The sequence below is a fragment of the Schistocerca cancellata genome, chromosome 5 (assembly GCF_023864275.1).
Source record: "Schistocerca cancellata isolate TAMUIC-IGC-003103 chromosome 5, iqSchCanc2.1, whole genome shotgun sequence".
Lineage (NCBI taxonomy): Eukaryota > Metazoa > Arthropoda > Insecta > Orthoptera > Acrididae > Schistocerca > Schistocerca cancellata.
In genome coordinates this window covers 401618686-401690774 of record NC_064630.1, presented here as the reverse complement: position 1 = coordinate 401690774, position 72089 = coordinate 401618686, and positions in this window count along the sequence as shown.

Here is a 72089-nt window from a genome sequence, read left to right as displayed (position 1 = left end):
TAGAGTACCTCCGGGTTTAGTTGGTCTGCTGGTGAGGATCTTGTAAAGTTTAGAGCCTGTACCTTTTTCACAGAATACCTTCCAGGATGATAGTTTAGCTTGCTTAATCCCAAGATTGTACTTGGTAGTTTACCCATTGCCCTTATCTTCTTGCTAGATTGACCACTCACGCTACAGATTACACAGAAATATGCTAGGGATTACCGCAGACACATTGCAAGAAACACTCAGGGGTGCAGACGAATGTGAACTATGAAACAAACACACAAATGTAATCTTCAAACCTGAACACACTAGCTACAAACAAATGGGGTCATATTGGCATCGAGGTAGCGTGACGAATGGTTTACTTCAGATGAAGATTGCACCAGACTGCGCTCCTCTGACACTAACACCAACGACGAAACAAGCGAAGAAAGAAACGTCCGTAGCTCATACACGATATACACTACACTAAGAGATGAAATACACTCCTGGAAATGGAAAAAAGAACACATTGACACCGGTGTGTCAGACCCACCATACTTGCTCCGGACACTGCGAGAAGGCTGTACAAGCAATGATCACACGCACGGCACAGCGGACACACCAGGAACCGCGGTGTTGGCCGTCGAATGGCGCTAGCTGCGCAGCATTTGTGCACCGCCGCCGTCAGTGTCAGCCAGTTTGCCGTGGCATACGGAGCTCCATCGCAGTCTTTAACACTGGTAGCATGCCGCGACAGCGTGGACGTGAACCGTATGTGCAGTTGACGGACTTTGAGCGAGGGCGTATAGTGGGCATGCGGGAGGCCGGGTGGACGTACCGCCGAATTGCTCAACACGTGGGGCGTGAGGTCTCCACAGTACATCGATGTTGTCGCCAGTGGTCGGCGGAAGGTGCACGTGCCTGTCGACCTGGGACCGGACCGCAGCGACGCACGGATGCACGCCAAGACCGTAGGATCCTACGCAGTGCCGTAGGGGACCGCACCGCCACTTCCCAGCAAATTAGGGACACTGTTGCTCCTGAGGTATCGGCGAGGACCATTCGCAACCGTCTCCATGAAGCTGGGCTACGGTCCCGCACACCGTTAGGCCGTCTTCCGCTCACGCCCCAACATCGTGCAGCCCGCCTCCAGTGGTGTCGCGACAGGCGTGAATGGAGGGACGAATGGAGACGTGTCGTCTTCAGCGATGAGAGTCGCTTCTGCCTTGGTGCCAGTGATGGTCGTAAGCGTGTTTGGCGCCGTGCAGGTGAGCGCCACAATCAGGACTGCATACGACCGAGGCACACAGGGCCAACACCCGGCATCATGGTGTGGGGAGCGATCTCCTACACTGGCCGTACACCACTGGTGATCGTCGAGGGGACACTGAATAGTGCACGGTACATCCAAACCGTCATAGAACCCATCGTTCTACCATTCCTAGACCGGCAAGGGAACTTGCTGTTCCAACAGGACAATGCACGTCCGCATGTATCCCGTGCCACCCAACGTGCTCTAGAAGGTGTAAGTCAACTACCCTGGCCAGCAAGATCTCCGGATCTGTCCCCCATTGAGCATGTTTGGGACTGGATGAAGCGTCGTCTCACGCGGTCTGCACGTCCAGCACGAACGCTGGTCCAACTGAGGCGCCAGGTGGAAATGGCATGGCAAGCCGTTCCACAGGACTACATCCAGCATCTCTACGATCGTCTCCATGGGAGAATAGCAGCCTGCATTGCTGCGAAAGGTGGATATACACTGTACTAGTGCCGACATTGTGCATGCTCTGTTGCCTGTGTCTATGTGCCTGTGGTTCTGTCAGTGTGATCATGTGATGTATCTGACCCCAGGAATGTGTCAATAAAGTTTCCCCTTCCTGGGACAATGAATTCACGGTGTTCTTATTTCAATTTCCAGGAGTGTAGTAACACAGATACTAATTAGAACAGAAACATGCTAACCTACTAAGTATGATACTTCATGGCCATTTATTGTACCAAGCATCACGTGAAACAATTTCTTAGATATGTAATTATACCAAATTAGAACAGAAAAAATACAACACAAGTACTCTAGCGAATTAAGACACATGTAATGATTAGACTAAGATAACACTCAACAGACACAGCGGACAACTATAAATGTAGAAACAGTAGCACATGGATGTAATAGAATGGAAACCTGTCAATAGATTAAGTAGAATAGATTGTGACCAGTTAATGTACCAGGTACCACATTCAAACTATAATTAGACTACACTAACATAGAAAAACTCTTACTGAAGGGATCTACTTAATTATCAGATTGAAGGTACATAAACTCAGATATTAGAGCTATGCAGTCCTAAATCATGGACTGCACACCGATCAGTGCACCGCGTGAAATGGCATCAAGAAGGCGCTGACCCGCGTGCCAGTGGACAATGAGGGCAGTGTCACACCTCCAGCAAGACAAAGTTCAGCGCCCCGCGCCCCCTGTCAATGCTGCCTGAACCAGTCGCCCATCACTGGTTGGCCCCCAAGTTCGGTTGCAGACTTCGAGAGAATCAGTACTGAGTAGTAGGAAGACATTATTTACCTGCGTTCTGGGAGCAGTATCATATGGTCAGTGTAAACGCATATAGGAGGTAAAGGAAGTCAAGTACTGTTCCATCCCTAAGCGGTTCTAGGCGCTTCAGTCTAGAACCGCGCGACTGCTACGGTCGCAGGTTCGAATCCTGCTTCGGGCATGGATGTGTGTGATGTCCTTAGGTTAGTTTGGTTTAATTAGTTCTATGTTCTAGGGGACTGATGACCACAGATGTTGTCCCATAGTGCTCAGAGCCATTTGATTTGTTTCATCCCTTAATAGAAATAAAGGGACGTCGGGATCGAGAACACATGCCGAGACCACGCCCCTTAACAGCGCCAGTGGAGGGTCATCTACCTACAATACTAATACTTCCTGTCTCTATTTTCTGCTTAACAATTAAAAGATTATAAATCTCCATTTCAAAACTTCATCTATTATACTTTCAAGAAGTAATCACGGCTGTATCTTATACATAACAGGACAACAGATCTCCATGTAGCCTCACCTCCATGTGGCACTGCATGGGCAACGATGCCTCGACTGCGGATGGGTGACCATCCGGTCTGCCGAGCGCTGTTGGCAAGCGCGGTGCGCTCAGCCCTTGTGAGGCAAACTGAGCAGCTGCTTGTTTGAGAAGTAGCCGGTCACGGAAACTGACGTACGGCCGGGCGAGCGGTGTGCTGACCACAAACCCTTCCATATCCGCACCGAGTAATGATGCCTATGAACTGAGGATAACACGGCGGCCAGTCAGTACCTTTGGGCCTCCATGGCCTGTCGCGATGGAGTTTATTTTAGTTTAGTAGCGTAACAGCTTTTGTACAACACGGGGTTAAATGACTGTTACGTGACTGCAAACAGTAAAAAAGACATTTCACACTAACCTGCAAGCGGAGTCCATACATATTACAAAAATGGATATATGTGTATATGCTTGTATGTTCCACAACACCCCCTAAATCTCTGACCCGAGTTCAACCGGACTTGGTACACGTATTCCTTATTGTCTGGCAACGCTGGCTGTTGCAGTAAGAACCATCCATCCCTTACAGTTCAGGAGGTATGATGTCATAAACAATGAGATCCGTGTAAAACTGCAACATCACGTTTAAATTTATTTCTTCTGTGCTACTAACTCCATTCACCGCAAATTTCTCAGAAAGTGTCCAATTATGCAGCCAACTGCACCTACAAATTTATATCACGATACCACTCGTAGTTCAGGAAATAAGACTTCGTCAACATTGAGATGGTAAGAAATCTGCCGCATTGTGCGTGACGTTTAAACTTATTACTTCTTTGGTACTCACTCTGTTCGCAACCCATTTTGCAGGCAGCATCCGCGGGTATGTATATCGTTCTACCACACATAGTTCAAGACATGTGACGTCATAAACTCTGCGGTGCGTGACAACATGCCGCGTCATTCTTGTTGTTTTAATACATCTATTCTTTACTACTGAGACACACTTGCAGTAAAGCAAACTTAGGAAAATGTCTGACACCTGGCAGACTTTTGACAGCTTACAAAATCGTGTTGTAGACACACGAAGCAACTTCGCTCAGCATACATAAATTGTCCGAGATGTTACATTAGAAACATAGTTCACTTTTTGTTTCAGTTTCTAATAGAAAATTGGTAAAATGAATACCTGGACAATGCCGCTTTGCCAGCTGTCAATCAAAAACAGTGCAGTTAGTTCAGTGGTCGTCGAACTGGGACCCGCGGGCCGCATGAGGCTCAATTGGTTCACTCAGCTGCACGCGGTTCTCGCCGTAGTTTATAATAACATTAATCTAGTAACTAATAGGCGAATCCGTGAAAGACAACTAACATTAAGGAGCTTCTTAAGAGTAAAGTTTTCCTTATTTGCAACTTCCCCCGCGGAGTGGCCTCGAGGCTAGAGGCGCCATATCATTGACTGCGCGGCCTCTCCCGCCGGAGGTTAGAGTCCTCCTTCGGGCATGGGTGTGCCTGTGTATGTTCTTACAAGGGAACCTCCCCATCGCACCCCCCCTCAGTTTAGTTATAAGTAGGCACAGTGGGTAGGCCTTGAAAAACTGAACACACATCAATCGAGAAAACAGGAAGGAGTGGTCTGGAACTATGAAGAAATGAGAAAAATATATAAACTGAGTAGTCCATGTGCAGGATAAGCAACATCAAGGATAACACAAACACAGGAGCGTCGTGGTCCCGTGGTTAGTGTGAGTAGCTGCGGAACGAGAGGTCCTTGGTTCATGTCTTCCGTCGAGTGAAAAGTTTAATTTTTTATTTTCAGTTTATGTGACAAACTATTATGTTTTCATCAGTGTTTTGGGAGTGATTATCACATCCACAAGAAAACCTAAATCGGGCAAGGTAGAAGAATCTTTTTACCCATTCGCCAAGTGTACAAGTTGCGTGGGCCGACAACAAATTCCTGTCATGTGACACACATGCCGTCATCAGTGTCGTATACAATATATCAGACGTGTTTTTCTGTGGAAGAATCGGTTGACCTATGACCTTGCGATCAAATGTTTTCGGTTCCCATTGGAGAGGCACGTCCTTTCGTCTACTAATCGCACGGTTTTGCGGTGCGGTCGGAAAACACAGACACTAAACTTATTACAGTGAACAGTGACGTCAATGAACGAACGGACAGATCATAACTTTGCGAAAATAAAGAAATAAAAATTTTTCGCTCGAGGGAAGACTTGAACCAAGATCCTCTCGCTACGAAGCTGCTCACGCTAACCACGAGACCACGGCGCTACTGTACTAAGTTTTCCTTGATGTTGCATATGTTGCACATGGACTACTCTGTATATTTTGCTTATTTTTTCATAGTTCCACATAACTTCTTCCTGTTTTCTCGATTGATGTGTGTTCAGTTTTTCAAGGCCTATCCACTGTGCCAAGTTATAACTAAATCTGAGGGGGGTGCGATGGGGAGGTTCCCTTGTTGGCATAAGTTAGTTTAAGTAATGTGTAAGCCTAGGGACTGATGACCTCAACAGTTTGGACGCTTAGGGATTCACACTCATTTGAACATTTGAGAGACAGTAATACTTTAAGATGCGCTTAAAATTTGTAATCGAAGAGTCCTGTCGCAGTGGTAACGTAGGTTCCCGTCAGATCACCGAAGGTAAGTGCTGTCGGGCTGAGCTGGCAGTTGGATGCGGAACCGTTGGAGTCTGCCGAGTGCTATTGGCAAGTTGAGTGCACTCAGCCCTTGTTAGGCTAATTGAGAATCTACTTGACAAATAGCGGCACCGGTCACGAAAATTGACAACGCCCGGGAGAGCTGTGTGCTGAGCACATGCCCCTCGGAATCTGCATCCGGTGATGCCTACAGGCTGAGGATTATATGGCGGCCGGTCGGTACCGTTGGACATTCAAGGCCTGTACGGACGACGTTGGTTTTTCTTTTTCTTTTATTTTGATAAACATTGGTGAATTCGGTCGTTAGATATGTGAAGGTGGCCGGTTACCTCAGTTTCAGAGGGGTAGGTAAAGCGATTACTTAGAAGTTCGAGGATCCAAGAGGGGTGCAATATTTTATTGCTTGTCTTCCAGTTCTCACAACTCACAGACGTGCCCATCTTGTACCGAACAACTGCTATGGCATAAATTTCAAACTGAAGTTGTAAAACATGTATACTTCTGTTGCCTATCGTCAAACCACAATTTATGAAATATGTTTATATTTTATTAATAGGATTAAGTAGGAATAATTAAGATTTGCCATTTTGGAAATAATTGTGGTAGCAGGGAATGTCTGCACCAAAGTATTGTTGGCGGGAGAGACCGCACATTGATGAAATTTTAAAAAGGGCGGGAGAGACCGAGTATGGATACGATTTAAGAAAAGAGCGGGAAAGACCGCGCATTGATACATTTTGTAATGGTAGCAGGGATTGTCTGCACCAGAAAGCAATGTTGGCAGGAGAGACCGAACTTTAGCGTTCGTAGGAAGTCAGTAGTAAGCGAGATGCGAAGCGAGTCGGTAGCAGGTCTGAAGCGAGAGGTTGAGAGGAGCGGTCTGCCTGCCGGCCAACAGCTATGATTTACAAGGGATTATAAAGGGATGTACAGAGACATCAGCTTACTATTATCATAAGAGGAACCAATATCATTGAATTATTTTGTTGAGAAACTCAAGACTTCTGAAGGCATGTTTGCGCAATGCTAGTTGTAAGATTATTGTAAAAAATAAGTCACATTTGAACGTTTGCAAAATCATTTCATTACCAACAGTAAACATTTGAAGAATCGTTTTCAGCATGTAATTGATTTTTGCTAGCAATATTGCATTACTGATTATAATCCATCCCGAAAACCATCAACGTAAAACTTTGAAAAATTTTATTGTTGTCAAGGAAAAATTTAACTATGAATTACGTAACTTCAGTCAAATTAATTAAAGAATAGCGTCAGTTTTACTATTAAAGAATAGCATCAGCTTTGGTAATAAATACAGCCACTTATTATGACAGCCCACCAGCAGCTAATAGATCACAGTAAAACAGAGTAAGTATAATCACGTCGCAGTTCGATGTAGCAGTCAGATGGCGATCCAGTAACAGTAAAAAAGGTAAGGAACAGTTTTGGGTCATTGCAGGTAACGACTGAGGGCCACGACGACGACACATTCTATGTTTCGACGAAACAATCAGCAAACCACTTTTGATAAGCAGCATTTAAATTTGTATGCGAAGATTGCACTTATTATTATTGAGAAAGGGAATTAATTTCAAAGGGAAGATTTCATTTGTTATTATTAAGAGATAGAAATCCTAAGGGAAGGTTTCATATGTTATTGCGGAAGGGAAGGTTGCGTAACAAAAGAGATAGAGAGGAGACGGGAAGGTTTCAAAGTAACATGAACTCATGAATGCACATTGTAGGGACGACCATTTGCAAACGTAGTATGTATTTATACAAACGAACATAAAATTAAATTAAGGCTGGTGTACCACAGCGCAATGAGCAGAAGAAAAATGACATTCAAAACATTTATCAAACATTTGTCATCGAGTCTCATATTGCATAATGCATTTAAACGTAAGTATAGTTACTACTATTAATAAATTAATAAGAACATAAACAAAATGTACAGATTAGCTGAAGGATGTTGTGAACTCGAGAGACCTGAAGTGGAAGGAATTGCTTGAATAACGGACTGTGAGTGAAGAGAGAAGTTTGGAAGAGGCTGCGGAAGTAGAAACGTTACAGAACGAAGGAGAAGAATCGGTTCGTAATCCAGACAGACAGAGAACACGACAACACTTCACCAGGCAATTTCAGTGTCACAACGCTGGGGTAACTGATGGTTGCAGCTGTTGTTGTTGTGGTCTTCAGTCCTGAGACTCGTTTGATGCAGCTCTCCATGCTACTCTATCCTGTGCAAGCCTCTTCATCTCACAGTACCTACCGCAACCTACATCCTTCTGAATCTGCTTGGTGTATTCATCTCTTGGTCTCCCTCTACGTTTTTACCCTCCATGCTGCCCTCCAATACTAAAATGGTGATCCCCTGATGCCGCAGAACATGTCCTACCGACCGATCTAGTCAAGTTGTGCCACAAACTTCTCTTCTCTCCAATCCTATTCAATACTTTCTCATTAGTTATGAAGATCTACCCATCTAATCTTCAGCATTCTTCTGTAGCACCACATTTCAAAAGCTTCTATTCTCTTCTTGTACGAACTATTTATCGTCCATGTTTCACTTCCATACATGGCTACACTCCACACAAACACTTTCAGAAATGACTTCCTGACACTTAAATCTATACTCGATGTTAACAAATTTCTCTTCTTGAGAAACGCTTTTCTTGCAATTGCCAGTCTACATTTTATATCCTCTCTACTTCGCCCATCATCATTTATTTTGCTCCCCAAATAGCAAAACTCCTTTACTAATTTAAGTGTCTCATTTCCTAATCTAATTCCCTCAGCATCACCCGACTTAATTCGACTACATTCCATTATCCTCGTTTTGCTTTTGTTGATGTTCATCTTATATCCTCCTTTCAAACCACTATCCATTCCGTTCAACTGCTCTTCCAAGTCCTTTGCTGTCTCTGACAGAATTACAATGTCATCGGCGAACCTCAAAGTTTTTTATTTCTTCTCTATGGATTTTAATACCCACTCCGAATATTTCCTTTGTTTCCTTCACTGCTTGCTCAATATACAGATTGAATAACATCGGGGAGAGCATACAACCCTGTCTCTCTCCCTTCCCAACCACTACTTCCCTTTCATGCCCCTAAATTCTTATAACTGCCATCTGGTTTCTGTACAAATTGTAAATAGCCTTTCGCTCCCTGTATTTTACCCCTGCCAACTTCAAAATTTGAAAGAGAGTATTCCAGTCAACATTGTCAAAAGCTTTCTCTAAGTCCACAAAAGCTAGAAACGTAGGTTTGCCCTTTCTTAATTTAGCTTCTAAGATGAGTCGTAGGGTCAGTATTGCGTCACGTGTTCCAACATTTCTACGGAATCCAAACTGATCTTCCCCGAGGTCGGCTTCTACTAGTTTTCTGTAAGGAATTCGCGTTAGTATTTTGCAGCTGTGACTTATTATACTGATCGGTAATTTTCATATCTGTCAACACCTGCTTTCTTTGGGATTGCAATTATTATATACTTCTTGAAGTCTGGGGGTATTTCGCCTGTTTCATACATCTTGCTCACCGGATGGTAGAGTTTTGTCAGCTATCTGAACCGAGTAATACTCGACATGAAGTGCTGACTTCTAATGATCAGTATTGGTGAGAGGTGGGGGCAGGGTGGTGGTGAAATGGTGGTGGGGGTGGCAGTAACGTATGGCGCCTTCACTATACCTAGTCTATTGCGGGTTCATAACGTACTAGTTTACATATGTTAGCAATTGGCTCTGAGCACCATGGGTTTTAATATCTGAGGTCTTCAGTCCCCTAGAACTTAGAACTACTTAAACCTAACTAACCTAAGAACATCAAGGACATCCATGCCCGAGGCAGAATTCGAACCTGCGATCGTAGCAGTCTCGCGGTTGCGGACTGAAGCGCCTAGAACCGCTCGGCCACCGCTGCCGGCATATGTTAGCAATTATCAGTAATATCGGTACAAACGCGACCCAAGGCGCCGTTCCAAAATGTTAGGATTGGCTCTTGAGCAAAAGAGTTTGACGACCACTGAGTTATTTTATGTTTTGCTTTCAGCGGCAGGATGAAGGCAAAAATTTTGTTTCAATACTGTTATACTTGACTTGCATCGGAATGTCACATTCAGTTACTGCAAAGAAATAATGAATTCGAAAGGGAAGAACCACAGTACTTTAAGTTACTGGTGTTGTTCACAGTGGCCACTCTTTCCGGTGAAGATACGACGACGTCTGCTTGCAAGAGACCTTTGTCAGCTGCCGGACAATGCGGCCACGCCGGTCCCCGTAAACCACGGCGCTGGTAAGCCCCAGTGGTGGCGCGCCCGGCGAGACAAAAACAGCCCCAGCAGAGGTGGCAGCGGCGGCAGGAGCAGCAGGGCGCATCGTTTTGCGCTGGTGGCCGCGCGCTCATATATCGCGCGGAGCAGTGGCCTTTCGCCCCCCCCCTCCCCCTCACTCTCGCCCCTAACCCCCAACCTCAAACCTCGCCCCTTTCACTGCTCACCAGAGCGCCACCCTTTCCCGCTCTGTCTTCCCGCGGCCCTACCCTCCGCTCCGCGTCATGTGGAGCCGTCTCCGCCGCCACCACTACCACCACCAACCACCACCACCACCACTGCCGAAGGCATCCACGCACTCCCCTGGCTGGCAGTGACGAAGAGGGAGGGAACTTGTCTACTAAGCTCCTTTCAGATGAAAATAAGATAAATTAGCGTGTTAAGGGACTGGGAAGTTGTCTTCGTTCGTGGTGGATGGCCTCGTGCTAGTGCGGTGTGGGGATGGACTCGGGGCTACGGGGTGGGGGAAGGTCGAGCAGAGAAGGCAGCGAAGAAGACATTTTGATGAACTGTAGCAACGTGAGGAGCAACCTGATGAGTCCTCTGGGCTGAGCGTGGGTGCTTGCGGTGTACTGTGTACTTTGTCAGTGGAGCCCGTTATTCACGCATGAAGATAACTTAACTGTCATCCTAGTACCGCAGTGTGGGCCGTACACATCGTAGATCGCTGAAACATCGTACGTACGTTCATTAATCGGTGTACTCACTAAGTGTGATGAAAAAATAGCACTTTGTAAGGTCCCTCTTACGTGAGGAAGACATTTTTACCAGTTTTAATAAATGATTGTCTCTTATTGATGTATTCACGATAGTTAGGAAGTGCTGTAGTCCGTAGCCTGTCATCAGTCGTAAAGCATTTCCCACGCTTGCTGGCTAGGTAACGAAGCGACCATATGTCACGCGTAGTGGGGTGGGGCTCGGCGGGATGTACCGCCATCTTAGTGCCAAAGTCACCGATTTTGTTTATTTATATTTAAGAATTAAAGTCATTTATGACAACGTGAATACTAGGAGGAGCCTCTGGATGTTTAAAACTATTTATCATTATTTTGCCTCGTTAAAATTCACACCCGTTCATTAACAAATGCATACTTAGTAAGTACGAACTTGATCGGAAATCCACGAACTGTGACGAAACTAGTAAGAGATACAGACTGCGCCCCAAAGTCGGCAGTCGGCGTTAAGAGCTCTTCCTGTCTTGTTCGATGGTAGCCATGCTCTCTGTTACGAGTAGTTTGTGACATGAGTGTTTCATTATTGATCTAATAGGAATAAAAGTGATATTACGGCGTTCTGAAACTTAATTTCGAGTAAATAAATACCCCAAAGCTGATCGACAGCAATTTCAGATAATTAGCTTCCACCGACAGAGACATCCAATGCGCCAATGCAGAATCTGAGCGGGACGACATTTACAAGAGCTGCACCGCGCACAGGTAGGAGGAAATCTGACGACACGACCCACCAAGGCGGATCAAGAAAGTCCGACTTCCACTCGCAAATTCCGGGTGGAAATGATGACCAGTTATACTGTACGTCACACCACCCTCTACGGACTCGCGGCTGAGTAATAACAGTATCAGTTTAGAAGCTATGGGATCTTGCAAGTTCCACTTTGTGCCACCAAGTCAAATATGGCTCTGTAAGTAGTCACAATGTGGTGTGAATCCTGGAAAAGGGGAGGAACATTGTAACGCATGATCATGTTTGTTCCGCACGTTTATTATGATATGGTCAAATGTTACATTGTTGACTTTGGGCTCCTGGCTCAGCAACGTATGCTATCCTTCAGACGAAGGAGAGTCCGGATGCATCCCTGATAGACAGAATCTTTGAGATAGCCCCACAACCAGAAGACACGTGGATTTAGGTCAGGGAACCTGGAAGGCTACATATCTTCAAATTTCCATGGTTCCTCGAAGGTAATCTGTCACTTGGCAAGCGACGTGTGGTGTCGTCTCTCCTTGCATGAAAATAGTGGAGTGGATACAGTTGCGTTCAGGCAAGGTCGAATCCATGTGTTGCCTAATAGGCGTGTGAGGTGTCATTCAGCTTGTGAAACCACACTACACGGTCACATAAGCTGAGTGCAGAGGACGTTCCAGCGCAACATGTGCTGTAGTGGAACTCCATATGCGACAGCTCTGTGGTGCACCATGAAGAGTAAGATTCGCCTAGTCCGTCCAAAGGATATTTTCCAGCCGCATGTTATCCATTTTTCGTGTGTGCCAAAAAACGAAGGGCAAGGTCATGGCGTTGTAGCCTAACCTGGGGATTCATATGGTGCACATTATAAACATATAGGGATAGGACTGTGAAGTGCGACGTGAAATTTTTTAAATTCCCATAACAAAGCGCAACCATTGGCTACAGAATTCGAGGAATATGCTGCACCGTCAGTCATTAACAACTGCCATGGGAATGGGCAGCCTTCCTCTTCCTAACGCCATCTAATTCATCTGTTTCTTTAGATTTCTTGATTATATTTTTAACACATTTATTAGTATCTTTCTGTCGGCGATATTCTCTCAATGCAATGCTGTTACTGCTGCCGTTCTGATAGAACAACTCCGCCAGCAGCGCACGGTCTTTCTCCTCAATAGCCATTGCGTTTCGTACAGACAGTTTCAAATTCCTTAAACCTTTACACCAACAGTCACTTCACTAAAGAAATCAACCTGTATCACCAGCCGACAAGCAGTACACTGACGTCAAAACGGGCAAAATTTCATATTGTGACTGCTTCAGTGCCATACTTTAACTTGGTGGCAAAAAGTTGGAACTATAATATTATCAGCGCACTCCGCAACCTTATCGATTAACGTATGTACCTACAATGTCCGAGAGCTCTGTGTTGCACACAACCCACGCTGCAGAACTCAGAACGCCATCAATTTAATTACGTCGGCCCAGTGTGTTGCTTGACTCGTCCGTTTCTTCTGTGATATTGCTAAATTTCGATTGTTATGTTTCCTTCCCAGAATAGGTCACCAGACTGTCGCCAGGAGAATCCAGTGGACCAGGTACCTCCTCACAAGATCTCGGTGTCTAGATCATATGAACGAGAAAGATAATGCTACAATCTGAAACAAACCATCAGTTTGAGACCAAAACTTTAGTATTGATAATGATATAAAGAATGAAATAAATATTTCGAACGATAAATGGAACCTTAAGATATACGACGAAGAAGGACAGAAACTTCATTTTTTACCAGAAGTGTCTCTGCCTGTCTAACTCTCTGGCAGCGAGTCTTGGACTGAGAAAGAAATACAAAATCTGGATACAAGTGGCTGAAATGAGATTTTTTTTTAAAAATGTGAAAGGTTGTTCAAGGAGAGATCGTATAAGAAATGAGAATACACAAGAAGAATTATGAATACTTAAGTTATGCAACAAATTCGAAGAATATAAGGAGAAATGCAGGAAACATCTGAAACATATGGAAGAACACAAAATTCCAGTCATTGTAAAGAATTATAACACCTCAAGAAAAACCGATTTTGGGAGACCGAACTTAAGACTGTCTTAAAAATGTGAAGCCGGAACAAGCATATGGCCTAAATCTTGAAGTGAAAATGAAATGAAATGTCGTGTGGCTATGGCATCCCGTCGGGTAGACCGTTCGCCTGGTGCCAGTCTTTCGATCTGACGCCACTTCGGCGACTTGCGCGTCGATGGGGATGAAATGATGATGATTAGGACAACACAACACCCAGTCCCTGAGCGGAGAAAATTTCCGACCAAGCCGGGAATCGAACACGGGCCCTTTGGATTGACAATGTGTGGCGCTGACCACTCAGCTACCGGGGTGACGAAGAAAAACAAAAAGAAGGTATATAGTTTGCAGTCTCAGTCATCGTACTGTTTAGTAACAGATACGCCAATGGCCATAGAGTTTTGACACTGTGTGAGTGGCATCTCTCAGTCGTCAGAATGGGTTTAAGAGTAGCACACGCTTGGATATGGATATGGATAGAATTTCAGCTCAGCTGCTGAAAGCAGTGACGTGTAACGCCATCTACATTCTATACACGAATAAGCAATAGTCTAACGATACGATCCTCCAATCTACATACTGACATACGTTAAAGAAGCTAGACACTTGGAGTCTGTGCGCTGAGTTTTCTGTGCTAAGCCGTGAGGGGTAGTCGCGTGGTATGAGGCGCCTTGCCACGGTTCACGCGGCTCTCACCCTTGGACCGATGACCTCAGCAGTTTGGTGCCATAGGAACTTACTACGAATTACAAAAAAATTCTGTGCTAGGCAGCGGAGGTTCCGGCGGTGTCCAGCGATGCCAGTTGCAGACCAGAGGCACTGCAGCTTCTCGGAATGACCAATGTGAATACCAGCACATAGGTGCAGTGGGCGTCCTGTAGAAGCAAAGATCCCCCCAGAGGATTAGCTAGGAAACGCTGCACGCGACATACTGTACAGCAGACCACATAACATAGATTATTAGAGTAACAAGAGAATAACTAGTCGTATCCCCGTCGGAGATTCGAGTCCTCCCTCGGGCATGGGTGTATGGGGCCAGACTTCGTGGCCGAGCGGTTCTAGGCGCTACAGTCTGCAACCGCGCGACCGCTACGGCGGAGGTTCGAATCCTGCCTCGGGCATGGATGTGTGTGATGTCCTTATGTTAGTTAGGTTTAAGTAGTTCTAAGTTATAGGGGACTGATGGCCTCAGAAGTTAAGTCCCATAGTGCTCCGAGCCATGGGGGTGTGGGTTTTCCTTATCGCAAAATAGTTTAAGTTAAATTAAGTAGCGTGTAAGCCTAGAGCCGATGACATCATTACCTCAGCAGTTTAGCCCCACTAGTCCCAGAGGAACTTATCACAAAGCTCAAAAAAAAAAAAAAATACTATATGTAACGATCACAAAAGGGGAATAGTAACTTATGATAGAGACAAATCTGACTGACACAAGAAAACCAGAATGTAATGTAAACAAATATTAAAGAAAACTAATAGCAAATGTACGCGGAGTATGGGATATTCTGACTGTAATTGGCTGGCTCATATGAACCCACTATGAGACAAGACGGTCACTGCCTTCATGGAAAAAAGTTTGCCACTGACGAAAGAACCCTGATTGTCCCAAGGCGTGCACCTCTTCGCCCGCAGCAAACCGACCGCCACAAATGTCTTTCTTCAGAGCTCTATAAATGTAGAGAGAAGAGAGATCGGGACTGTATGGAGAATGCGTAAGTGCCTAGTCGCGAAACTTCTACAGCGTATTCGAAACATTAAAAAAAATTAAGAACGCCCTCATGTTGCCACAGCTGTTTCTAGTAGGCTGCTGAAGTTTCGATGTGAAGCCCTTAAACATCTCCTACAACGTTCTGATTTCTCCCAGTGCAGTTTCCGTATTTTCCAGGTTTGGAGGCCTGAGAAAAGACATTCGTTACCGCCGATCTGTTTCCCTCTCCATGAACCGTGGACCTTGGGGAGGCTTGCGTGCCTCAGCGATACAGATGGCCGTACCGTGGGTGCAACCACAACGGAGGGGTATCTGTTGAGAGGCCAAACAAACATGTGGTTCCTGAAGAGGGGCAGCAGCCTTTTCAGTAGTTTCAGGGGCAACAGTCTGGATGATTGACTGATCTGGCTTTGTAACACTAACCAAACCGACCTTGCTGTGTTGGTACTGCGAACGGCTGAAAGCAAGGGCAAACTACAGCCGTAATTTTTTCCGAGGGCATGCTGCTTTACTGTATGGTTAAATGATGATGGCGACCTCTTGGGTAAAATATTCCGGAGGTAAAATAGCCCCCATTCTGATCTCCGGGCGGGGCGTACTCGAGAGGACGTTGTTATCAGGAGAAACAAAACTGGCGTTCTACGGATCGGAGCGTGGAATGTCAGATCCCTTAATCGGGCAGGTAGATTAGTAAATTTAAAAAGGGAAATGGATAGGTTCAAGCTAGATACAGTGGGAATTAGTGAAGTTCGGTGCCAGGAGGGACAAGACTTTTGGACAGACGAATAAAAGGTTACAAATACAGAATGAAATAGGGGTTATGCAGGAGTAGGTTTAATAATGAATGAAAATAGGAGTGCGGGTAAGCTACTACAAATATCATAGTGAACGCATTATTGTGGCCAAGATAGACACGAAGTGCACGCCTACTACAGTAGTACAAGTTTATATGCCAACTAGCTCTGCAGATGATGAAGAAATTGATGAAATGTATGATGAGATAAAAGATATTGTTCAGGTAGTGAAGAGAGACAAAATTTAATAATCATGGGTGACTGGAATTCAAGAGTAGGAAAAGGGAGAGAAGGAAACATAGTAGGTGAATATGGATTGGGGGTAAGAAATGAAACAGGAAGTGGTCTGGTAGAATTTTGCACAGAGCATAACTTAATAATAGCTAACACTCGGTTCAAGACTCATAAAAGAAGGTTGTATACATGGAAGAGTCCTGGAGATACTAGAAGGTATCAGATAGATTATATATTGGTAAGACAGAGATTTAGGAACCAGGTTTTAAATTGTAAGGCATTTCCAGGGCAGATGTGGACTCTGACCGCAATCTATTGGTTATGAACTGTTGATAAAAACAGAAGAAACTGCAAAAAGTTGGGAATTTAAGGAGATGGGACCTAGATAAACTGACTAAACCAGAGGTTGTACAGAGTTTCAGGGAGAGCATAAGGGAACAATTGACAGGAATGGGGGAAAGAAATACAGTAGAAGAAGGATGGGTGGCCCTGAGGGATGAAGTAGTGAAGGCAGCAGAGGATGAAGTAGGCAAAAGGCGAGAGCTAATAGAAATCCTTGGGTAACAGAAGAAATATTGAATTTAATTGATGAAAGGAGAAAATATAAAAATGCAGTACATGAAGCAGGCAAAAAGGAATACAGACGTCTCAGAAATGAGATCGACAGGAAGTGCAAAATGGCTAAGCAGTGCTGGCTAGGGGACAAATGTAAGAAGGTAGAGGTTTATCTCACTAGGTGTAAGATAGATACTGCCTACAGGAAAATTAAAGAGACCTAGAGACCTTTGGAGAAAAGAGAGCCACTTGTATGAATATGAAGAGCTCTGATCGAAACCCAGTTCTAAGCAAAGAAGGGAAAGCAGAAAGGTGGAAGGAGTATATAGAGGGTCTATACAAGGGCGATGTACTTGAGGACAATATTATGGAAATGGAAGAGGATGTAGATGAAAATGAAAGGGGAGATACGATATTGCGTGAAGAGTTTGACAGAGCACTGAAAGGCCTGAGTCGAAACAATTCCCCGCGAGTAGACAACATTTCATTAGAACTACTGACGGCCTTGGGAGAGCCAGTCCCGACAAAACTCCACCATCTGGCGAACAAGATGTATGAGACAGGCGAAATGCCCTCAGACTTCAAGGAAAATATCATAATGCAAATACCAAAGTAAGCAGGTGTTGACAGATGTGAAAATTACCGAACTATCAGTTTAATAAGTCACAGCTGTAAAATACTAACACGAATTCTTTACAAACGAATGGAAAAACTGGTAGAAGCCGACCTCAGGGAAGATCAGTTTGGATTCCGTAGAAATGTTGGAACACGTGAGGCAATACTGACGTTAAGACTTATCTTAGAGGAAAGATTAAGTGAAGGCAAACCTACGTTTCTAGCATTTGTAGACTTAGAGAAAGCTTTTGACAATTTTGACTGGAATACCCTCTTTCAAATTCTAAGGGTGGCAGGGGTAAAATGCAGGGAGCGAAAGGCTAATTACAATTTGTACAGAAACCAGATGGCAGTTGTAAGAGTCGAGGGACATGAAAGGGTGGCAGTGGTTGGGAAGGGAGTGAGACAGGGTTGTAGCCTCTCCCCGATGTTATTCAATCTGTATATTGAGCAAGCAATAAAGGGAACAAAAGAAAAATTCGAAGTTGGTATTAAAATCCATGGAGAAGAAATAAAAACACTGAGGTTTGCCGATGACATTGTAATTCTGTCAGAGATAGCAAAGCACTTGGAAGAGCAGTTGATCGGAATGGACAGTGTCTTGAAAGGAGGATATAAGATGAAAGCAAAACGAGGATAATGGAATGTAGTCGAACTAATTCGGGTGATGCTGAGGTAATTATATTAGGAAGTGAGACACTTAATTAGTAAAGGAGTTTTGCCATTTGGGGAGCAAACTAACTGATGATGGTCGAAGTAGAGAGGATATAAAATGTAGACTGGCAATGGCAAGGAAAGCGTTTCTGAAGAAGAGAAATTTGTTAACATCGTGTATAAGTGTCTGGAAGTAGTTTCTGAAAGTATTTGTATGGAATGTACCCATGTATGGAAGTGAAACATGGATGATAAATAGTTTGGACAAGAATAGAATAGAAGCTTTCGAAATGTCGTGCTATAGAAGAATGATGAGGAGGTATTGAATAGAATTGGCGGAAGAGGAGTTTGTGGCACAACGTGAGAAGAAGAAGTGACCTCTTAGTAGGACTTGTTCAGAGGCATCAAGGGATCACAAATTTGGCGTTTTAATGCAGTGTGGAGGGTAAAAATCGTAGAGGGAGACCAAGAGATGAATACACTAAGCAGATTCAGAAGGATGTAGGTTGCAGTAAGTACTGGGAGATGAAGATGTTTGCACAGGATAGAGTAGCATGGAGAGCTGCATCAAACCAGTCTCAGGACTGAAAACCACAACAATAACAACAACAACAAAAACGATTTGTTTCGGACGAAGAGGTGCACGGCTGAATAAAATCATGGTTCTGTATAAAACCGCAAACGTTCTTCCATGAGGGATGGTTCAAAAAATGGTTCAAATGTCTCTGAGCACTATGGGACTTAACATCCGAGGTCATCACTCCTCTACAACTTAGAACTACTTAAACCTAAGTAACCTAAGGACATCACACACATCCATGCCCGAGGCAGCATTCGCCTAGAACCACTCTGTCACAGCAGCCGGCTTCCACGAGGGCGTCTAGTCTCATAGTTTATTAACATTTACAGCGATTAATTTTGCAATAGTAAACAGTTCACTTAATGATTTCCCCGATGCTTCATTTTCATTTGACTATACCTTACAATAAATTTACGCTGAGGTGACAAAAGTCATGGGATACCTTTTAATGCCGTGTCGGGCCTCCTTTTTTCCGGAGTAGTTCTGCAACTCGACGTGTCGAGGGGTCAAAAAGTCGTTGCAAGGCACCTGCAGAAGTACTGTGTGACGCCTATAGCCGTCCACAATTGCTATGATGTTTCCGATGCAGGATTTTGTGCACGAACTGATGTCTCGATTATGGGGTCATGTTGGGTGATTCTAGTGGCCAAACCATTCGCTCTAAATGTGCAGAATGTTCATCACACCAGTCGCAAGTACTTGTGGCACTGTGAAATGGCACATTGTCATCCATAAAAACTCCATCGTGGTTTGGGTACGAGAAGTCCATGAATGGTGGCAAATCGTCTCCCACTAGCCGAACAGAATTATTTCGAGTCAATAATCCGTTCAGTCCATTCCTTGTAAACACAGCGCACTTCATTATGGAGCCACCGCCAGCTTGCACAGTGTCATGTTGACAATCTGGATCCATCGCTTCGTGGGGATTTTGCAACACTCGAAACCTACCAACAGTTCTTACCAATTAAGTCGGGACTCATCTGACCACAACTCTGTCTTCCAGTCATCTGGGGTTCAACCGATATGGTCACGAACCGAGGAGATGGGCTACAGATGATGTCGTTCTGTTAGCAAAGTCACTCGTGTCAATCGTGTGGTGGCATAACCCATTAATTTCAAATTTTGCGACACTATCCTAAAGGATACGTTCTTCGTACGTTACACATTAATTCCTGCCGTTACTTCACGCAGTGTGGCTTGTCTCTTAAACTGACAACTCTACGCAAACACCGCTGCTCTCAGTCGTTCAGGGAAGGGCGTCGGCCACTGCGTTGCCCATGGGGAGAGGTAATGCTTGAAATTTTTTATTCTTGGCACACTCTTCACACCGTGGATCTCGAAATTTTAAACTTCCTAACGATTTCCCAAATGGGATGTCCAATGCGTCTAGCTCCAACCACTATTCCGCGTTAATATTCTGTTCATTCCCGTCGTATGGCCATAATCATGTTGTAAATTTTTAAACATGAATCACGTGAGTGCAAATCACAGCTCTATCAACGTTGTAAGTGGCGTGAATATAAGTAGCGTGAATAAAAGGACGCTATGTGCAAGAAGCATGAAGCACCCTTTGAATGTATCCTGATAGCTAAAAGAGCCACGCGCACTTGGAATAAGAAAATGCTACTTGACACTGAAATCAATATAAAAGATAGGGTCGCCACCAACTCTAGCCACACGACAAAGAAGAAGTAGCACTGAGTCGGAAAATTACTTAATTTATTAATAAGAAAAACTCACAAAAGAACATTCATTGTAAAGTCATTGATAAAGAATGGGATGTAGTTATTAATATGATCCAGGCATTCTTCCCGTGAATCAAATATTGAGTAAAGTAAATAGGTCGTGAACACCATGCGTAAGTGCAGCCTGCAGCAAGATTCGTGAAAACACGATCTATTCCAGAGCATTTGTTTCAGATAAAAAAAGGGACGCTAATCACTACACCTGTGCACATGGAAACGCTATAGGTGAGCCAACAAGGAAAACTACGAGGTAAATGGCGAAGGTAACGGCGACGTAACATCGGTACACAAGATAAGATTGAAGGCAAAATTATTTATTCCTTAAAACATTGATGTAGTGCATCTATAGACTGCTGTTGCATGCTAACTATGTACAATTGCTTGTGAAATACTATACATTTCATAACAGACTCGCGTGTCCACTCGGTCCGCGGAGACAATTTCTATGGACCGTGGCCAAATTTTAATCACATGAGACAAAGAAAATTCACAAATACACAGAAATTACCACGATCTGGAAAAGATTAGAAGCATACACACACAGTTGTAGGCACATAAACATTCACACTGAACCGAGGGCACTTCAACATATGCAACTCCCTTGTGCTGTGTTCCTCTCACGGATCAAAGTCAAAACTGCATTGGGAATCAAAGTGAAAGTCTACAAAAGCCTTGCATTCCCTGCTGCAATCCAGCAAGTAAATCTTTATAAGACGAAATTCGTGACCAAAAGCTAAAAGCTCCCCTCTCTATGTGACAACGCGCCACGCGGTCAGTCCAACTCACCCTTCTTCAACTGGAGCACAGCTGTGTACGCTTCCCGTACCGGCGGCAGACTGCCTCCCGCTTCTCCAGCCTCTTCCACGCTCCGCGTGGACCGGAAAACCCCAGGATGCCATTTCCGCCACCAACCTAACGCAGGTGGATTTCTCCCAAGTAGCGGAAACCTCTTTGCCGACTTGACCACTACGAGAGTTGTCAATGAAAGGTGGCTACAGGACCCTTTCATCACCCCAAACGTCCCGGAGAAGACTGTGCCGCGAATTTTCTCGCCATGCTAGGAGATTCGCCAACAGTCTTCGAAACAAACATACCCTAACGAGTAACAATTGCAACAGTAAACAGCAGCACAAAGGAGTTGATTAATCTCTTATATCCAAGTGAGCTTTATCTGACCTTAGTCAATAATTGTGACCTCATGCGGTCCGCAAAGCAAACAGGACAAATTAAATTAAGCGTGATATACTACGCTAACATCATGTCATCTGACCTATTACGACCACAACTATGAGATATTATTTTAAAATTGCTTTAACCAACTATCAAAAGTTAACATAGAGACATAGGTGAACAGGTACATAATATATATAAATATATAAACAAATACAATGATGCAAAATCATTATCACGAACCAAAGCAGTATCATCTGGTGCTGACATATATAAAAACATGCAAGTGAAAGTGCAAAATACAATATTGACAACAAATACCGTGATACAAAATCATTAATGAACCCAGTGGTATGACAGCTGGTAAATAATCACCTATGGAAAATAAGACATGAGTACAAAAACACATCCAGAAATCAACTCGTTGACACGCTGTCATTTTTCAGTTTCGCCACATGGTTGTTTCACTGGGTATTCTCTTTAGGTGCTGGGGTGGGCGTCTCTTCTAAAGGCGACTTGGAGGATAAGCTACTAGGGGACCACAACACTGAACTGGGGAGTTCGCAGCGGCGTTGATTGTAACGTCCGTTGTAACCCAGGTTGTTCATCCTAGACAGCACCCCGCGACGTTGCCTCGTGCCCGTTTCCACCCTCTGCGTCCATACTGTGGGATGGTTCTGCGTTGCAGATTTGCAGGACATCGCCACTTGTGGGCCGTGCCTCATCATCGAGAAGGGGGCTTGGCGGTCGTCGTCCGTGTGTTGTGGAGGAATGTGTTTTACCGACACACGCCCCCGTCTCCTGTCGTGTCAATGGGGAGACACGCGCTCTTCTGCGTCGCATCGAGGTCGACGTAAACTCGTGCGGGTGTCGGGCTCGAGACCCGCTTATCACCTCTTTGCACCGTCTCAGCTGATGCGTCAGTGGTGGGACCCGCATCCCTCCGGGCAGTGGGCGTTACCTCACCGCAGCAGCCGTCTGGACTAGCGGCGCTCAGGGATCGGCGTCCTCGCCTGGTGTGCGTCATACTTTCCCTTTCGCTTGTCAGATGACTAGCGCATGGGGTGGAACGCCGGCCATCAGCTGGCGCTGCCGTGGTGACACGCCTGCGGGCTTCGGTGTGAGCCTGCGCCTGGGGGAAGACCAGCGTCCCCTCCCCTCTGACGGGGAAACAGCTGTGACCGCTCGCCGCATCACTGCTTCGCCGTTGATGCCAGGGTTCGGCAACGCCTGCCGGTGGACCAAGCCCTGTGCTTTCTGATGCGGAGGCTCCCTAGGCGGCCTTGCACCCACTTAAGAACTGCGCTCACAGGGATCGTTACAAAATATCATGTGTACAGATTACCACAAAATCTTCGGAGTTTCTCACTCCTGATCAATACATGGAATAGTGCCCAAAATTAACTTGACAAAAAGGGCCATCTTAACATTACTAATAAAAAAAAACAATGAAGAAAATTAAATAACCAATATTCAAACAAACAAAAAATCCTTTTTATAAAATATAGTTCCAGCATTACATCTGCTGTCAATCATTCAGGGTAGATCTTGTACAAGGTTTGGTCAGGATTTGGATAGGATTTGGCGCCGCTGCTAGCTACAGACACAAAACTCTACCTGCTCCTAACTACGCTCTCACACACAATCTACACATCTCGTACTAGTCACCATCACCATATAGCCCGACTACAATTCCCACATATAAACAAAATATTCCTTCCAACACCAATACCCATATCGTTGTTCATTGACTGCTCCTCCAAGGTTTGCAGAACATGTTTGCTGATCCGTGAAAAATTTCCGAGACTTCTTTTCTATGGACATTGCATAATAAAAGTTATGATTAATGAGACACAGAAGGTTCATTCAAGTCACATCTGGAATTACCACGATCTGGAAAAGATTAGAAGCATACACACACAGTTGTAGGCACATAAACATTCACACTGAACCGAGGGCACTTCAACATATGCAACTCCCTTGTGCTGTGTTCCTCTCACGGATCAAAGTCAAAACTGCATTGGGAATCAAAGTGAAAGTCTACAAAAGCCTTGCATTCCCTGCTGCAATCCAGCAAGTAAATCTTTATAAGACGAAATTCGTGACCAAAAGCTAAAAGCTCCCCTCTCTATGTGACAACGCGCCACGCGGTCAGTCCAACTCACCCTTCTTCAACTGGAGCACAGCTGTGTACGCTTCCCGTACCGGCGGCAGACTGCCTCCCGCTTCTCCAGCCTCTTCCACGCTCCGCGTGGACCGGAAAACCCCAGGATGCCATTTCCGCCACCAACCTAACGCAGGTGGATTTCTCCCAAGTAGCGGAAACCTCTTTGCCGACTTGACCACTACGAGAGTTGGCAATGAAAGGTGGCTACAGGACCCTTTCAACGTACTACCGTCATCTGTATATTAACATGTTGCTATCGCATGTCTTTGTTACCTAAAATATAAACGAAGCTGAAATATATCGTGTTGTCAGATTCAGGCAGTGTGTCGGTGTTGTTTACCCTATTACTTCCGTGATAGTTTTGTATGAACTATTCGGACGTACGTATTGTTCTCAGTGGTACTTCCGGACGATTCACCGTGTTATCATGATCTTCTTCTTTTTCTACAGCATCATCATTATAGATTGGACATCCGCTGCAGGGAAAAGTTCTCTGCTCGAATGCATCGATGTTGATTCTGCATGGTTACAAGAATCATCTGTCCACTTTCCATCAAGTTGTTTTCCTGTGCCCTTTTTATCTCTCGGAATCCAGCAAAGAACTTGCAGAGTACTTCTGTCAGCCACTTGTCTACTAGCATGATTCAGTTACCTCTATCTCATTTTCAGTTCCTTCATAATTAAGTCTTCCAATCCAGTCTGTTCCCCGATCAGATCGTTTGCTATCTTGTCCCTTCCAGACATTAAGGGTAAGCACTTCTCCATTGTTCTTTGAACAGCCCTCAGGTTTTGAAAAACTTTTCTTATTAACAGTCATTTCGTAGTTGCCATTAATAAGAATTTTCATTACACAGTCACTGTTAGCTTTACGTTTGGCGCATATCAGTTGATTCGTTTCGAAAATACTCCACGCGATTTTCATTCTTCTATTCCTACTCATTCAGTCGTTCTATTTAACATCTATAGCTGAGCTGGTGCGTCGCTGGTGCCAGTCTCCATTGATTCTCATCACGATCGTCTGAGTCGATTTTCGATGCCTGTTTGGCTTCGCATCTTTGGCGGATGGCTATTTAACTGCGGCGCGCACGGTCTCTCTTTTCAGTTCGGGTATCACCTGTGTCAGCGACAGTGACGTGTGTTGTTGTGCCTGTATTCAGCGTGTCGAGTGGCCGAGTCGGTTCGACGAGGGCGCGTGGGCCGCTGCTGCGGCGTGTTTAGCCGTTGTAATGGAGATCCGCTGCCGACGGTGATTGGGGTTTCTTGGAAACGTGAAGGACAGATTTCCTTCGTGTCTCTTTCATGTGATTCAAAGTCAATGAAGTGGGGTCGTCGAAGTGTTCATCGGTGGGTTCTGTTCATCATAATTGAATACCCCTGTGCACTGAAAACTATCTTGGCTGTTTGAGTTACCTTTGATCTTGCTGCCTGGTACGTTGACGGCATTTAAGGGGATGCTGGTGATACACAACCAGTAGGCATGAAGCCGTGTTTAATGCATACCAAGTAGTGCGTAAGTTTGTGCCTGGTGTTCAGAAACGGGCCGAAATATTTTCCCTAGTTCCTTTTCTACAATATTATTTTATTTGTTGTTTTAGAGTTTGTCTAATCAAATCTTAAGAAACACTTTCACATATTTTAAGTCTGCTTAGGGTTCATTTGTACCGAGTAAAGGTTTATTGATAACTGGTTGGGTTAATATCCTTGTGTATCTGTTGCGTCAGAAAGTTGTCTGCCGCTGATGTGTTTATGTTTCAGATAACTGGCGGTGGTCGACGCGAGCAAGCTCCGATCGGGGTATCACGGTGGAAGAGTGAGAATTAAGGACCTGGATCGGTATCTATGGTTACGTTGTTAACGTGCGGTAATTCCATCTTGCCAGTGGAGCGTGGAGCGGTGTGATTTTCCGAAAGCTTACTTGTAGATCAAAGTTGAGTTTATTTTTATTTCACCTTCTGGTCCGTGCACCTTCTGTATCTGTTAGATCCTTTCGGTTTGCTCGCGTTCATCACCAATTTATCATAAAGTTGAGGCGGTCCCATGTTAGGATGATTTCATATGTTATTGTTGAATGTATTACAATCCAGTTAATTTGTCAGAAATTTTAAGACAAATTGTGGAAAGATCTGAGCTTATTGGACTTAAGTGGATTAATGTTCTTAACCGGGTTCTGAGTTATGTGAAAGCCATTGTCTATGTTAGCTGAAGCATGTTTGGGGTTTGATTAGTTGTAGTTTAATGAATACTGTTTTAGTTAATAAAAGTTGCCTAAGAAAATGTTGAAAGATTTGTTTTTGTTGGGCTTAATTCACCCCCTTAGTTGTGGAAGTAGTTTTACAGTTTTGAAGTGAATTATGGGAAAAACAGTTTCAATGTGTTATGAAGGTTGTGAGGTTTAGTTATGGCTATTATATTTTGTAAATAATGGTTTTATGAATATGTGTTGCTACTGTTAATTTGATAAGAGCAATATGTTTGTAATAAAAAAGTGTGTGGCAACTACAAACTTATGTGTTTAAGTTCGATGTGTCGAAAGAGTTCCATACATCAATGGTAGCAGTGCGTTGCTTTGATCCACGGACGTCTGGGTTATGGGCCCAGCACACTTCCACTAACCACTGAAATCTACCATCTGATTCTGTGCTCTCATTTCTAATTACTATAATTTTCTTTCCAGTTCCTTGACTGTACATTGTTTTAGTCTCAGAATTGATTCTCAGATCTACTCCATAACTTTTTTGATTAGGCATTTCTATTCGTCAATGGAATTTAGCTACGGTTGACATAAACGGAATAAACCCTTCAACAAGTTGCAATTGCTTCACTTGCGTTCCATTAACCATAGTTTTGGTGATGTAAAAGCGAGTAGCATGACTCAAAATTCACAAGACTCTGATCCAATGAAATGGAAGCAGTAACACAGACAGAATATTCCTCAGAATCCTAACAGAACCCTAATTATAGCTTTTTTAAAGACTATTAAAATGACTATTACAATGTTTAACTGTCTAAAAACCGAATCGTAGAGATTTTCATGCTCGCATTGAGAAAGATTTTCTACTAACGTCGTCAGTTTAAGGTCTCGTTAGCATTAGTTATATATTACACTGACAGGAGAGAGTTACTTAAATGGCGTGGTGTAAGGTAAGAAAACTGGCACTGAACTAAACTGGAAGATAAATAATATTTAGGGTTTGACTATATTCAGCGGGCCCCTTCAGCATGAGTAAACCGTTGGCTTCTGGGAATGTTCTTCCGTATACACCATCCTATTTCGGTATACTGGAAAAGTTTTTAACGGTTGTTTTTGGTATCAAAAGTCACCACTTAGTTATCACAAGAATTTTATTCAAACTTTCTCTGGCCGTTGAAGCCTTCGCACCTATATCTACACTCATACATATACCATTACTCCGTGAAGTACCATTAGGTAAGCGGCGAAGAACACATAACGCTCTTAAAATTATTTCACAGCTTTCATATTCCAAATACGGAGGCTACGCGTAAATAAATAATGTCGTCAACCGTTTGCACACATAAATCTGAGCAACTAGTCCCGGCCTGGAAGGTCCAATAGATGTCGCCCGGTCGCCGTGTCATTCTCTGCTTTGCGCCATCATTCGGATGCGGTACGGAGTGTCAGTGGTCAGAACACCGCACTCCAGGCCGTTCTGTCGACGTTCCATAACCTGGAGCTGCTACTTATTGTTTAAGCAGCTCCTCACTTGGTATCACGAGGCGAAGAGCACAGTCCCACCAAGGTAAAATCATTGGCAATACCGGGAATCGAATCCGTCCTTGGCATAGCAGCCATCTACTTCGACTTTCATCAGATTTCCCCTTCATTTTACCGACGCAGTCATTATGTGACATGTAGGCTGTGGAAGCAATATGTTTTTTGACTAGTTTTTAGATTTTAGTATTCTGAATTTGTGAGAGAGGCTTTCCGAGATTTTATCGCTTACCTGCTGGCGTCTCCCATGCATAAGTTGCTGTTTTCCCCAACATTCTCTCGCTGTCTAAACGAGATAATAATGAAGCGCTCGTCTCACTTTCGAATCTTTTCTCGCTTCTTTAGCGCATAAACCACACTTGCTTAGTCCGCTTAGAATAAATCTGGAATATACTTTCCCTGCCTCTATATACATGTACTACTTTAATCTTAAATAAGCCCAGGCAAATACTTCGAGTTAGTTGACGGTTGTGAACTGTTCCACTGTGTGATCCCCGACCGCCCGGTGGTCTAGCGGTTCTGGCGCTGCCGTCCGGAACCGCGGGACTGCTACGGTCGCAGGTTCGAATCCTGCCTCGGGCATGGGTGTGTGTGATGTCCTTAGGTTAGTTAGGTTTAAGTAGTTGTAAGTTCTAGGGGACTTATAACCTAAGATGTTGAGTCCCATAGTGCTCAGAGCCATTTGAATCCCGACCGCCAGTTCGAACGACATCGATTTATCCCGTCTATTTATGCATTTTGCAATAGAGAAATGCACCTACGTTCTGAGGAAGACAGTTTTTTGATTTTACGATGTGATACATATGCCGTTTTCTTTAAAAAAAATAGAAATATTGAATTTAGCTAGCTACATGAATAATGCCGGGAAAGTACACGTCACTAAAGGTGATATCGTTGGCACTGAAACCCCGCCGTTGGAGGCGGGCTGTAGGTGGAGGTTAAGGACATTAAAACTAAAATGACGTAGCGTGCTTGAGAAATAACCAAAATGTCTTGCATCCCAGGTTCGTTCCCAGCCAGTGCTTAAATTATCAATAAAAAGGATGGGCAATGGCAGCCGTAGACTTCCGGTATAAGGAGACACTCTCGTCTACCAGCGGCCTAATGAAAAAGGGAGAACGAGTCGACAGAGGTTCAAGGCATCATTTTACTTTTTGTATGGATAACTGCCAGAATAACCCAGAAGAATCAATTATTTTCAACGGCATGAGGATGTTCTGGGTGTTGAAAAAGTGTGTTAAGGTGCGATGGAATGACTGATTGATTGTTAATTATTAATATAATATTTTCCATTGTTTAACAAATTTTAACCATATTTGACCAGGTATTTGTATTCGTTCGCAGGCCCGGTTTGACTGAAGAACAAAGTCTTGTGTGACATCATTGTGATCCAGGGCAATACATTGACGATTTAACAAAGAGTGTTTCTCGTAGAGCATGTGTTCAGCAATGGAGACAAGTTTCCCTCAGCAGCAGAAGATGCCTAATTGCAATGCTGTGCGGAACCTCATCACCTAGTTTCGAAAGACCGGAAACGTTCATAATCCTCCAAAATCAGGTAGGCCGTCCACACCCAAATCCGAAGAGAAGGTGACGGAGATGCAAGACGTGATGCTGCAAAGTCCAAATAAGTCGATTAGGCGACTAGCTCAGGAGGCCCGCGTGTCCGTGGGTTCGGCTCCCAAGGTTTCCGGGAGTTACTGTCCATGTATCCGTACAAAACGTCGGTCGTGGATAAACTGAGAGACACAGATCGCCCCGCAAGTGTGAACTTTTGCAACTGGTTTCTGTCCTTCCTGCAGGACAAGCGTGAGGGGATTCTTGACACAATGTTTTTCACGTATGAGGCACGGTTTCACCTCTCCGGTTACACGAAGAGCCGGAATAGTCGTGTGTGGACTACGAAGAATCCGCATGAATTTTAGGTGTTCCCACCGCATGATCAAAAGGTTGGTTTTTGGTGCGCTGTGACTCGTAAACGTATCATTGGGCCGATCTTCTTTGAGGACGCCATAAATGCAGAACGGTACTGTACCTACATTCTGGAGCCCTTCGTTGGTGAACTGAATGAGGACAAAATTGAGAATGTCTAGTTCCATCAGGATCGGTCGACTTCACATACCGCCTGCAAGGCGATGATCTTTTCAAAGGACATCTTTGGTGAGCGCATCATCTCTAGAGGTCTCCCCGCTTTCACCCGACTTGGCGCGACCAGATTATTTTCCATGGGGTACGTTGAAGGTAAAGGCCTATGGAGGCAATCTGCACACCATACAAGAACTCCAAGCTGCACTAACACGTCACATTGGGAACATGACTCCCGTTGTTCTGCACAACGTCTTCAAGAACAGGCAGAAACGCGTGCAACTGTGTCTTCGAGTTCAAGGGGCTTACTCCCAGCATCTCTTGATTAAAATATGGCAAGTTATGACCTGCATAGTTACTTATTGAATACCCTGTAGAAGGTAACGGAAACTCGTGCATTAAAGACACGTAATGTGTATACACATAAAATGTGAACTGTAAATGAAAAAGTGTTTTAATGATGTCTCCAATCGCAAAAGATTCCGGATTAGTCCCGCATTCAGATCTACGAGAGGGGACTGTCAACAATGAGAAAAGGGTTGAATAACAAACGAAAGTGTAACGTTTTACGAGTCGGAACGTGAAATGTCAGAAGTCTGATCTCAGAAGTCAATGTATTGACCTGGATCACAATGATGTCACACAAGACTTTGTTCTTCAGTCAGACCTCAGAAGTCTGAACTTGGTAGATAAGCTGGAAAATCTGAAAACAGAACTGAAAGGCTTTATTTGGCTTCCTTGTAACATTTGTTGAAACGCTTTCCCCTGAGTCTCTAAATGAGTGTCAGATAAGGCATTACTCAAACGGAGTGGCGAGAATTTAGCAGTTTACAAACGGGGCGATTTAGAACAAATCGAACTGTCGCGACATGGAGCGAACGTTCATTGATGATGGATGATTTTACTGAGCAGTTCAGTGTAGTGCGTCACAGGAAAAATCATTGCTTTAATACAACAGTTTCCCTTATGTATCTCCACCTTCTTAATTTTTATCTGCAGATATACGTGGTATTAAGCCACTGAGTAGGCTGGCAAACGTGATTGTGCGACACCGTTAACCGATCAGACATGTGCAGTTTTAATTCCAAAACATTGCACTCGACAAATGATCGGAATAAGCCGGCCTCTTTGGCCGAGCGGTTCTAGGCGCTTCAGTCGGGAACCGCGCAGCTGCTACGGTCGCAGGTTCGATTCCTGCCTCCGACATGGAAATACGTGATGTCCTTAGGTTAGTTAGGTTTAAGTAGTTCTAAGTCTATGGGACTGATGGCCGCCGATGTTAAATCCAATAGTGCTTAGAGCCATCTGAACCATTTGACCGGAGTAAACATCTCAGGGGGTTCGGGCTCTTAACTTAAAATTAATTAACGAATAGACACTATTTTTGATCGACCGTTCGGGTCCAAATGATCCGCCACCAACCTCGCCTATTTTCCCTGTATCATGAGAAGAAAACAGCATAAATAATAAAAAGACAATGTAATGTCTAGAATTAATAACGGAGGCGACACAACAGATAAATGTAAATACCCTTTGTCATACATATACTAATATAAACTTACATCCACTCGGTTCTAGCTTCATAGATGAAAAAGCGATAGCAGAAGCAGAAGATATAAGAACAATGCTTTTTATCATTTGTTCTCAGTGTCTTTGCATTCATCACTTTTGCAACTTCTTGAAGTTTCGTCATGTTAAATACAATCTTTGAATATATATCAGCCGGCCGGCGTGGCCGTGCGGTTCTAGGCGCTTCAGTCTGGAACCGCGTGACCGTTACGGTTGCAGGTTCGAATCCTGCCTCGGGCATGGATGTGTGTGATGTCCTTAGGTTAGTTAGGTTTAAGTAGTTGTTAAGTTCTAGGGGACTGATGACCTGAGAAGTTAAGTCCCATAGTGCTCAGAGCCATTTGAGCCAATATATATCAAAATCATAGCTCCTTTTATAAGTTCAGAATGGCTCTAAGCCGTATGGGACTTAGCATCTGAGGTCATCAGTCCCCTAGACTTAGAACTACTTAAAGCTAACTAACCTAAGGACATCACACAGACCCATGCCCAAGGCAGGATTTGAACCTGCGACCATAGCAGCAGAGCGGTTCCGGACTGAAGCGTCTAGAACCGCTCGGCCACCAAGGCCAGCCCATTACGAGAGTAATAATTTAGGGCAAAGAAACTAACGAAACGACTTACCCTCTTTACCTAAAGGGTACGAAATAAAGATTTCAAAACAACTCAAACAATACTTCGCACATTTTTAAACTTGCGTCAAGTGTGTCGTTAGAATACTGGAGCTTTATTCTGGTCTTAATGACACAATATCTTCTTAATAATTTCAAAAATATCACAGCGTAAAATCAGATTCTTTTAATTTCATTTCTCATTAAACACGAAGCTCCAGTGCGGCGGAGCAAGGATTTATCTGGTGATTAAAATGCGAAGAAATCTCTTGCCACTTTGATAAGATATTGCCGCGGACGAGATGAAAGAAGGTCCCCTGTTATATATGTACAGACAGCAGCGACCCGCTGCGCGCGCCCTACTCTACTCTCGCAGAAAGGAAAATAAAGAGAAGCGCGGGCGTCGGAGCAAACAGCTGGGCGGCGCGGCGCGGCGTGGCGCGCGGTAATTTTCTGTCTGTCTTTAGCAAAATTTTTTAATTTCGCCCGCTAATTGCTTCCTTTGTGAGCGCGTCGGGTGCCGATGGCCGTGCTCCCTGTTCCCGTCTCCCGGGAGCGCCGCGGCGCGGCGCGGCCGCCTAGCACGCAGCTCTCTGATCGCGCTTCCCGGCGCGAGGAGTCCTCTCCGCTCCTTTCTGCCCCCCCCCCCCCCACTTCCTCACCCACTCGACCATCCCTCCACCCACAATTCTGCTTCAGATGGTCTGCGGGCTCTGCGGCTGCAGTCTGCCTCCGCCTGTGTGCGGAATTCCGCGGTCGCCAGTGGTGGAACTTCTGTCGCAAACGCGCTGAACAGAGGGGGAGAGCCGTTAGTGCAAACTGAAACGAGGTTTTCTCCTTTATGTTTCTGGATCAGTCGGCAGCCAGAGTTTCCCTTCCACCTGCCCTCTCTCGGGCGAGCGCCGGGAAATGATTTCCTGTCTCCAGCTCCCTTTTTCATGCTGTCGTGTCCGGCTCTGAAAACCTTTGTTCTCCACTCGTTTCCACTCGTGGAGTCCGGGGTTCCACTAACTATCCACGAAGTATTAATATTTTTGTTAGTGACAGAAACATTGTCTGGCAAGCGCTCAACAAGTATCAGCGATCGATTATACTAATCATTGGAGCGAATGTAATAACTGATGATCATTTCGTGGAAAAATGGGTAATTTCCAAGAATGATTGCCTATCGAAGTCGCTGGGTCCAAACGATACATACCGAACGTGCGATCGGAAATCGATCATGCGACTCTATTGTCGGGAGTTATGAGTATGTTTACGTTGGTCACTACAGCAACGACAAAAGAAGAGCGTTACAAAATTACTTGTAATTGCAAGGGAGACGACTTACCTTACTCGTCGTCGTTCTTGTCGTCATGTGAAAGTCCATTACGGTGGTCTGGATGGATAATATGGAAGAGTCGGACCATGTATTTTTCCTGATATTCTCTCAAAAAAATGTTCAAATGTGTGTGAAATCCTATGGGACTTAACTGCTAAGGTCATCAGTCCATAAGCTTACACACTACTTAACCTAAATTATCCTAAGGACAAACACACACACCCATGCCCGAGGGAGGACTCGAACCTCCGCCGGGACCAGCCGTACAGCCCTTGACTGCAGCGCCTCAGACCGGTCGGCTAATACCAAGCGGCGATACTCTTTCGTTTTCCGCACTGTCCGCAATGAAATTGTAACGGTATTTCAGTATCGAAACAGTTCTTACGAAGCTTTACACACTTCGCACCACCACAGTCTACACAGACCCTTCTTTCCTCGCCCTGTAGTAGCCTACTCCATATTTCCGATAAACAGTCGAACAATTTTCTACGCTGGATAAACATGGAATTAGATTTTTCCATGTGAGAGAATCCGCCGAAGAAACGTCAAGAACATCAGACATTCCACTCGCTAACGACGTAAATCGCCTGGCTTTCCCTAGTAACTCACAAATAATTCGTGGAGGTACGTAATTTATAGCAAGTAAGGGAACGACGGAAAACATAAAAATGACGACCACGAATAATTGATCACAACGCCCGCCACCGGAGCCGCATGATCGATTTCCGATCGCATGTCCGATATGTATCGTTTGGATCCAACGACTTTGATAGGCAATCATTCTTGCAAATTACCGAAAAATGCATCTCGAAGCCAATAACGTTCGCTCCTGTGGGATAGTAAACAGTTAACTGTATCGTACATTAATTTTATTTGAGAATAAAGTTCAATTAAAATAAAAAAAACCTAGTCTCCTGATTATCTGTAACCCGCGAACACGAGTATTAGACGGAAATTGCAAGTCAGCATTCCGTATACACAAGAGTAATTTTGGACCAGGTTACTTTTACGGAAGACTGTGATTATCAGTGGCCCCGAGATCGCAATGAACCTAAGAGTAGCTACTTGGCTCAACGAAGGAGCCACGACCGCAGAGATTCTTTATTTATTAATTGCAAATTTGAATACCTTTATCTGATAATTTAAAACCGGACGTTCATACTACACTTTTCATTTGTCATCTTTTCTTGTTATTCTTTGTTTCTTATTTATCAACAGCATTTGCCATGGAATAAATACTTTTAAAAAATAACACATAATTAGAGATTGAAATAAAGATGAAATTGGGTGGTTCTAAGAAGAATATAAAAAGATGAAAATAGAGAGGTGAAATTTGTTAGTGCAAGCACCGACTGTGACTAGCAGTGAATACCTCAGGCCACCAGTCACAACAAAAGAGTTCATAGGTACTAGTAGAGAAATGGTATACATCCGTGTACAAAACTGGGTGCTTTCTTGGCTGGATTGTCAGCACTTGCCTTAAATATTACATGACTCATACGCATCATTTTTCAGTGCATTTTGGCATGTTGGATTGATTCACAATTCTCTGTGTGTCACATACTTAACATCTCATCTTCCTCTTTCTCATCCTCTACTCCACCCCTGTTTCCACTGTCACTGTGGGTGTCACTTTCTACCCTCTCGATATCGTTATTACGTAGCATATAGGCGCGTCTGTTCAGTCGTGCCGGCAATTACTCTTCATTTCTTGTTTCTGAAATACTGTCTGTTAATGCATTTAATTGTGCCCATTGTTCTTGGTCTCTTATTGCTGTGTATATATGTATTTCTGCTTCTGTGTAGTCTACGTTTGGTGTATGTCTATGGATCGCAAATTGCCTGCAAAAGAAACAATGTCTTCTGGAAAATCTTCAATCCTTCATGTGTAGAGGAAGGGATACCTGGGTGGTAGTTGACGATTTGGCTCAGAGTGGAGAAAGTATGCGCAGCCCCAAGATAGGCCGCTAGGGAAACAAACCCAGCCTGGGGGCCCTATTCTCTCTCTTTCGGCCGTTCTGCCGACGGCATCGGTAGGCAAGTGCACCGAGCGGCATTGTTTTTGGAGAGCCCACACGTTATTCTAGACGCATTTCGCAAGCAATGCTCTACAGTTCTAGCGAGCCGATTTGTCAGTTCTCCTCGTGCCATCGAATTAAAAGCCATCTGCCACTAAAACGCACATGCACACTGCAGCACACCCAGCAGCACAGGCACACCGTTCTTAGCAGTGCCGAAAAGTGTGTTTAGAGTACATAATACTATTCAAATTTTGCTGATCACATGTTTCCAAGCATACACAATAAAGATACGTTATTTGACTGTATTCTGAAAACTGTCACAGTTACAATAGTATGTCATTTTATTGTCAATCACATCGACATCTTTTATTGGATTTTACGTTTCGGAATATTGGTTAGGAATGGTTTGTAGTACCACATTGTACAAATACATCTACAAAATCATCTGAAAAAATTGCAATATTTTCAGTTTTTGTCGTTCCTTATTTGCTTCAAAATTCAAGGCGACATGTTCTATCTGTGCAATTAATTGAAGGCAATTTGTTCGTTGCAATAAACAAACTGCCTTCAATTAGTTGCATAGGCGAAACTTACCTCCATGGACCCAAAACCTTCTTTAAGAGATTGCCAAGGAATAAGAAGATGCGTAGAATGTGGTTGGTTGTAACTCACTCCTAGAGATCCAAATGATGAAGTATACTATTTCTTTATGTGATACATTAACGATTTTGGTTTTAGAAACAAAATTTGTGAAACGTCTTTTCGAGAGCGGGTGAAGAGTGCAGATGTTTTGAAACGTCCCCTTGGAAAATTTATACATGACTGTGCTTAAACTGACACACAATATTTTTTAGCGCAACACAATGTGACTTTCAGAAATCCCTACAAAAGAATGGCCCTGACTAACATTAACCTGTACCTTTCACAAATCACTTACCTCACCAAAAATTTGCGTTACTCGAACTACTGCAATACAGCGAGCGCCACTACTCCCAGCTAAATAACAGATTCAAACTACGGAAGGCACTACTGCTGATAGGCATAGTTAGCAAATGAAAGATTTTAATAGAGAACAAACAATGTATTTACCTTAATATTCATAATTGACATCCAGTCTTACAAATTTCAAAACTCCGCCATCTCTCTCCCCATATCCACCACTGCTGGCGGCTCACCTCAACTGCACAACGCTACGCGCTGTTCACATCCAGCTGCCGCTGCCCAACACTACAATGGCAGACAACAATGCTAACTAGCCACAGACTGCACACAGCACAGCCAGTGATTTTCATACAGAGCGCTACGTAACGTTGCCAATAAGAAAACCTAAACAGCCTACTTACATAGCCCCCATGTTCCCCACAAAAAATTTTACGAATTGTTTTGGGCAGTGGCCAATAATGATTTGATAAAATGTTTCATAATTACAATAACAAAGAAATCAAATGCACACACTTATTGATACAATGTTTGTCAAAAGCTAAAATTTTCTCACAGTCCATAAAGACAGTCCTGATCATTCTTCATAGTAAAACTGCCGTTTCTTCTCAAAGTCTGAGCAGTAAAAGACAATGCACACGGAAGTAGTGGATTTCCATGCAGTCTTGAAGAAGTAGTGTTGTCCTTCCAACAGAAAGACAGTGCTGACTCTCGACATGCTGACAGGTAATGGGCCACAACAGAGCAAACCCACATCAGAGTCATTCGACGTTTTGAAGAATATTGGTAGGGAGGTCATCACGGAGTAGACCCTCTGTAGTCCTGGTAGAGGTTACGGTATTGGTGGGCCACCAGAGATGCAGACCCACTGTAGTCCTGGTAGGGATGGTGGTATTGGTGGGCCACCAGAGATTCAGACCCACTGTAGTCCTGGTAGAGATGGTGGTATTGGTGGGCCATCAAAGATGCAGAGCCACTGTAGCCCTTGTACAGATGGTGGTATTGGTGGGCCATCAAAGATGCAGACCCACTGTAGTCCTTGTACAGATGGCCAGCAGCCATCTGTTGTGAGTGTGCAGGTGCACAATCACCATTGAAGAGTCTTGCAGATAATAGAGCAAGTCCATAACCTCCACTTGTGCACTCACAAAGTTTTTGGAATTGTCCTTAGAACCAGCAAAGCTGTTATCCAGTCCCTTGCTGAATTATTAACACATGTGCAAACACAAACAGTCCTTACTTCTCACATATTGTCCATATACTATGACCAACAGAAAATTGTGCAGTGAAATGGAACTCACAAGTTACGTAATTTGACGAACTGCTGTCAATTACAATTTTATAACATAAGAATACAATAATAATGGTAAAAAATACATCATTAAAAACATAACAGTACAGATAACATTTGTAGTAATATGGGCTTTACAAAAGAATCGAAATAACATATACATCAGTGTTACAGGAATTATGACATAAGTACATACATTAAAGGTCAGAATAATTATTGAAACATCAACTTCATACATGAACATTAAAACAAAACCGAATAAATAATGTCTAAACATCTTTACAAAGAAAATAACATAGTATTAGACAAACTCTACAATATAACAACATCAGCTAAACACATAAAGACAGGAAAAGCACAAATACACAAGGGTACACAAACACATAGAGAGATAAGACAAAAGGAAAGGACAGGGTTTGTTTTACTGCAGTATTTTGCATGGAGATCTCCCTTCGTTCATCATTATTCTCAGAAAGTCCTATCTATACCTGCTTTCTGTATTCTATTCATATTTCTTTCAAAGTAATTATTTCTCAGTGTACAATACTCATTTTGGCCCAAATCTTTTTCATATAACTTCCCAATGCATTCTTTCCCTATTGTCCATAGCCAGTTTCTTATATAGTTTACCCCCTCTTAAGCTAACTTAAATCTACTAAGCTCAGATGCCTAAACTATAGGACGAGGCAATGCAGCAGCACATAACAAATTAACACAAACCACAAGGACAAAAAATTCAAATTGGCAAAGCAATTGCAATATTACAACTAAGATAAGGCACTGTGCAGCAAACAAGAAAAATAAATCAGTAGTAAAACTTGCTTAGAAGAGTAACAAAAATTAAAATTCAGTAGCACTATGCCTGGCAAACAGCAGCAGCAAATATAAAAAATATAAAACTTATATCTATACATGACAAAGCTCAAGCAGAAAAAATATTACAGTAAAAATGGCCATGTTTAATACCTATGTCACATCTTAACACTAGAGTGATGCATCACAATTTATTCTACAAAAGAAATTACCAAGTACTTGAAAAGAAAATTCTGTACGCAATTCCTGTGAAGGGAAATGTGTTTTTGTGCTCCTTCGTTTTTTTTGAAGTATATCAAAGTTATTCTTTACTGGGTCTGTAGGCATAAAATATTTATATTAGTACATCTATAAAATTTTATTTTAACCAATGCTGCAGGGCAGCTAGAAACTAGATATTAAACAAAATGAGTAAATAAATACATAAAGTAAGCCATATGGCATTTCTCTCAACTAGAAAGACAGTAGTCATAATCAGGTGTATAGACATAAAAATATTTCTCGTCATTTCATTAGGCATTTCAGTAAATCATAAATTAAGAGCTCCACAGTGTAATCATATGTTTTCAAGTTTGAGCGTGTCGTATTTGGGATGCTTTCTACAAAGGAATGTCAATAGTGAGGATAATGGCCTCCCTTTTTTTTCTACCTGTGCCTCTTAAAAGGCCCTCACTAACGGCTTTTTTTTTTTCAGGCGTCTGACACAGCTGGGTGCCCACGACGCATTATGTGCAGGTTGTCACTTAACTTTCTTACGGAAATATTTACGACAGCAGTTTCCGCTACAGTGACAGTCTCATATAAAAATGTCACAGGTCGAAAATTTACGTTACAAATGCGTAGAAACAAAATCCTATGAATATAACAGTGTGCAAAAAATTTTCGCCTGCATTGTGATACATTCACGCATTTACACACATTTCATAACCCTTAAAGTACGATTCTCGGTTTCCAACATCCTTTTCCACAAACCAGAGTCCCTAACCACTACTCATTATTCCTTACCTTATTCGTCGACACTTGTTCAATATTTCATCATAACAGATATGTAGCATAATCAAATAACTCATGTAGCATCAGCTTATTGATCATAAACATACCGCAACAGCATAATACACATCGTCGTCATAAAAATAACATCATAACACCTCAGTCAAATCTCAAAAACGTCGTAGCTTTCTGCAATAATGTCAAAACCTAAAAAAAAATTCTCTGCTCATTTCAATAGTGTCATCTACCTCAAACGTACTTTAAAACCATGCTCTCTTACCAAATACATCATTCAACGCTCTCATAGTATCACAATGGTTCCGAAAAAATATGAACAGTTCACAAAGCACAGACAAAAATACAATTTCGTAAGTGTGAAGTTATCCAACAGTGTAATTACGTAAACATCTGTCACTGATGTAGTAAAAAGAAATGGTTGTCTCTCTCAGTTAAATGATCAGATAGCTGTGTAATTATGTGTTAGAGGAATATGGTACCGATGTGTAATGTTGTATAAGCAAATACCATATTAGCTAGGGCTCCTTGTGCTTGCCAAACACATGGTACACAAAGTAGGCGTGTACTCCCCTGAGGATTAATGTAATTATACCCTCAGGTGTTACAGATTACAGCAATGGAATGAAATGTATCACGGAAAACCTTTGTATCATTGTACTTCAAATATCTTTAAAAATAAATGATTTAAGTACAAAATTAATCACTCAAATACGTGTCCTGTAGCGGTAAATGTGCGTCTTGCTGTAAGATTATCTCTGTGGAAGTGTCATAGTTACTGTCCTCCGAAAGCTAAGTTCTGCAGAAGTCAATGTACTTACCTCATGATAAACAAAAGTGAAATGCTTTGCGTATAGATATCTTAGTTATTACGCTTATTGTTGTGATGAAGAACGTACTGTGCTGTAACGTATTGTTGTGCTACGAAAGAGGCTGTCTCATTGTAGCTATACCACCAAAGTTACTACAAAAACATGTTTTACTTTCCAGGATAATACAGAAAAACTGTGCAGATATGAAACAGAAACACCGCAAACAGATTCTAAGTCTGACAAAGCATACTAGTAATGTAAAGTGAAAAGTTATATGGCAAAGACAAAGTTAAAAGGCAGATTATCTTTCAATAAACGGTTTTACATGTGAAATGTGGTATAAACCTTTACTCTTCCTACTAAGCAGAGTTTCAACTTTAACGCAATTATCATGTGGTATACGTCGGATCCTGTAAGGTCCATTGTAAAGTAGAAAGAATTTGTGACTCAAGTGTTTCTTCTTTTGTGACAATGAATGAGCTTTAATGAGAACTTTCTGACCAATATACAATTTCTTTGCATTTGCTTTACCGTGTAGTTTTCTCCTTTTGTCTGCTGCAGATTTTATATTTTTAAGAGCCAAATCAATTATGTCTTTGTGTCGAAGTTTACGTGTATTCGGGAAAGGTACAAGCTCTCTGATTCTGTTCGGTGGTTCTTCATTCTTTAGTACAAGAGTAGGTGGTAAAGCAGTGGAATCATGAGGCATTTCATTCAGCACATTTTGAAATAAGTGTAAATATCTGTCCCAATGCTGATGCTTTCTGTGACAATAAAGTCTGCAAAGCTTATTGATTTCTTTCATAATCCGTTCAGACGGGTTACAATGTGGTGAGTACAACGAAATAAAAACAGGTTTGATTTTATGATTCCGAAGCATGCGTGACCAAACAGCAGATCTGAATTGCGGTCCGTTATCTGAAATGACTTTAGCAACGTGGCCAACTTCACGTAAGAAATTTTTAACACAGGCATTGGATACAGACCGTCCAGTGGCTTTACGTATCGGAGTGAAAGAAACAAATTTTGAAGTAAGTTCAACATCGACTAGAACGTACGCAAATCCATTAGATGTTCTGACAAGCGGTCCCAAGAGATCAACAGCAGCAAATTCTTTTAATTTAGAAGGAATGATAGGAAACAGCGGAGCACGATGGGAGATAGTAGATGGTTTCGCCTTTTGACAAAGTTTACAAATAGACAAGACTCTTCGAATTCTCTTTTCCATATTGTTAAAATAACAAGTCGTTCGTAGAATATGATAACATTTTCGTGGGCCAAAATGTGCATTGCTGAAATGAATGTATCAAATGAGCTTATTAACAAAATCGTCAGGAATGCAAAGTACCCATAGCTTGTCATCAACAATGCAGCGTTTGAACAGTATGTTGTTTCTAACCAGATAATAATGCCGAATCTGTGTGTGTGTCTTTTCATGCCATTTGCTCTTGATGTCTTTCCAAATCGGATCTTTATCTTGTTCATGAGCAATGTCCTTTAAAGATGTGGTGATGAAGTTTTCAAAGGCGACTTTCTGAATGTAAAGAATACTGAAATTTTTCTCGAGGTTGCCTTCTGTGTTACTTTTCTCAAGCCCAGCCGGTGCGCGTGACAGCGCGTCCGCAACAGTGTTCTCCTAGCCGGAAATGTAGACTATTGTGAAGCGGAATTCTCGCAGAAACAATGCCCAACGTTTTAACCTGTCATGATTTAATTTTGAAGACATAAGAAATTGTAAAGCACGATGATCACTGTATACTTTTACGTGCTTACCAGAAAGAAAGAAACGGAATTTATTAAATGCCCAAACGATAGCTAAAGCTTCTAATTCAGTAACGGAATAATTTTTTTCAGATTTTGTTAGCACTCAGCTAGCAAAAGCAATGGTTTTCTGAATGGTAGTGCCATTTTCTATGGCTTCTTGAAATAAATGGGCACCAAGACCGACTTTAGAAGAATCCGTGCTCAGGCAGAAATGTTGTGACAGATCTGGATGAGCTAGTATTGGCGCGTTAAGTAGCGATTCTTTCAAAGAATTGAATTCCAACTGTGCTTGTTCGTCCCAGTTCCAAATAGTATTTTTTCCAGTGAGAGAACAAAGTTTTGGTGTAACAAGAATTTGCATATTCAGAAAACGACGGTAAAAACTTACGACACCTAGAAAACTGCAGTCTTGTTTTTTTGTGGATGGAACTGGAATGGCTCTGATTGCTTCTAACTTTTCAGGATCCAGCTGAATGCCTTCAGAAGAAATAATATGTCCAAAAACCTCACCTTTGACCTACCGAATTCAGACTTTTCCAAGTTAACTGTAATTCCAGATTCTGCAAAAATACGTAACAAACTGTTGAGGATGCGATTATGTTGTTCCCATGAAGCTTCTGCTATTAGAATATCGTCCACATATAAGGTGATGTGACGTTTTAAGAACTCAGGTAATATGGAATTTAGCCCGTGAATGAATGCTGCTGAAGAAATGTTCAAACCAAAAGGAAGTTTCCGAAACTGGTAACAAACGCCGAAACAAAGGAAAGCTGTGTATTCTCTACATTCTGGATGAAGTTCGATCTGATAGAAGCTGGATCTGAGATCAATGGAAGACAACACTTTTACACCATTAAAATTTTGAAGAAGTTCTTCCAACGTTTGCGGCCTGTCTGTTTCAGGAATGATGGTAGTATTGATTTGTCTCGAATCTAAGACAAGCCTGATCGATCCATTTTCTTCTCAACAACATGTAATGGATTGTTGTATGAGCTTACTGCAGGCTCAATAATGCCCTCGTCAAGCATAGATTGTATTTCTGTTCTAACACGGTCCCTATAATGTGCTGGAATTACGTATGGTCTAACACAAAATTTAGTATGTTCACGAACACGAAATTGATATTGAAATCCCTTGATTGTTCCTGTTTTGTGAGTGAAAACTATGGAATGTGCTTGTAAAATTTCAAAAATGTCCTGCCTATCAGTGTCATTACAATTCTCAATTGTTTGAATTTTATTCTGAATTAACTCATTAATTTCAAATATGCCGCCTTTATCATCCCTGTCATTACTTGCAGAGTGATTGTTAGTGTCAAGTTCCGTCGAAAATTCCGAACTGTTGTCTAACAGAAGGTAAAGCCGATTAATTTCCTCGTCATGGTTTGAGAGCCAATCTTCAAATTTCAAAGCAATTGACTTACCTTCCTTCTCTAAACTTATTTCAGCATTGTGAAAGTTTAAGATTGCTTTGTATTCATTCAAAAAGTCTACTCCCAATATAATTTCCGTCGACAATAATGGAACAATAAGAAAGTTCATAGAGAAGCAGTGGCTTTGACAAAAGAATTCCAAGTTGGTTTGTTGGCGTATATCTACACTTTTTCCAATGATTGCACCTTGTAATTTAATCTTACGTAACAGCAGTGTGGGGCAATCATTCGATTTGTTGCACTTGCTAAAAGCTGTTTCACTAATTACTGAAATGGGACTGCCAGAGTCAAGTACTGCCGTAAATTTTACGTCATTTACAGTAATATGAATCACAGGATATGCAATGTTGTTAAGTTTTACGTCGTGTTCCTGGAGTATGATGTCCCTAATGTCTTCCATTTTTACGTAATTACTAGCTACGGCTGCTGCATCGTCAGTTTCATATGTATGTTTTGTGGCTGCCAGCGGTGTGAGTCATTGCCTATTGTCTCTTTGTTGGCGTGCGTCGTTATTGGGATTTGGAGACCTAACTTCTACAAATTCACCGTGACGAGAGGGCCCTGCCCTGTTTAAATCCCGCCAGTTCTGATGCAATTCAGGTCTGTCGTTACGATCATATCATCTGTCATTATGTCGGTAGTTACTGTAGTTTCTTTCTTGTCGGTTAAGTGGTGGAGAATTTCTCCCTGAATTGTAACTGCGCACTGGACCGTTGCGTCTAAAGTTATTCTGTCTCCCATAGTAATAATTATTTTCGTTCCCATATTGTCTGTTTCTCTGATTGTTTCTGTGATAGTCATTACCGCAGAGAGGTGATCTTTCCCTGTAATTATTACTACTCTGCCAACGGTTGTCCTACAGATTGTGTCTGTTTTGGTCACGAATTACGTTATAAGAATAGCCTTGTCGTGTATTATTTCTGTCATAGCGGAATTGTGACAGATGTGACCTGTAATTGTTGTGCTCCTGTTTTCACGTTCCACGATTGTCAGTGTCAATTTCCTGTTCTTGTAACAGTCCCTGGAAAGCTTCAATGTCGTCTTTGCAACGTCCTGCTAAAATAATATGTCGTAAATGTTCAGGCAGTTTGATTAAGCAAATGCGGATGAGTTCTGAGGGGCTGTATGGGTTTGAAAGATACTGATTCTTATGCAACATGTCTTCAAAATATTTCATAAGACTGGAAAATTCAGATTGTTTGAAACGTTTCATCATTATGATGCTATGTTTTACTCGGTCTTGTGTAGCTTGAGACCAATACGCTGAGAGGAAGGCATGATAAAATTCTCCTTCACTGTGACAATCGTGAATGACCGATCGCATTCTTACAGCTGGTTCATTCTCCAAGTAGCCACACATAAATTCTAACCTGTGCTCCAATGACCAGTTGGGAGGAAAACAATGAGAAAATTGATGAAGCCATGCTTGTGGATGAATGTCGTTGCCAGAATTCTTAAATGTTTTGAATTTACGTGTAGTAATGAACAGCTTATAGTCGAAGTCATCGTGTCGGCGAGTCGCACATCGCTCAATGTTACTTCGTTTCGGCGGTTCCATCTCAAAATCCAATGCGCCTTGCCAATTTCTTTCATAATTTCCGAAGTGTCCTGTGTTATTATTTTGTGGTTGTTCCGTATTTCTATGTCCCTCTTCCCGTACTGGAGCGCGAGTGTCCTCTGAAATATGTAATTCTTGTATTACCTGCGTCAACTGATCTTGTACTTCCCGGATTTCTCTTTTGTACTGTGTATTGCCCCCCCATGAACCATGGACCTTGCCGTTGGTGGGGAGGCTTGCGTGCCTTAGCGATACAGATGGCCGTACCGTAGGTGCAACCACAACGGAGGGGTATCTGTTGAGAGGCCAGACAAACATGTGGTTCCTGAAGAGGGGCAGCAGCCTTTTCAGTAGTTGCAGGGGCAACAGTCTGGATGATTGACTGATCTGGCCTTGTAACATTAACCAAAACGGCCTTGCTGTGCTGGTACTGCGAACGGCTGAAAGCAAGGGGAAACTACAGCCGTAATTTTTCCCGAGGACATGCAGCTCTACTGTATGATTAAATGATGATGGCGTCCTCTTGGGTAAAATATTCTGGAGGTAAAATAGTCCCCCATTCGGATCTCCGGGCGGGGACTACTCAAGAGGACGTCGTTATCAGGAGAAAGAAAACTGGCGTTCTACGGATCGGAGCGTGGAATGTCAGATCACTTAATCGGGCAGGTAGGTTAGAAAATTTAAAAAGGGAGATGGATAGGTTAAAGTTAGATATAGTGGGAATTAGTGAAGTTCGGTGGCAGGAGGAACAAGACTTTTGGTCAGGTGATTACAGGGTTATAAATACAAAATCAAGTAGGGGTAATGCAGGAGTAGGTTTAATAATGAATAAAAAAATAGGAGTGCGGGTTAGCTACTACAAACAGCATAGTGAACGCATTATTGTGGCCAAGATAGACACAAAGCCCATGCCTACTACAGTAGTACAAGTTTATATGCCAACTAGCTCTGCAGATGATGAAGAAATAGATGAAATGTATGACGAGATAAAAGAAATTATTCAGGTAGTGAAGGGAGACGAAAATTTAATAGTGATGGGTGACTGGAATTCGTCAGTAGGAAAAGGGAGAGAAGGAAACATAGTAGGTGAATATGGATTGGGGGGAAGGAATGAAAGAGGAAGCCGCCTTGTAGAATTTTGCACAGAGCATAACTTAATCATAGCTAACACTTGGTTCAAGAATCATGAAAGGAGGCTGTATACATGGAAGAAGCCTGGAGATACTGGCAGGTTTCAGATAGATTATATAATGGTAAGACAGAGATTTAGGAACCAGGTTTTAAATTGTAAGACATTTCCTGGGGCAGATGTAGATTCTGACCACAATCTATTGGTTATGAACTGCAGATTGAAACTGAAGAAACTGCAAAAAGGTGGGAATTTAAGGAGATGGGACCTGGATAAACTGAAAGAACCAGAGGTTGTAGAGAGTTTCAGGGAGAGCATTAGGGAACAATTGACAGGAATGGGGGAAAGAAATACAGTAGAAGAAGAATGGGTAGCTCTGAGGAATGAAGTGGTGAAGGCAGCAGACGATCAAGTAGGTAAAAAGACGCGGGCTAATAGAAATCCTTGGGTAACAGAAGAAATATTGAATTTAATTGATGAAAGAAGACAATATTAAAATGCAGTAAATGAAGCAGGCAAAAAGGAATACAAACGTCTCAAAAATGAAATCGACAGGAAGTGCAAAATGGCTAAGCAGGGATGGCTAGAGGACAAATGTAAGGATGTAGAGGCTTGTCTCACTAGGGGTAAGATAGATACTGCCTACAGGAAAATTAAAGAGACCTTTGGAGAGAAGAGAACCACTTGTATGAACATCAAGAGCTCAGATGGCAACCCAGTTCTAAGCAAAGAAGGGAAAGCAGAAAGGTGGAAGGAGTATATAGAGGGTTTATACAAGGGCGATGTACTTGAGGACAATATTATGGAAATGGAAGAGGATGTAGATGAAGATGAAATGGGAGATAAGATACTGCGTGAAGAGTTTGACAGGGCACTGAAAGACCTGAGTCAAAACAAGGCCCCGGGAGTAGACAACATTCCATTAGAACTACTGATGGCCTCAGGAGAGCCAGTCATGACAAAACTCTACCATCTGGTGAGCACGATGTATGAGACAGGCGAAATACCCTCAGACTTTAAGAAGAAAATAATAATTCCAATCCCAAAGAAAGCAGGTGTTGACAGATGTGAAAGTTACCGAACTATCAGTTTAATAAGTCACAGCTGCAAAATACTAACGCGAATTCTTTACAGACGAATGGAAAAACTGGTAGAAGCCGACCTCGGGGAAGATCAGTTTGGATTCCGTAGAAATGTTGGAACACGTGAGGCAATACTGACATAACGACTTATCTTGGAAGAAAGATTAAGAAAAGGCAAACCTACGTTTCTAGCATTTGTAGACTTAGAGAAAGCTTTTGACAATGTTGACTGGAATACTCTCTTTCAAATTCTGAAGGTGGCAGGGGTAAAATACAGGGAGCGAAAGGCTATTTACAGTTTGTACAGAAACCAGATGGCAGTTATAAGAGTCGAGGGGCATGAAAGGGAAGCAGTGATTGGGAAAGGAGTGAGACAGGGTTGTAGCCTCTCCCCGATGTTATTCAATCTGTATATTGAGCAAGCAGTAAAGGAAACAAAAGAAAAATTCGGAGTAGGTATTAAAATTCATGGAGAAGAAGTAAAAACTTTGAGGTTCGCCGATGACATTGTAATTCTGTCAGAGACAGCAAAGGACTTGGAAGAGCAGTTGAACGGAATGGACAGTGTCTTGAAAGGAGGATATAAGATGAACATCAACAAAAGCAAAACGAGGATAATGGAATGTAGTCCAATTAAGTCGGGTGATGCTGAGGGAATTAGATTAGGAAATGAGACACTTAAAGTAGTAAAGGAGTTTTGCTATTTAGGCAGTAAAATAACCGATGATGGTCGAAGTAGAGAGGATATAAAATGTGGACTGGCAATGGCAAGGAAAGCGTTTCTCAAGAAGAGAAATTTGTTATCATCGAATATAGATTTAGGTGTCAGGAAGTCGTTCCTGAAAGTATTTGTATGGAGTGTAGCCATGTATGGAAGTGAGACATGGACGATAACTAGTTTGGACAAGATGAGAATAGAAGCTTTCGAAATGTGGTGCTACAGAAGAATGCTGAAGATAAGGTGGGTAGATCACGTAACTAATGAGGAGGTATTGAATAGGATTGGGGAGAAGAGAAGTTTGTGGCACAACTTGACTAGAAGAAGGGATCGGTTGGTAGGACATGTTCTGAGGCATCGAGGGATCACAAATTTAGCATTGGAGGGCAGCGTGGAGGGTAAAAATCGTAGAGGGAGACCAAGAGATCAATACACTAAGCAGATTCAGAAGGATGTAGGTTGCAGTAGGTACTGTGAGATGAAGAGGCTTGCACAGGATAGAGTAGCATGGACAGCTGCATCAAACCAGTCTCAGGACTGAAGACCACAACAACAACAACTGTGTATTGATTTGATTTTGATTTTGTTTGAATTTTCTAATTTGTTCATACTCTTCTGTGTCAGTGAAGGCTACAGGTCTTGTGTCATTCAGATCATCATCTACCTTTGTAGATAAGTTAGTGACCTGATCCGAAAGTTCGGCTACTTTCTCCGATAGTGAAAACATTTCCTCAGTGTGTGTTTCTGAACCAAGTTTCAGAGTGTCCATTTGTGTTGAAATCGAATCTACTGTGTCCTTTAAGTTTTCCTGAGTTTTTGCAAGTTGCCTAACCGAATCGGTAGATGCAACTGAGTCAATTTTAGCCCACAAGGTCTCATGATTTTCATGAACAATGGTTTGCAGTTCTTTTATGGCTGCTTCGTGATTCTGTAATGCATTTTCATGCCGCGAAAAAATAGGTTGAAAATGCTCACAAATTTGTGTTTTTACGTCATTACAGACTTTTTGACATTTCGATTCAATGTTATGTAACTCAGTAGTTAAATCTTCACGTGTTTGTTCAAGTGTGGTGTCTAACTTTTTAAGATTTTGTTCCACTGTGTCTAACTTTTTAAGATTTTGATCCATTGTGTGTAACTGTTGCCGTGTTTGTCTCTGGTGTTGTTCCATTGTGTCTAACTTTTGAAGATTTTGTCCCATTTGTCTCTGATTTTATTCCATTTGTTGCATTAATTGCAATAATAATGTATTAGTGTCTGGAATCTGTTTCTCTATGCTTTTTGGCAGTGCATTTTCACCGGCAACATTCACATTTTGACAAGCAGAAAATGTGTCTTGACTCATTTGAGAAAACGGTGAGGACCCAAAACCTAAGTCTACAGTATATGCAGTATTGTGTTCTGTCATTTCGGTTTCCTGAGTTGAGCTGTAGCCGACAGATCGATCGATAATGCTTCCCTCTTCACTAATTGTTTCACTGTCTACACCATTATTTGCCGCCCGCTCCATTTCCCTATGCACAATTACCAAATTACTACTTCGAATGTCTGTTAATTCACTACAGAGTGGTGCTGATAAGCTACGCTCTTCGTCACTATTATTTATCAGTTTACTTTGGAGCCTAGTGTTACGTTTTCCACACGCCATTATTGTCACAATATTTCACACGACAACACAGAAAAGCACAATTTGATGAGCAAAAATAAGAGAACACATTAACATAGCACTGAAAATAATATCTAGGTAATTGCAAGCGCAGCTGCGAAATACTTGGTGCAAATCTAAATGCATGCCACAACTGTGTACAACAATGAAAAACTACAACTACAAAGGAAATTCTCTCTATAATTACGCGCTAGCAATAAACAAAAGCTACACTAATTACACAAACTACAAGAAAAAATCAGAAGATTCCAGTGAGGTATCCTCGGCTAAGGGTCGACATATGACACGTCCCCTTAGAAAAATTTATACATGACTGTGCTTAAACTGACACACAATATTTTTTAGCCCAACGCAATCTGACTTTCAGAAATCCCTATAAAAGAATGGCCCTGACTAACATTAACCAGTACCTTTCACAAATCAGTTACCTCACCAAAAATCTTCGTTACTCGAACTACTGCAATACAGCGAGCGCCACTACTGCCAGCTAAATAACAGATTCAAACTACGGAAGGCACTAACTACTGATAGGCATAGTTAGCAAATGAAAGATTTTAATAGAGAACAATCAACGTATTTACCTTAATATTCATAATTGACATCCAGTCTTACAAATTTCAAAACTCCGCCATCTCTCTCCCCATATCCACCACTGCTGGCGGCTCACCTCAACTGCACAACGCTACGCGCTGTTCACATCCAGCTGCCGCTGCCCAACACTACAATGGCAGACAACAATGCTAACTAGCCAAAGACTGCACACAGCACAGCTAGTGATTTTCATACAGAGCGCTACGTAACGTTGCCAATAAGAAAACCTAAACAGCCTACTTACAGTTTAAGTTCGTTGTAGTTTATAACATGCATCTGATGAATCAAAATGTTTCCTATATGGTGGTACAGTCTGAAAATGTTATGGCGGGGGTCTGTCGATTGTTGTTAAGGATTCGATCGCTAATAAATACTTGAGACAAACAATAGTATGAAGATCATTACTGCTAGTTTCATTCACAGTAATTTAATTCGTAGACTTAGATTCCTGTCTGACCCCACACTTAGAAATTGCTACATATTCGGAGAAAAAGGGTGAATAACATGTGACAGCAAAAAATATAAATGTCACTGTCAGCAAATTTATCTTTCCTTTCTTAAACGTATGGAAGTCACGAAATCGATGATACTCGTTACTGAGAAAGCGCGCTCTTAACATATAAATAACTACGAATATTTCAGAAAAATTTGCATTTTTTGACGAGCTTGGCTATGACTTGAAGTTGATGTCATATAACCTGTGCCCTTTGTACAAATGAATTACCGCTCGCCGCCTACATGGACCAGCAAAAGAAAACTGGGGAGCATAGCATTAAGACCATAAAAACGGTAACAGGTGGAATGGAAACAATCCTTATAATTCATGGGCGCAACAATTTTTTGGTGTATGACAGGCGAGATTATGAAGAATACAATAATCAGAGACAATAGGATGTGGAAATTATAGAACTAATCAGTCAAGTCCCGCGAAGGAATCCGAAATGAAATGACAAAAAACTAAATATGAGCAGAGAATGACTAGCGTCCAAGGCTCTGAATTTAACCGCCTAGTCGGAAATCCACTGCAATGAGTCTTACTCGTCAATTAAAAATTTTCAGAAGGTGTCCAACAACAGAACCGAAGACGTTGCTTTACACAGGGTTTGATGTGGCATTGGAAGATGTAACTATACAACACATTTTGGGTTCAAGCACCCGAATCTCGGTACTCGATACGGATCTGTATGACACGTGCGACAATGATAAAAAGAGGCCGATATTTAGGATTTCTGGCTGTTCTGCCTGTAGAAACAAGTTAGAAAACAATAGAAGTCTTGAACAGCAATGACGTAGATGACCCATGCGGCAAGTTGTTTGACATCAGAGATGAAAATAGTCAATAGGCACTGAAAATACGACATATTAGGTAAGCTATTAGTTAATAACAGAAAGCTGGATATATATGTGCGTGCAGAAGATAAACATTTACTTTCAAGTGAGCTATGAGACGCCTTGAAAAGCTGATGAGTGCAACGAGAGGATGTGAGTTCACTAATGACAAAGTAGCGGTACTGACGAGAAGAAAGAGATCTCACGAGAACACATTTATGAGCCTTAAATTTGTTTACATATACTGTGGACGATACAGTAAGGAATATTGTACGTAAGACATTGCTGAGTTCGAGACCATCAGGAGCAGCAAGTGGAAAGATCGGTGTCATAATTGACACCTCAAGCCATTCGTTGAGTAGATACTATATAGAAAACCAACAACCGCTTTCGTAACCATGGACGAGAGCATAAGGAAGAGTAAAAGAGATTTTTTTTTAAATAGTGGACGACTTTCTCGTAAGCTTTAAAGGTTTAAACTGTTAAGGCAGTATTGCAAGATTACAGTAACGTCTCCACTGGACGATATGTTGGATAAGTTTATCATTTAAGAATAGTTTGCCTGTTTCACATGATATTTGATGCCAGTAGCGAAAAGCAATGAGTAGTAATTGTCTGTGGCGATGGAGCGCCAAGGCTATCTTTGCAAACAAATTGGGAAAACCAGAGACAGCAATGAACTAATAATAAGTCATTACGTATATAGAACAGATCTGATCGCATAAAAATATGCTTTCATTAATAAATGACGGTCTTTTCGACACAATTTGGATCAATTTCGGATCACAATTCAGTGATGACGTGTGGTACGAATGGTCGACTTTTCTGGGTGAAATACACAGTTCTTGCTTAATGCCATATGCAAATAGCCTGTTTGTACGTTGGCAGCTGTATGGACTGTGTTAATATCGCTGACAGCCCTCTGCACGCTCGGCAAGAGATTATGTGGTTGGGCGGACTAGTAGTTGGTGAGTGGATAGGGAAGTGTATGGACATGATATTCTTTGTGGAGAGACTGTGTGGGTAGGACATGCATTGTAAAGTGAGATGAAATGGTGTGTTTATAAGAAAATACGTTATGAAATGTATGATGATGTGTGTTTGGTTGATAACGTATGGGTAGTGGAATTATTGACAACTATATGATTTTTTGGAACTGGATGTCACATGAATAAGGTAAAATTTTCTGAGTACATTGTTTGCTCTTCAACAAAATCTTTCTTCCACTAACCATATGCCTCCTACTAGCTAGAGTCTATCGTAGTTAGAATCTTTTTATTTAGCTGGCTGTAGCTGCTACTTGCTGTAATTGTTGTAGCTCATGTTATAAAGATTTGCTGTGAGGTAAGCTAGTTCTGAAAAAGAATGTGGTTTACACCATTCGCATTCGTGACTAAAATGTGTTTAGGAAATTAACAGAGTTGGAGGTATTTTCATATTTCTTTAATTTCATATATTTTTTATTTCTATTACTGTTAGCACTTATTGGAATTCAGGGCAATTTGTGTTAATTATTGGTAGTGATGGTGTCAATTTATAGCAGTCAGACTGCATTGGGCTTATATATTGTGGATAATAAATTAACAGGTTAAGTCTGAGTTGTGTTTGTCAGGAAAAATTCTATAGATTATTATTTAATAAAAATAATCAAACAGGTAGTTTCACGTATCGACCCTTAGCGGAAGATACATCACTGTAATCTAATTTCCTTGTAGTTTGAGTAATTAGTGCATGATTAGCAATTAGTGATTAATGCTAGCACTTGATTGTATGTATGGAATTTCCTTTGTAGTTGTACTTTCGTATTTTTGTCATGAGCAAAGTAGTTGTGGCATGCATGTGGGTTTGCACTACGTATCTTGCAGCCTCTTTTGCAGCTAATTAGATATTTATTATTTTCAGTGCTGTTTTAATGTTTCTTATTGTTTTTGCTTTCCAATTGTTTTTGTTTGTTATTGTGTGAAATAGTGTGATAGTCATGGCGAGCGAAAAGTGTAACACTAGGCTGCAAAGGAAATTGAGAAATGACAGTGACGCCGAGCTTAGCGTGTTAGCAGCACCTAGTAACGAGTTGACAAATGTTCAAGACTATAATTTGTAATAGTGCATAGGGACATGGACCTGACAGTAAACAAGGGCATAGAAATTGAAACAATCAGTGAACAGGGAACTGTTGACGATAGATCGGTCAGTAAAAGTTCGGCTCAGGAATGTGAAATAACAGAACAAAATCTTGCAAATACCGTAGATGCAGGTTTTGCATCAATACACTTATCTCAATTAAGTAAGGACGAACTCGCTGCTTTTCTAAATACGAATATTCGAGGTGCAATCACACTGCACAAAAGTACAGCGCAACATGTCTCAGTCACTAATGCATTGTTATTGCAATTAATTCAAAAATTTGATCAAACAGACCAAAAGCTGCAAAAGTTAGACACAATGGAACAAAATCAGAAACAAACACAGCAACAACTTCAAAAGTTAGACACAGCTGACAAAATCAAACAAACATGTAAACAAGCACGTGAAGATTTAACCACTGAGATACACCAAATCAAATCGAAACGTAAAACATTTCTGAAGACCAACGAACACAAATTTGTAAGCATTTTCAGCCTATTTTTCGCTACATGGAGCTACATTACAGAACCATGAAGCAGCAATAAAAGAACTGCAGACCATTGTATACGAAAAACATAACACTTTCCAGGCTAAAATTGACCCCGTTTTATTTTCAATCTAGTAAGCTTTCTGTTACTTTCTAAATTAAGTTACAGGTCTTATAATGGTCATGTGATATGACCGAAACTAGTCACCTATGTTCTTGTAGTATATGTGGTGCGATCAAGACTGAATTTTAAAAAGAAAACATTTTTAAAAATTTTTTGTTTGCTGTACCAAAAATGTTTATTAAAATGTTCTCATTGTTTTCCCCCAACTTGGTCATTAGAGCATAGATTATAATTGGTCTGGCTATTTGGAAAATGAACAAGCTGTAAGATTGCGATCAGTTATTCACGACTGTCACAGTGAATAAGATTTTTATCTTGCCTTCATTTTTGCATCTTGGTCTCAGGCTACAGAAGATCAAGTAAAACACTGTATTACAACAATGAAGCTTTTAGAATATTCTGAATTTTCCAGCCCTGTAAAATATTTTGAAGATACGTTAGACAAGAATCAGTATTTGTCAAACCCATACAGCTCTTTGGAAGTTATTCGCATTTGCTTGATTACATTGCCTGAATATTTAAGATGTATTATTTTGGCTGGTCATTGTAAAGATGATATTGAAGCTTTTCAGAGATTTTTTCAAGAATGGGAAATTGACATGGACAATTGCATGATGCAAAAACAGAAAAACAACAACAATTGCAGGTCAAATCCATCACAATTTCGTGACAACAGAAACAATAACCGTACACAAGTCCACTGTTGTAACGCAAATCCTGACCAAAACAGACATGACCTGCATGACAACAAATGGCAGAATAACAATAATTACAGAGACGGATCACATTTCGGTGCTAATGACTATGACAGAGAAAACCATAGAAATAGACTATATGGGAACCAGAATGATTATTATCAAGGGAGACAAAATGACTTGAGATGCAACAGTCCACTCCGTAATTACGATCCCAGGAGAAATCCTCCACCACCTAATCGACAAGGAAGAAACTACAGAAATTACCGATGAGATGACAGATGCTATAATCATGACAACCGACCTGAATATAATGAGAACTGGCAGGGCCCTCTAGGCAGTTACTGCACATCCTATAATTCACATCACAACAAATGAAATACAATTTACAGCAATACTTGACTCTGGCCATCCTATTTTGGTACTTAATGAAACAGCTTTCAGTAAATGCAGCAAATCGAAGATTGCCCCACAGTTCCCTTAAGTAAAATTAAATTACAACGTGTTAATTTTGGAAGAAAGTATAGATGCTAGCCAACAAACTAACTTAGAATTCTTTTGTCAAAGCCTCAAATTTTTTATGAATTTTCTCATTGTTCCATTATTGTCGACGGAGATTATATTAGGTGTAGATTTCGTAAATGAGTATAAAGCAATTTTAATCTTTCACGTTGCTGAAATAAATTTAGAGAAATAAGGTAAGTCAATAGCTTTGAAATTTGAAGACTGGCTTACAAACCATGACGAGGAAATCATGTAAATTTTACAGTAACCATCGAGCATTGCAATTTCTTATGTCTTCAAAATTAAACCATGACAGGTTCAAGTATTGGGCATTATTTCTGCAAGAATTCTGCTGTATCATAGTCTACATTCCAGGCACGGAAAACAGTGTTGTGGATGCACTTTCACATGCACTGGCTTGTCTTGAGAAAAGCAACACGAAAGATAACCATCAGAAAAATTTTAGCATCTTTACATTCAAAAAGTAGCTTTTGAAAACTTCATCACTGAGTCTTCAAAGGATATTGATAATGAGGAAGACAAGGATCTGATTTGGAAATATATTAAAACTTAGTGGCATGAAAAGACAGATAAGAAGATTCGTCGTTCTTATTTGTTTAGAAATAAAATGCTCTTCAACCATTGCACTGTTGATGACAAGCTATGGGTATTTTGTGTTCCTAACGATTTTGTTAATACTCATCAAATGGTTCAAATGGCTCTGGTCACTATGGGACTTAACATCTGAGTTCATCAGTACCCTATAACTTAGAACTACTTAAACCTAACTAACCTAAGGACATCACTCACATGCATGCCCGAGGCAGGATTCGAACCTGCGACCGTTTGACGATGTTGTGCATTATGACGTCGAGATATGGTTATGATCAAAGTGAGTATATACATTGATGTGAGTACCATTATGCCGACAGAAATTATTGGGCAGTGTTATTGATGAATTTCGTTTCGTTTCTATACATCACTCATGTAATTTTTCAACCTGTCACTTTTTTTTATTTCTATGAAATTGTCATTATAGCTGAAACTGCTGTCGTAAATATTTTGGTAAAGAGTGTTTGTGACCTTGAAATAATGCTCTGCTGAGCTGGGCTACATGCTAGCCACCTCAAAACACAGCCATTATTTTGCTGCCTTTCAACTTTACTTATGCCGCTTCAACCACTGTACAGCTCACCATACTCCTGTAAGTGCTAGCATAGCTGTAGAAAAGAGAGGTCATTGCCCTCAGCACTGATACTTTTTTGCAGAAGACATCACAAGCACGACATACACTACTACTTCTAAACGCATGATTACAGTTTGGAGTTTGAACTCCGTGCTACGTACTGAAATGCTTATGAAGTTATGAGAAATATTCTTACATATACACAACTGATTATGACAAGTGTCTCTCTACCAGAGTTGAGAGGATTTCTACTGACTTATAAAATGCCACCTGGCTATTGGAATATGTTTTAAGCTTTTCTTTGTATATATTTGCTTTTTTATGTATCTGGTAACTGGCTGAGCTGCAGCATTGGTTTCATAAAATAAAATTTAATACATATGCTGAAATGTGAACACTTTCTGTCAACAGACCCATTAAATAATGATTTTATGATCCACATTATTAAAAAAGAGCACTTGGAAAGGAAAGAACAATAAGAAGGAGAAAAGACTAGTAACAGGAACTGCATACATAATTTTCTTTTCAAGAACTTAGTAATATTTTTGCGTAGTATAAGTGGTAGTGGATATAACACTGAAGTGTTAAGATGTGACATGGAATGGCAACATTTCACATCGGAGATAGTATAGATCTTGTTCCTTGTGCTGGCACTTTGCATAATTTTGATGATCACAGATGCACACTTGCTGTTGTAAGCTTACACATACATTTCCCTTATCTACATTGCTGTATTTACTTTAATGTTTTCTCTGTTCATACTGTATGATGTTTAGGTATTAGTTATAGCATTTTCTGCTGCTATTTGTCAGGCAGTGTCCTACTGACTTTTACTTTGTAGTACTGTGCTAAGCCAGTTTCACCAATGATTTACTTCTCTTGTTCACTGCATATTCCTTTATATTAACTGTAATGTTGTATTGGCTTTGCTAATTTATATATGCTGTTGCTTGTTTTGGCAATTTACACTTTTGTTGTTCTTGTTTGTGTTACCTTTATTGCTGCTGCATTGTCTTGTTGTCTAGTGTATGTATCTGAGCCCAGTAGATTTAAGTGAGCTTAAGAGGGGGTATGCTATATAAGAAAATAAGTTGTGATGAGTGGGGAAGAAATATGTTGAGAAGCTATAAGGAAAAGGACTATCCAAAGAGCATTGTATAATGAGGTACAATTATTCTGAAAGAAGAAATGTATAGATATAAGTAGGGTATAGTGACAACAGGTTCAGGTAGGATTTTCTTGGGAACGAATCATGAGGTAAGAAAAATAAGCAAGTATAAGCCCTGGTATAAAGGTTAAATACAGATAACATGCTTGGGTAGGATTTTTTTTGGAGAGAAATGTAGTAAGAGCGGCCAGTGAGAATTAAATGAAGTTTTTTTTTTTTGGAAATGAAGTGGTTTTGGTTGAAAGTAGAGGGAGCATATGCATGAAAGATATTCTTGAAATGAGAAAAATGAAACAGCGGTATAAAATGCACACAAGTACTGCAGTATCAAATGCTACAGTTACACTTTGACTCATTTACGCTTGAAAACAGATCCCGTCCTTTCCTTTTTTGTTATTTGGCTATGTTTATGTGTACCACAGTCTCTATGTGTTTTTCCTATCTCTTTGTAGTTACCTCATAAGATAAATTTGGTAGAATTTTTTTTCTAATTCGAAGCTGAATTCAGTATGATGAGGAATACTTTTATCCTGAATGCTATCTCTGTTTTTGTACCTTGTTCTTCACTTTAGGAAGATGTTCGGACATTATTTATTCTTTTATGCTTCTACTGATATTCTCATTTTTCATTTATTTACTCAAGACATAATTCCTATAATACTTGTATATACATTTATTTCTATCCTTTTTGTAAAGCCTGTATTAATACAAATGTTATGTGTATTATAATGTTCTTTCTATAATGATGTTTTCTTTACAGATTTAATTGTATTCTTTTGCTGTAAATTTGTAATTGTATAGTCACCATTTCTCCAAGTTAGGTAAATAGTAGAAATTCTTTGTACTGCACACATTTGTCTATTGATCATACTATATGTTAAAAATCTCTGAAATTATAAGACTGTGTTAGTGATTGCACATGTGTTGATAATTCAGGAAGGTACTGGTTAACAGCATTGCTGGTTCTAAGGATACCGCAAAAAATTTTTCGACCGCACAAGTGGTCACACAGGGACTTGTAATATGCATCAATACTGACTAAACAGTGGTGGCTCATGGGCTTGGTATATTATCCTCAGTTCTTTTTAATTATGAATGTGCACCCATGCAGTCGCAATGGATGGCTGCTAGCCATCTGTGCAAGGACTACAGTTGATCTACACTATTGCTGGTTCACTACTGTCATAATCTCTATTAAGAATACAGTGGGTCTGCTCCATGGTGATCCACTAATACAACAAATATTCTTCAAGACTTAGACTGATACTACAGTGTGTCTGCTCTATGGTGACCCATCACATCTACCAATATTCCTCAAGACTTCGACTAATACTGCTGTTGGTCTGCTCTGTGTTGGCCCATTACTAATCTTACGACACAATTTCAAATCTTCACATTATGAGTCAGCACTGTGTTTGTGTGTGGAGGACAACATTACTTCTTCAATATTGCATGATTTTGCATTGCTTGCTAGTGCATTTCCATATACTGCTCACACTTTGTGCGTAAAACTGGCGCGTAGACTCCTCCTCTGACGAATTGTTAGAACTGTCTTTAGGGACTGTAAGGAGAATTTTTACTTTATTGACTGACAGCATTTTAATTAACCTTTGTGTCCATCTGCTGTAATTGATATTGTTAATGTTAAAACTTTATAACTTACTCTTGACCACTGCCCAAAACACATTGTAAAATTTGTTGAGTACAGTAAGGGGGTATGTAAGTAGCCTGTTTGTATGTTGGCAATGTCGTTGACAATGATCCGGGCCCTCGGCTAAAATTCTGTGGTTGGACAGCCTAGTAGCGAGTGTATGGGGAAGTGTATGAACATGATATTCTTAGTGTGGACTCTGTGTTGGTAGGACATGCATTGTAAAGTGAGATGAAATAGTGTGTTTATAAGAACATATGCATGGAAATGTATGATGATGGATGTTTGGTTAATAATGTTTGGGCAGTGGGATTATTGACAACTAAATAATTTTTGAAACTGGATGCTGCATGAATAACGTAAAATTTTCTAAGTACATTGTTTACTCTTCAATAAAATCTTTCTTGAACCAACCAGATGTACCCTAGTTCTTAGAGTCTATAGCAGTTAGAATGTTTTTATTTAGCTGGATGCAGCTGCTACTTGTAATTGCTGTAGTTCATGTTATAAAGATTTTTCTGCAAGGTAAGTTATGAAAAAGAATGGGGTTTGCGCCATTGGCATTCGTGACTGAAATGAGTTTGGAGATAGTTGCACGTTTTTTTTAAATTTCATATTTTTTGGATTTTTGTTATTGTTAGGATTTCTTGCAATTCAGGGCAACGTGTTTTAATTATTGGAAGTGATGTCAATTTAAAGCAGTCAGCTTATGTTGGTCTTATGTATTGTGGGTAATAAACGAATAGGTTAAGTCTGAGTTGTGTCTGTCAGGGAAAATTCTGTAGGTCAGTGTTTAATAAAAATAGTTAAAGAGGTAGTTTCACATAGCCTGGGGTAGGGTCCAAGGATGATCCACATCGGTACGAAATTGGTCACCACTTATGAATAAAAGCATGTTTTTATGCGATAAAAACTATTCTTTATCATATTTTATTACTAGCACCAAGATCGTTATGTTTTCCAAGACTTGATGGAGAACTGAGCTTGTGAGGTATTTTTGTAACTTTGGCTAAATACAGTACACCAGTAGAGTGAGGCACTGAGCGTTTGTGAAAAGATGGATAGATTATAACACACCACATCACATAAATGTACGTGAGATCAGGAAATCAAAAATGCAGGACTTGTTTGTGCATTTTGTGTGTACTGTTCACAAGGTATGCGCCTGTCATCTGGTAGAAGTCCATAATAGCAAGATGAATACTGCCTATGGATTTAATGGTTTGGTGAATAAAGTTATAGCAGAAAAAAGAGATAATTCAAGGTCATATACAGATGTGCAGGGTATAAAATACTTTACAAATGTAGTGAACACCATGATAAAAGTTGGTGTTTGGGATGTCATCTTACATATATTATGTACACGTGTCCACGTGAATTTCAGATCTATCAACTGGGGCATTGATTAAACAGATATATTAAGTACTTGAGGATGTTTAAGGAAAGGAAGTATTCGAGAGAAGAGAGAGAGACAGAGGAAAACCTGTCATTATAATCAAGAAATATGTCAGTGACAGCATTAATGCAATAGATAGCAGTAGGACATACCAATGACCTATGTACAGTACTTGCTAAAATACATAAAGATGATTCCATTTAGCATTAACTGCATGTGCACTAAATGTTGGTACAGCACTGATTTATCAGCTTTTTTCCAATGTATGTTATAGATATGTTTGACTGACATAAAGTCATGTTAATGTTTTCATGTGTAAATGACTTAATTATTTCGTCAGAGGCCGAGTAGCTTGAAACTAGACATTCCACTTTTAGATGCCAAGGGGCACAGTCACATTTTTAAAGTAATAAACACTTCATAAATATTTGTATAACATTTGGAGACATAACAGTTGATTTTGCTTGATATTTCAGGCCAAAAAGAGACCTATTGTGTAGTTGTATTACCCAAGAATATTGATTTTAATAGTTTGTATCTAAATTTGGTTATGGCATGTAGCTGTTTTAATGTAAAATTTATTTCTGTGTGTTTAACACTCTCATGTGACACTGTTTGAGGACTTTATGAGTAACATCAACAATATGAAATGTATGAAAACACTTGACCTGAGGGGCAGCTGTCCAGCAGTCTTTATGGGACTGGTGAGCTGTGGGAGGATGCCCTACAGAACAGGTTCTGTTTGGAGAGTGCACCCAGTTCCATCTCATCAGTGATCCATTAGACCTAGATGTGGCACTGCAAAGTTCATATGATCAGCTTTGACAACACAAATTATCAGGCAGGCTCTAGCAGAACCTGAATCATTAGCAAATCCATGTTGAATGTCGGAACAACGAACTGTGTCTGAACATTGTGAAGCTCACTAGGTCATGCTAAACATATAAACATTACAATCTGTCAATGGACATGAACTCTTGCATGATTATCCATTACGGTTTTGAATAATGAGACACAGATAAACGGATTGTACTGTTTCAAATGATGCGATATTTTTTCAGGGCTTTTGTGTGGGAGAGTGAACATTATAATGACACTCGCCACAACATCTAATTATTTGTGTATGGAGACATTTTTATTGTTGCTCACAAGGTAATAGAAGATTGGTCACATATGCCTTGGGCTCATCGGTGTCTGTACGTGAGGTGCAGCCTTGTATATCAGTACCATGAGAAGAAAGTGGACCGGACAGGCCGCATCTCCAACATACAGCTTGCTTGAGGTCCTCCTGCCTGCTTCAATCTCTCCACCAGTGTCTGTCGGCCACTGCGTGCCTCATTTATCTCACATTTTGACCTTTCTTGTCTACTATAGCTACACATATACCAATCCCCCAGATACGCATCCACCAAGGACTAAGGATTTTTACATCCTACTATTGCGCTGTGTTTCCCAAAATGTGATGGAAGCCAAATATCTCTTCATCCAGTGGTCCATGGTGTGAACTACCGTCCACCAGCCCTTCCTCCCCATAGATATCCGGATACTGCGGTATCACATAGTCAACAGGAAATTTACCACAGAACAGCAACTGCGCAACATTGGTCGATCGGATTCCCTCTTTTGTCACCGTCTGGCATGCACCTCTTCACAAGAGGTCTGACGCTTCATGCAGGAAATCATTGTGTGCTGTCTTCGAGTGCCACCAGAGACGGTGAAACCGCGTTCACAGCTCGTGGGCTTGTGCCTAGAGTTGCTGCTTCCACATCACGGAGTTCCCGGTTCGATTCCCGGCCAGGTTAGGGATTTTCTCCGCCTGGAGACTGGGTGTTTGTGTTGTCTTCATCATTTCATTATCTTAATGACAGTGGCTCGATTGGATTGTGTGAAAAATTAGACTGTGTAAAACTTGAGACACTCTATGGGATCTGATGACTGAGCTGTTAAGAGCCCCACAAATAAACATCATCAAGATGAAACCGCGCATATTCCCCTACACGGAAGACAAACATTTTTCCGACGCTAAATATCATGCATTACGTGGGTCAAGGGGTGGGCAGTCGCCTACCTGTTTCAAGAGGGACCTAAATCCCACCTCGACTTCAGGACATATTTATGTACAGCACATGCAGCTCTCTAAAACACGCTACATTATGAAAGATTTTTTGCTTACAATCTTCTAGGGGTCTTTGTTAGACCTCCGCTGAGGTGGGGATGGGGGTGCCTGGAGCTGAGGGCACCTACTCCTCCCCCTCCCTCTGGCGGTGTCTGAGCTTAGGCTGCCTATGATCGATTCTACTACACACTTCGCAGATGGGAGAGCATGTCGTAGTTTGTGCGGATTTTATTTCTTTTTGTTCTTCTTTTATTTTCCTTTATCCAGCATTTATATTTTTTTCTCTGTCGCTAATGTATGTTCCACATAATTTCACAATAATAGTGGAAATTACAAAAACAAAACAAATAACAAAGCCTTCCTCTTCTGTTGAGGTCTGTGTCTCCCACTTTCCTGTGCTCCGCAGGCTCAGTGACCGTGAGGGGGACAGTGTGACAGTGTGGTCAGGCCCAAGATTTCGACCCCTACCCAGTTTGCTCCCTGAAACACCACTGGTCCACTACCCTTAAAAAATGTTAGTAGAACACTTACCCACGAAGGGTAAAGGTACCAAGTTCAAGTCTCAGTCTGGCACACAGTGTTAATCTACCAGGAAGTTTCATATCAGTGCAACCTCTGCTGCAGAGTGAAAATGTAATTCTGCCACCAATGCATACGTTTAACAATTAACATGTTCTGGTACGTATTTTATTACCGTGTATCATTTGCTCTTCTGTAGAAAATGGAATATTTTGTAATGTGTACTTGTGGTATCTTGAGAAAGCAGTATGTTGGTGTACATCAGAGTGGGAGGTGGAGTTAGAATTCGTAAATACAGAACTTTGCTTAACACATACCGCAATGTGATTTTCTAACATAACTACTATGCGTTTTTCACGATTTTAAAACAGGTGATTGTGTGTCTGGCCATCTGAAGTAAAGCAAATCGAATTCATTGTGTGTGATATATATCTTATAGTCATTAGAATAGTTTTTATTCTCTGAAAATGTAGATTTGTCACTATAGTATGTGTAAAATTCAGGTATATGTAAGGAAAGTTGAGAATTCACCGTTTGTATATAGTTAGTTCCAGTAAATTCTGGAACTGACACCTATTTTAATCCTTTTCTTTTTGAAACAGGGTTCTCTCAGACCCACTGTTCATTTTAAAGTTCAACAGTGGCAGCACTGCAAAAAAAAAAAAAAAAACACTCTCCCTTTGTCAATACCTTAGTCCTAATAATTGTTGCATGTAACATTAAAGAAAATGTCTGACATTCTCAGTCTATCGATAAACTGTATTATTTAGTGCTGCATGTCAAATTGGATGCTTGGAATTCCCTGTTTTTGCATTACATGTAATAATTAGGGAAGTCCAATAGACTACATGTTCCTAAGTATTACATATTTTGCTTTCAGTTTTGTATTCTGGATTATAGTATTTTACATATGCATGAATTTATCTTATTTTGCAGCTATAGCATGGAGCGAGTTTCTAAGATGAACAAGAAATCTGCTGCTGATCCAAATTTTGAAGCTTGGGTATAACAGCTGTTATGAGACACTGGTGAAAAGGAAAATGGGAGTGGCTATGGCACTTACCAAGGGAGGCAATGGAAAAGAGGAAGACATATATGGAGTCTCCATGGTTCAAGAAAGGGAAAACAGTATACAAGTGCACCAATGTGATCTACCAATTAATGTGGAATATATTAGGAAAATTTGCTTCAGCTACTCAAAAGTACTGTGATTTAATATTTTCAGATCATTTGATTATCATCTTTGTTTACAGAATAATATTTTCACTCTGCAGCGGAGTGTGTGCTGATATGAAACTTCCTGGCAGATTAAAACTGTATGCTGACCAAGACTCGAACTAGGGATCCGAGTTCGAGTCTTGCCCCGGCACAATGTTTTAATCTGCAAGGAAGATTCATCTTCATTTACATTTTCTGCAATTATTCATTTACTGGTATAACAATACTAAGAATCATCTGAAGACTGATGCTAAATGACTGTACATACTCATGATATATCATGTTCATTTGAGATAATATAAAAAATAAGTCATTATAAAAGTTATAAAGTATTAAATTTATTTATTACATGAATTACTGGAGAGTTTCCATGATTTCTGTTAGTTAATGTGGGGTTACAAGATATGGAAACGGTATGAGGTCTTATTGATCACTTATTTCCAATTATACAATCTAAGACATATTTCAGTTTAGGGGTTAAACTATTTTTATTTCAAGAATAATTACTCATTGTATTAAATAATGCCAGTCTGCCATACTAAAATAAAGACGAAAACATTTTTAGAAACTTGTATTGATATCAATGAATAGGTTAAACCAGAGTAAGGAAGATGCTGAGGACAATGTAAGTCTTTATGTGATAGTTGAAAACAAAGAAGGGCCTAAAATAGGAATAATGTGAAGAACATCACTACTGTGAATAAAACTGGACTAAAGACAATGAATAAATAAAGACAATTATTTTCCTTTGTTAAATATTTGTGAATTGGATGAATTATTACTGAGTTGTGGTGAAAACAGAGTGGGAGTGTTATAGAGAAAGAATGTCAGTTGTATGTGTGTAATTTCCTACATAACTTGTTTTTCTTTTTATAACTGCAAGAGTGGAATAGCTGCATGAACATTAATATAAAAATAAAAAACACAACATGACCAATTTTATAACATTGTTAGGTATTTGTAAACCTTTTATTTTTGCATTTGAGCTAAAGAAAATTATGGTTTGATTTCACACTGGTGTGTTTTGCTAAATTACAAAGTATAGGAATGTCTGTCTAAATATCACTTTAATATCTACTTCATTATCTTATGTTACTTTCAAAATAAAGAGAAAAGTATTCAGAGGATCATGTAGCTAAGGAAATCATCTGTCTGTATTAGTTTTACTTAAACTTGTATTTATGATCCTCATGAGACATTATAAAAGTCATTACTGAATCAGATCTCCCTTGAAATTCAGATTAATGTTGACAGAACTAAGATGAAATAATACAGGATAATTAACATTATAATAAATACCCATCCTGCATAAGGACACAAAAGCATATTCACCATTAATGCGTGGTATGGTGTGTAGGGTAGGGCTATTGAAACGAATTTGTATTATTGTGTTGGCTAAACAGTAGTAGTTGACAATATATCTCTGAATAATGAACTATTTTATAGCATTAAAACATGGATGAAGTCTGTCTGAAAACTGAATATCTTATTACTGGTTGTTTTTGGGAGCATTATATGCTTTGCTGACTAACAGTTGAAATTCCATTTCTCTTTTTATATTTTACCATTAAATTTTGAAAATCCATTACTTTAACTATTGTTATACTGACGAAAACGTAAATTTTTCTATGAAATTCTGTCTGTTAGTTTAATTAGTAAGTGACATAATTTGAGTTTTTAACATTATTTAAACAGTAAAAACTGTTTTAGAAAATTAATGCCAACATTACTTGATTGAACTATTACTCAAAAATTTCTTTATGTCTGGAATATTTGTTTCTGTAAATGTAAACTTAATTTTTCTTATTTAAAACATTGCACCAATGACTCATGTTATCTTTGTTTACTATGCATCCTGTAAGAGTTTTTAGAAGAATTTTTTGTGTGGGCTGGTAGAGGACAGATGATGCTAGAAATGACTATGACTTGCTTCTAAGTTACATGCAGTATAATTTTTGAGTTGTGAACTGAATATTGTCAGATATGTGTGAAATGCAAGTATTAGTTCTTGTAATTAAACAATTTTGAGAAGAAATGTGATTACAAGAAGCTGAATGCCAGTGTTTATTTCCAAAGTGACCAGTTATATTCAGACTGTTATGTGACCAGACTGTTATATAATAACAATGAGAAAAAATATGACAGTTTATTGAGTAACAATAGAGTATCTTTACAGAAATTTATGAGACCTTGGCCTATTATAAATTATTACCTAGGAGATTATTGGATGACGAGATGAGACACCTATTCAATGAGAAAGTCAAGATGAGTATATCCATTATTTTATATCTTATGTAACAACTATTTCAAAGTAAATATTTAGAGAGCTGTTACTGATCAGATACTATTATACATACATACTGTACATCACGTTGTACTGAGGGAAAAGTATACGAAAATTATAACTTTATGATTTTTGTTATCTGACTGTTAATAGGATGAAGTGAATGGACTGTTTAGAAGGATCGTCTCGTTCTATTCATTCTCCCAACGCTAACCATTACAGGAATAGCTTTGTTAAATGATTTGGGGGAAGTTGTTAACAAGATTGAAAACACAACTTGAGTGACAGTATCAATAATTTTAGACTTCAGACACAAGCACTTCTATCACTCACTGCTTTTGAACGCTAATGCGTGTTATATAAATTAACTCATACACAACAAGCCTTAACAATAATCGACATTTTAAGTAAACTGGAATCCATTTGGTACCAGTGGACAACAGTGTCCGCTGAATACTGAAATGTAAAAAGGAACAGTAGCCAGTTGCAGATCTCGATTTCGGCTGTAACATATTTATCATTGGTGCATTACCAGAAGAGTCGAAACTGAAGTTTTAATTTTGCCATTAAATGTTCGCATTAGTAGACACATGTTTATGCTCTGACTCAGTTGAGCCAATATGACTCTTCTGCCAATGCACTAATGATGACTATGTTAGAGTCAAAATCTAAATCTGTAATAAATTACGAATTCTATGACTGACTTTTGTCCTTCAAATTGTGGTGAGCATCCTACTTAGAATTACAGAGATGTTTATTTACTTATTTCGAGTTGTAGGTGAAGGGAGTGTTTTGTGTAGAGTTTGAGTCTGTTTGCTAGTAGTTTCGAGTCGCATTGTGAATATTTTTGGGCAGGATAACAGCTGTTGTGTGACAGTGTCAATTTTGGGCTATGTGATCAAAGGCCCTCGCCTACATTCCAAGAGCCAATGACCGACGTTAAGAAGATTCTTCGAGAAACTTCTCAACGTGACAGAAGAGGCAATGACCGTGAAGTCGTTCACCTCCAGTAAACTGAAGTGAATAAATACGCAAGACGCAGTGGGCCCGACAGACGGGAGACGAAGAAGACGAAGGAAGAAGAGAAGAGTAGCAGTAGTTTTCAGTCAGTTTCGGTGCTGAAGACCGTCATGCAAGAAGAGACTACATCATGCACATACGCTCCAAGTCCGCCGCTGTAATGGAATAGCAGGCAGCAGCCTCGGCGCCAAAAGACAGAAGTTAAAAGGTATTTCAAGTCTGATTTTTACGTACCCGGGTGACTCGTGAGGACAGGAAGGAGACGGTCTCACATCAGCAGTCACCTGTGAGCTGGGATGAAGATCTGACAGCCGAAGACTGGCAAGCGGGAGTCCGCTGTTCGAGTCTGGGACACTGGCCTTCCCCCGCCGCGCCGCTCCGCCGGCCGACGCATGGCGCTTAGAGAAGAGAAACCCTGGGACGCCACATCCAACGTATCACCATCCGATGCACAACTTCGCTCGCAAATAGTTAAACGGGCCACCTCGCGCTGCGCGTCTCTAGTCAGCTGGGCGAGATGGCGACACGAAATACACACTGCCACGCGTAATCAGACGCCGCCGCTGCCGCAGCAGAAGGCTTCGCAAACGACACAGCTGCCGCTCTCCGAGCCAGAACATCGAGTAAGGAAACAGTTGTACAAATATTCAATAAAAGTTATCTTATGTAAAAATGCTGTTTCATTCTACCTCATACCCGAGCCAAGGAAGAACCCACCCTGCCCACATGTTGTTAAGAGAGAAAAATTAATTTATCTAGTATTTTCACCCTGACATAATGCTTTAGAATGCTCATCCTGACAATTGACTTGCATCAAAAGAGAAAATCCAGTTGCATTTAGTGCCAGAACTGTTACACTATATAAATAAATCATTTGCCTGATATCCATCTCTGAAAATTGTTTAAATGAACAATATTCTGCACCATATTGACTCCTGAAAATTGTTAAGTAAGCAATATTTCAATACGTTATACAGTTCAGTGCAATGTGATTGCTGATAAATTAGTCGAGTGTCATGAGATCTTCCTAGTCTAACAATGCCACACTGACTGAGCAATTTTTTGCACCATCTCCAAGGATGGGGTGGTGGTGGGTGGAGGGTGGCGTCACTGGGGTTTAGGGGAAGTTAGGTCACTGGTGATAGCCCAGTTTCCCTATTTTTCCACTAAATTTGAATTTTCCACCATATTTTTCTGTGTAGTGGGGAGGGGACATGAGCCAGCTGGGGAAATTCATGATGTCATCAGAATGTGGAAGAATTAATTGTTCAATTAACTAATTTTCATAAAAAATTTGGTATCACTTTGCCCTACTATTTTCCTGTAGTGTAAATTCTCTTTCACTATAAAGCATTTGCACTGGAGACATGATCACCTTCTTTAGTATAGGGGCATACTGCCTATATTGAAGAGTTCTCTCAGTTCTATGAAACATTCCTGCTCCCCTTGCAGAAATCTAACCCCAGCAGAAACCCATTAGCCGGCTACCTCTTGTTGTCGTCAGTACATATTCTTCGCGATGTCTTGTCGCTCGCGGCCGTTAAGTACTCTTGGTCCGTCGTTGTTCGTGGAAAACAGCTTCTCATCTGTGAAAACTGAGTTATCCCATGCCGCATTCAGATGGAGCTCTGCGAATCTTCCTCGCTCAGCTCCTGTTTTACGGCAGATCTTCGTGTGTGCAGTCCAGCTTTGCTTAGCCTTTGGCGAGCTATGTCACTGGAACTCGGGAACAATCATCATCTATAGGTAGAGTGAATATAAACCCGAAAGCCTGCATTCCAGTCTTACACACTTATTAATCCGAGCACTTCATTCCTGGTCTTGCGATCTTGTTCCTCCCTCTTATCTATCGTTCGTACTGTAACGAGACGTCGAGTCCGAATCTCTTTTTCTTCTTTTTCTTCTTTTCATTCTAGCTCAGCAGAATTAATGAGCTGTGAGTTATGTTTCCTCTCCAGAATATGTACTTACTGCAACAGAAACTGGCATTTGTCAGCTATGAAAGCACAAAGAACCTGAAACGTATTGCACAATAATAATCTGAACGATGTTAATGATGATGGTATAAAATTTCGGTACAATCGTCAAGTAGCGTCGTAACATCTGGAAATAAGACCTCCCCATGTCTTACCCGAAACCACTGAGCCTCTGTCCTTCTGAGCCCTCGTTAACTACAGAATAAGGGGACCGCAATGGGGACGGCGAAAGAATTGCGAATGGGCGGCTCACGCCCTCTTTCTCCCCTGTGCCTCACGCGTGGCTTCGCACGGACGTTGCTTATAGCAGAGTTGGCGAGGCACTGAAGCCGAATAGAGGACCTTCCCTCGGACGTTGTGGGGATTATCCGGGCAGGCCGTGCTGTCTGTCATCCCGAGGGCTGAGGGCTGGGGTCTGCGGGCTGCGCGGACCACGGCCTTTCCTCCGCGGAACAAAGGGCGGCATTCTGGCCGAGGCACACGCACGTAACTCGTCGGACTCGCCGCCCCAGACTGTGAAGAAGCGCTCATCCTGATTAATCGGCAGTGCTATCTGGCCCAAGCCGTAATGCCAAGAGAGGGTACCGTGTGTGCCGTGCTTGTGGCAGATATAGCACGTAACTTCGGGTGGCTGGACGCAAGGATTTTTCTCAAGATTTGTTCTCTTCAAAACTCAGCTACCGAAGTAATACATCCGTACGTAATCAACACATCATTCTATTTCCGAGACAGTGAAATTCTAAAGATACCCGCAATGTTAAACTGTTCGACACTTACATACAAGGTGACCCAAATGTCAGTTGACATTTAAAAATGCATTCATCTAACAATGTAGATAGAGAGGTAAAACTTGACACAGCTAAAATAGCACTGGATTTTACTGAAACCAAGAACGGCTGTGAAAGCAGGCGGATAGACGGTCATTTCTTGGAGGAAATGCTTCCCTGAATTAGTGAGTGGTGTGGCTTACCATGGACGGTCTTCAATGTGAGCCAATACTGCTTTAGGTTGTTTACCGTATTGTTCGAAAATAATTGGACTGTAGAAACGTTGGAGCACAAAGCAACATAAATATGTCGAGGAGGTTGTAGGCTACTTCTTCCCCTCTGTATGATTTTAGAGCGCTGAGAACTACAAACTTCGTGAGCTGATCTTAGTAGGTAATTGTTAACTTGTACTGTCTATCAGGATGGAATTGAAAATCGATGAAATAGAACTGACAACGGGAAAAGGAACCACTGGCTTGACCACAAAATACTTTTTACACATTTTTTAATATCTTTTTGCTTCTTCTGACAAGGCTCACAGAGTTGAATTTATAGCTCAGTATCGTGACAGGTAATGTTGTTATACTCTGGAGAATGTTATTTCAACATCCAGTCCCACCCACCACGATCAACAGCCAATTGGGCCTTACGAAGTATGTCAAATAACTCGGAGTCCGCGAAGTAAAAGTGAATAGCAGTCGTGCCTTCTTTAACGGGATAGATCAACTTAGTCTTATTTTCCACCACCACTATGTCATAGTGTTTCAGCAGCCAATAGTTCCGTGATTTCTTGTTAATTGTCATCTTAGCTTTTTTCACATCGTTTGCAACGTAGCCTTCCAGAACTGGTGGTCGTAAAACTCTACCTATGTAGGAAGATTACCGTCGCTTTGTCATGTCCTACCGCTCCTACAAGTTACCGTCTGTAGTAAATGGTTTGTTAAATTCGTGTGATCCAAGAAATTTCTGACACCTGCGAGTTATTGCCGGGTATTAATAATTTCTAGCGGACGGTTTTAACCAAACGCAAAAAATTTGAACGCAACGGATAACGCAATATTTTTTTGAATCACTATAGGCGGCACCTGTACAGGGCTTAATAGACAGTATTAAGCTTCTATTTGCTTTCATGACCCAGAATTCGACTGTGGTACTGTCTTTCACCTATTCTTTATGATGGAACGAGCAAATAATCAGTCGAGGGTAGATATTAATAGAAATTTATTCAGTACTGATGGTATTTCAACAACTAGTCGTGCTCTTGCAATATGCATCATCAAAACTGGTCTCTCTAGTTACATGATTCAGTTTCGCCATGTAATTATGGAATGGGACAGAGGAGCGCAGACCTGGCTTCAGTGCAATATTATACATATCACAATTATACCTAAAGCCAAGCTTATTACATTCAATTGCCATCGGTGACTCAGAAAAAGTTCAGCAAAGACACTACAACCAAACCTAGGTGAGGGTGGAAGAGTATATCGCAAGTCTTTATCAAATCAACGGGCATTAAAATCCGATACTTTTCCTAGTGGCACCGAAAACATCATCATTTCAATGCTATTCAAACACGGCCAAGTTTCGGTAACCAACAGAAATCCAGAAAAGTACGGACACACAAGATTATTCCTTACTTATTATACACTCGCCG